This window comes from Megalops cyprinoides, chromosome 24 (genome assembly GCF_013368585.1).
Source record: "Megalops cyprinoides isolate fMegCyp1 chromosome 24, fMegCyp1.pri, whole genome shotgun sequence".
Classification (NCBI taxonomy): Eukaryota; Metazoa; Chordata; class Actinopteri; order Elopiformes; family Megalopidae; genus Megalops; species Megalops cyprinoides.
In genome coordinates, this window is record NC_050606.1 from 21,413,710 (window position 1) to 21,485,798 (window position 72,089).

The window sequence follows — 72,089 nt, forward strand, 5'->3', positions numbered from 1 at the left end:
ATTATTAAAGCACAGAACGAAGTGGAAATCCTTGGAACAAAAGCAGTCTTTGATGATTTGATCCTAGGAGCCATGGAGCGTTTGAATATCAGATTACCCACAACACTCTTGGGGTCGGCAAGCAATGCGGGGTTTGCATCTCTGGCCGAGGTTCCGCCTGTGAGGAATAAAGCGCTTACTGGTCACATCAGGCTCTTTCCTAACCGGTGCTGGGCTGTCCCTGGACATACATGTAGCCTGCCATAGAGTATGCAGGGGACAGCTGTCTTTTTTCAGGTGACACAGTTTTGAGGTGATGTTGGGGTGACGTGCAATTGATGTCATACAGTTTTTAGGGTGACTCATTTTAGCGGTGATTCAGTGTAGCGAAGGGCGAGAGCAGTTGCCCCACCCGGCCCTATGGGGTACCAAACATGCGACTTTGACCGCGACGCCAAAGAGCCAGGCTCGTTGGTATGGCAGTCAGAGCACATACTCAACCGTAGTGATGGCACTCCGTCACATTCAGTTTTGGCTTGATGCCTTTTTTAGGTGATGTGGTGTGGTTTTCGGGGTGATGCAGTTTTGGTGAGAGGGGGTGATGCGGTTTTGGGGATGTTAAAGTGTCTGCCGCTGCATTCACCGTAGCGTCTTGTTCTGCCTTCTTTTCCTCCCACGTCCTCACAGACTGTAAACTCTTAACCCTTCAGCCAGGAATGGTTCCCTGCGGTCAGAGAGCACCGAAGTCACCTGCAGCTTGCATCCGCTGTCCTGGAAACCAGTCCCTTTGTTAGTATTTGCCAATGAGTCCCACGTGTGCCCATCCGGCATTAAACAGGGAAGGAACAGGGCCCAAAGACGTCACTCACACTTGCCTTTCTCTGTGCACTGAAATAAGGAATATGTGACGGTCATAACTGCTCATAGTAGCGCGTAACACATTATGCTGACCACTACGTTTGGATTTTCCCAGATATCCTCACATGCGTGTATGAGGTTATGCACTAAATTGTGCCAAAGGCTTGTGAACGCCTCAAACCTTCTGATCTCACTTCAGGGGAGAGAACTCGACTTGCTGCTTCAACTGCATTTCTGAACCAGCCAAAATGGAGGCCTGGAAATTATGCTGAGTACATAATAGTTGTTAGTATCTAACACATAGTTGTTAGATACATAAGGGTTGAACTAGTGTGCGGTGTTGTGCAATGTGCATTTTTGGATGAGCTGGAGTGCTGTAGTTTGGTGTTGGCTGGCATGGGTATATCTCCTCTGTGGTCAGCTAGAGGGTGTGATAGTTTGATGCAGGCTAGGGTGGGTATATGTCCAGTGTGGTGAGCTAGGGGTGGTGGGGCTTAAATAGACATGCTTTGTAATTACTGTGGTACTGCTATACTGAGTCTCATTTTGAAACCATGCCTCCATTCAGTTCCCTTCTCTTCACAGCTCATGTCATATTGAAGTATTCCTCCTTACGTAGCCATCTGTATAAAGCAGAAGGGTTTTCAGAATAGCTTTCATGCGCAGCAGATGGAAAATGCTTGAATGAATGACTTGGTCATTCTTGGCTGGTAGACTTCCTCCCCCACTACACGTTTTCATTAAACATAAACACATTTTTTGCCACCGTGACCTGAACGTAGCCACTCAGGACATGAAGAGTAGTGTGTTGTGGGGCATGTAGTCACTGCCTGTAGGTTGGAGTTCCCTTGATCTGTTCTCCCAGCAAGGAGCTAAGGGAAGGCCAAAAGGAGAAATACTGTGCTGCATTAGCACAGTGATTTAGCACAGTTAGCAGCGCAGTCCAACCTGCGTTTGGCCTCACCATGAAGCAAAGCACTGACTCCTTAACAGTGGGAGAGTAAACCACTGCCTTGGTTTTCAGAAGCTCTGAATGAGAGCCGTCTCCCTTTACACTGAATGTGTCTGATGTAAAAATGTAAGCTGCGCCATTTGCCCCTGATTTAATGACATCTACTAAGCAAACCATGTGAGTGGTAATGTGGAAGAGCTTGGTCCTCACTCCTATGTCTCTGGCGCCCCCTGCAGGCCCCTTCACAGACGTCGTCACCACAAACCTGAAGCTGAAGAACCCCTCAGACAGACCAGTATGTTTCAAAGTGAAGACGACAGCCCCGCGCCGGTATTGCGTACGGCCCAACAGCGGCCTCATTGAGGCCGGGGCCACCGTCACCATATCGGGTAAGAGGCCTCCCCTCCGCCCACATGCCAGTCAACGCATCCTGATTCGCTGCTTACAGTGCCCCGCCTAACAGCCGTCAGCAGTCAATGGTGGAGGGGAGGGCGGGGCCTGCCATTGTTGAGTGCTTCTGTTTTGGTGTGTATGCGCTAATCTCTGTGTCTTTCAGTAATGCTGCAGCCATTCGACTACGATCCCAATGAGAAAAGTAAACACAAATTCATGGTACAGACCATCTTCGCCCCGCCTAATGCTTCAGACATGGAAGCAGTGGTAAGGTCTTCCTTCTTCTGGAAACGTAAACCTTACCAAATAAAAAGCTTCATTTACATAATAGGGAATTTGATTCATATTTAAATCAGGCGTTTGTTTAATTCCGATTGGTGGATTTAATTAATCTTATTGCTAATGAAATTCTGGGAAATGACTTTTGAAGTGCATCCATGTGTGTCTGTGTGCGTGCTTTTTGCGTTTGACTTTTTTTTTAATGACTTGAGAGCTATGGAAGGAGGTATAATCAGAAGGTAGTTCACGTACTCTGTGAGGGGCTCATTTTTAGTTTGATGCCGTCTAATGCATGAACTTGTCACTGTGTTTGCCATTTCATTACTTTATCTTAGTTGAATCACAATAATATATATGTGTGTACCAATGCATACATGTACATATACATACATAAGTAACAGTCGATCTACAAAATAACTAAAACGTAAGAAGTTATCTTGTATAAAGGCACTATGCACAAATGCCCTTGCATGTTTACGATTTAGTTTCTACAGTTGTGTTATCTGTTTGTATCTAATTGCATTAAAATAAATTGAATAGTAACCTCTGTTCCCTTGACTGCTGATCATTTGGAGGGTTACAGTGTGGAAAGAGGTTAAATGGGGTCCATAAAGAAGAGTTATTTCAATTAGGTGGTTAAGTGCTTGAATATGGTCAAGTCCAAGGGTGCCAAGAGGAAACCCTACACTGTCACTTTTTATCCTGAAGAGGGCAGCAAAAGCTTTGCCATATTTCCTCGGACTACTGAGTGTCTGTAGGTTTATGACTATCGATTTCTTTGATCCTGTTGTATATTCAACTTGCTGCTTAGAACATGCAGAATGTATCAGTAAAATCAGCACTAATTGACTTATGAGATGTATCTTATTCATGAAGAAATCTAGTATGCACTCATTTGATTTTAGTTTAAAATAGATTAAATTTGTAAAATTTGATTTAATGAAAACATTTTTATCTGTAAAAGTGACAAGAAAGGACCTGTATTTATAGTAATATTACAATGTTTGTAACAGTGTTTACACTGTAACCTACCCAACAATCCCAGTGCCCAACCCAATTTATATCTGCTTCATTTGTGAAATCATAATGAATTCAGGTAACGTTCATACACGTGAGTGTGCGTGTGAGAGAGAGAGCGTGTCGCGGCTCGCGGCTGAGCTAGGCAGATAACCCCTCCCGTTTTCTGTTTCTCCTCTCCAGTGGAAAGACGCGAAACCCGATGACCTCATGGACTCCAAGCTGCGCTGCGTCTTTGAGCTGCCGGCAGAAAACGACAAAGTGGTGAGCGTGTCAGAGAGACCCCATCCCCAGGGGCATTACATTACATTACATTATTGCCATTTTGCAGATGCTGTTATCCATAGAGACTTACATCGGTTACAGGTTTTTTTTTGTTTAACAATTATCCATTTATACGGTTGGCTATTTATTGAGGCAGTTGTGGGTTAAGTACCTTGCCCAAGGGTACAACCTTTTGGTCACGAGTCCCGGTCCTTAATCACTATGCTACACTGCCGCCTTTCTCAGCATGCGTTGAGGGGTGCTGTTTGTCACTGTTGCACCCTGTTACCGCTGCAATTCAGAGCACTCCCCCACTGCTCTGCACTCCAGATGGGTGTGCCTGTAAAGCGCTGTCATGTGATCTCAGCTCATTCCATATGTAAATAGGCCTGTGGTTTAAAGGGGGGGGGGCTTACCGATGGCCATATAGACTTGCATTCACACCTCCTACATGATCCTGTAGTTTAAGACAATAATCAGCACATCTATAATTAGTTGATTATTACACTATTATATAGCAATTTATTGCTATATATTGATTAGTTCATTGTTTTCTGGACTAATATGTCATCACCAGTTATGACAAATTGGTTGAAATGTTCAAGATAAAATGTGTTGTGTTTGGACCGAGTGCATTCTCTGCCCTTGTTTTCATGACGGCCTCTCCCCGATGCCCACAGAATGACGCGGAGCCCAGCAAGGCGGCCCCCATGCTGAACTCGTCCAAAGGGGACGGGCCGGCGGCGCCCAAGCCCAGCAGCCTGTCCCTGGACGACACAGAGATGCGCAAGCTCATGGAGGAGTGCAAGAGGCTGCAGACCGAAGTCAGCAAGCTGGCGGACGAGAACCGGCAACTCAAGGTATGCTGCCCCCCCAGCCCCTCTCTTCTGATTCCGGGTCAGGGGCCTTGCCTCGCCTGCGACTACATTGCCGCATATGAAGTGTCTCATGCTGTAGTGGGTCCCGGTGTGATGCCAAATAGCCATAAGCATTCCCATCTCTCTCTCTCTGTCAGGATGACGGCCTGAGGATGAGGATGAAGGCCTCCCGGCCGGACAGCACGGAGTCGAACACGGGAGTCCTGGCTGCCAGGGAGCACGGGGCCAGCTCCCTCCCCTCCCTGCTCGTCGTAATCGCCGCCATCTTCATCGGATTCTTCCTGGGGAAGTTCATCTTGTAGGCAGAGAAGCATGCCAACTTGGTTCCTGTTTCAAGGCCTAGGGGGTGGCGGAGGGGGAGGGAAGGGGGGGGGGGGGGGGGGGGATTGAGTATTTTGTTGACCCGCCATATCATTGGTAGTGCGGCCCACCGTCAACTTGTTTGTACACAGCATCATAAGAAGGTCTCGCCTTTACCAATCAGTCTCTCACACGGTTAGCACACACACAGAGAAGAGGGAGATGCAGAGGTATCTCTCTCTTTGTTGTTTTCTGGTCTTCAGGGGTTTGGGGGGGGGGTGGGGGGTGCGAAGACGCCGTGCCCTACGGAGAGGTCCACGCCGAGTCATGGTTCCGCGTCGAGGGAGCAATGGAAAGCCGTGAAATAAAAGAATTATTCTCTTTCTCTCTGTCATTTTAAATAGGAGTCGAATGGAATGTCAAGTGTCTTGTAAATGTTATTTTAAATCCTTTTAAGAAAAGGAGAAACTACCAAGAAAAAAAGATTTCGCTAGCTATCGCTGGATTGCCTCTTTGAAATGGAATATGTTTGTCCAAATCTTAACCCTAAGGGGAATGAGATGCGTTCAGCCGAGGAAATTGGTGCCTCTTTTCTTGTACCTCTCCCTCATCATCTTCTGTTCCGCTTACACCAACACAGACTTCATATTATTATTATTATTATTATTATTATTGCTAGTATATTCTTTTTACATTTTTTCCCTTTCCACAAATGATATCCCTCGTGAGGCAAATGTTGGCTAAAAATGAGGTCTCCTTTCTTGCAATCCTGTTCCATGGTATTTCACATTGAAGAAATAAAGAAAATGGATCTTTAACATTGTTCTGGTGCCTTTAAACTTTTGTCTTGTGTCCTTAAGGTGTTATGTTCCCTCAAATGCACAGGTAAAAGCTGTCTGTGTTTAGTATAAATATTTATGTGGTGTTCAGATGCTTAGTTTTGTCCTCCTGCAGCCCCTTTAGTGATGGAAAGTGTAACTTCTCTTTGCATTCCTAGCTACACTCTAATTGCGTGTCCTTCTGCGGTTCTATACTGTTTAGAAATCGATATCATTTTAGAAATAACCTATTATGCCATTGTCCCTGAGGACAGTGTTCTGAAAGCACCCCCTCAGATGCTTCAGGTTTGCTATAAATGAGGTTTTGAACACCACTGGTCTGTCCCGTTTTAACAGAAAAGTCTACACATGGAGTTCGTAATAGCCAAATGCCCATTAGCTGCTTCCTTGAACGTGCAGATCATTTTGGGTCATATTATACATGCAACTACTGTGGATGTGATGGTATGTCCACAATATGGTATGGTCCAGGACAAGGAGAATTAAATTTGCCTAAATGCTTAAAGACTGAAGAAAAAGATAAATTGTGTTAATTTTGTACGATGTTAAAGACTTCTTACTGCCAAAATGCATTCCAGTACTACATTTTTTAAAGACTCTGCAACCATACGTGGTTACCTGGCCATTCTCTGAAGCTTTTGACAGGCATCTGCAGCATAATTGTATCACTACGTGCCCGTTTTGTTCATGTGGCCATCGTTCGTTTTCTGTACGCGATCCTGTTTTCGTTTGCTTGGCCTGTGTTTCAGAAGTGAATATACACAAACACACACAACGCCGATTGTGAGCCGATTGCTCATTACAGAGGGGGCGAGGACCTGTAGTGGGCCCTTATACAGCTTATTAGCTATAGGCTGTATGGAGATGCAAGACAGATCCAAGGGGAAACGTAGGCTACGGAGACGGAGGGGCGGAACGGAGAGAAATGCGGGTTACAATGAGGTGTGCTATTTCAGCACACCTCATTGCGTGAGACCATTTTTAAATACCGCGGCTCCGTCAGCAGTGACGTTCATGGGAATAAAACAAGACAGCCGGCGATCACCTAGTTCCTATAGTTTGGGACTCGAACAGAGGGCATAATTTTTCTGTTTGTACACTTACACAAGGATACTGGACAGCAAATAAAGTTTTCTGTAACTCAATTGTGTCTCTGCTCATTCAAAATAAATATCGACGGCGAGAAACTTAGCTAGGGGTCGGTCGAAACCCGCCCTCAGCCTGACTTTTTTTATTTTTTTGCCGAAATCAAGACACAGACAAACTTTATTCAAAATATTCAACTAAACAACAAACATGCATGTTCAGTCAGGCAGATTGGGACCAAGGAGGGTCCCTTTGTAACTGGAAGAACTGTGGGCCCGGGGCAGCCGCACCCTCTGTCCCCCCGCTCCCTCCATTACAGAGTTTCTTACATGGCTATTTGCTTGTGTTGTACTTGTAAGTCACTTTGGATGAAAGCGTCTGCCAAATGAATGAATGTAAATGTAAAAGTAAATGTAGTTTACAACCGCATACCTTTTAAATGGTACCTTCACGATAAAATGTCCTGTATATTGTTAGAAAACAGATTGACAGAAATAATCTGTGCACATATTCTTGGTGAACATTTTAATTTATTGCTTCATTGTCTGCATTGGAAAGTGAATCTGATGCAATCTTCATGCCTCTGCATTTAATTTGAGGGTAATTAAATCACTGAGATGGTTATGGTAGTACAAACGATGTGGCCTGAAACTGGCTATATCACACTCATCACACACTTGGTGTTGGAGGTCTGTAATATATGCAAACTGCAGGCGCTATTTATCTATTTCTGTAATAACGAACATTGTAGTCCATGCACAGCTAATTCAAGATGCCTACCATATAATGTGGTCATGTGGTATATGTTTTTGAAGAAAAACCAATATGGCTACTGTGCTGTGTGATCTTTTTTGTCACACTCTCATATCCTTCTACAAGTATTTTGCATTGTGGGTATTTCCGGAAATCCATATTAACAATTCTTGCGACTCTGAAGAGCTCATGTTCTCTCAGATACACAGTAAAATGTCATGTTTCTAATTCATTTTTATTATTATGCACAAAAAATACAGAACAAGTATGGGACAAAATATCAGATTGCAATCAAACCAACAACTAAGTAGAAAAGAAAACAAAATGACAAAAATAATAACTTTCACACTAGGGGAAGTTCATGAAGTAGAATATTTACCAATTCTCACCTTTTCCCAGACTACAAATAATACATTGAAATTTCGTTCTGTGTGATAGTGTATATTATTTAAAATCACTAAAACTCAGAATTAATTATTTTAAGGTGACATTGGTATTATGTTAGAAAATATTTTCAGAAAAATAAAAAAACTGAAATATTCGGATTGCATAAGTATTCAATCCCTGTGCCTAGAAGCTCCAAGTTTACACAAATGAAAAAATTGCCCTAACGAGGACACCATTGCCTTACCATTGGCTTCTACCTGTGAATCATTACATTAATTTTTTTCTGTATAAAAACCTGTGAATCTGAATGAATGATGTGAAAATGAACTGTAAATAGCATTCTATGGAAGTTAGAGATAAACAAATACAAAAATACATAAGGTACAAAATAATATCAAAGTGTTTGGATATGCCAGTGTGCATTGCCGGATCAATAATCTGGCAGTGGAAACTCCAGATAAGTGGCTCTTATCTGGAGCTGATCTAAATTTCACTTCTTGTTCCTGGCAGTACCTGCCCACTGTTTACTCTACTCTGGGTCGGGTTTGTTTAGGAACTAGGACAGGGGTGGGCAACATTTTTTTCCAGAGGGCCATGCTTACTTTGATAAAGTAAGCCGAGGGCCACATATTGGACGATTGAAATGAAACATGAAACGCATAGTGCTGTTATGTTAAATGACATGAATTTGATATACATGACAGACACATTTACAGTAGCCTTTTTGCCAGCCTACTTGAAGGCTTGACATTTTTTACGGCTTTATGTCAATCTGGTGTACTCTGAGGTTACAATAAAAAGATTTAATTTCATAAAACAATCCACTTCAATGCAGTATCAACTTTTACATTACCCTGCATCTTGTCAATTGTCTGATATGTACCACTGCTACAGCTCTTTAACATAGAAATGATAAAAATGCTGATGAAACACATTGCATTACGTTAAATACCTGGACTTGAGGCAGACTGATTTACAATTATCAAACTTTAATTTACCACTGCAGTACAGACCTGCATCACTGAATGAAAAAAGACACTTAAACACATTACATTATATACATGGACATGTTTTACACTTATCTAATTTTAATATTTACAGATATTTATATTTAGAGATATTTAAAATTTATTATATTTATATTTGTTATGAGGAAATACATTGTGTCATACAACACAATTTATGGACAGTTCAATTTAAGAAACTAAATGCTTAAGCATTTTGTCTCAAAAAGTCCATGTACATTACAAAGTCTAGTTACTGAAAATTAGTAACAATTTTTTTAAAAAACTCCACAATTTAAGTTAGAATATTCAACAAAATATAATGAAATCTGATTTGCAGGCATCAACACTCCCATCTACTTTAGGCAGGTGGCCACCAAAAGTGAAAAACAAGACTGACAAAGCAAAAGGAACAAAGATCATCTGACAATAACACACCTTCAGGGAGTCACGATGAACTGTGGATCTGTCTGAGACCGTTTTTACTAATGTAACTGTATGAGATAACTGTGTGATTTATAAAACTGTGTGAGATTTATTAATTAACTGTGTGAGATGACTAGGTGACATGGGTAGGAAAAGCTTTTCATCACACGTAGTGTCATTCATGGATTTTAGCCTAATGTGAACAATTGGGCCGGTCACTTCTCTTTGCAAGACCATCAAAGTCTGGCGTCATGTTGGACGTTGAGATGCGAAACACAGACGACAGATGTTTATCCGTTAGCCGTGATCTGTAGCGGGACTTCTTGTAGTTCATCACACAAACGTGGAGCAAATTAAAACGAGCATCCTCTGTGTGTGCCTATTAAATTCAGTATGAAGGTCTTCCGAGTGTAGTGGTGTATCTCTCGTTGTGGCGGGATGGCACATCCAGAGTAGCCAGCGTTGGGAAATGTGTGAGGCGATTGGTCATTTGTCGGGAAAACAGGGTCAGCTTGGCTTTGAATGCTTGCACATAGGAATGCAGCTCATGCACGGACACACTCTTCCCCTGCAACTTCGGATGGAGGTCGTTTAAATGGCCCATTACATGCATCCCGAAGGCAAAGTCAGTCATCCAATCTGGTTCTTGAAATTCTGCAAAATCGCTAGCTTTACTGGCAGTCACCAGAAACGTCCCTGTCTCTCCTCTCAGGTCCCACACATGGTGAAACACTTCCCCCAGGCTCCGCCAGCGAACATTCGAGTGGTATGGCACGTCTGTGTGTTCTGCCTTGCTCTCCTCCAGCAGCTGGATATATTGGCGATGGTTAAACCCTCAGGCCCAGATAAAGTTCACAAGTTTCACCACCATTTTAGCAACATGGTCAAGTTTCAACACAGATTTACACAGGGACTCCTGGTGAATGATGCAGTGCAAGAAAATCGGATCTGAGTTGGGGTCATCCTCTCTCACCCTGTCCTGCATCCTCCACAGTAGTCCAGCTAATTTAGTCCATGGCAGGTTCAGTCTCTCCAAGCATCCTGACACTGTCGTAGAGTATGCTGGCTGCCTCTATCATACAGTCTTTTAAAAACTCACCATCTGAAAATGGTTTGCTGTATTTTGTGATTTTGTGTGATAGCATGTAGCTAACTTTTGCATATTAAACATTATTTTTGAACCGACAGCCTGCCCTGTTCCAGAAAGGAGCACCAGAGTGTGAGCTTAGATCTGAAGCCATGCATCTTGTCAGACAAGGTGAGAAGATTTTCTTATTTGCCTTGCATTTTAGCGTTCAGTTCACTGGGATGCCTAAAAATGACGGCCAAGTACATGAGTTTCGCGCAATATCGCGCATCTGCAATCAATTCCACATATGCAGAATTATCTCCTATCAGGAACGTTCTGAGTTCTTCTTTTAACTCGTACAGTCGGCCAAAAACCTTCCCCCGTGAAAGCCAGCGGACGTCCGTGTGTAGCAACAAGCTATGATGCACTGCTCCCATTTCCTTGCATTGAATCGAAAACAGATGGGTTTTTAACAGCCGTGCCTTGATGAAATTAACAATGTCCACCACTCTGTCCAGTACATCTGAAAGTTCTTTCGGCAGCGTCTTTGCAGCTAGCGCCTCCCTGTGAAGGCAGCAGTGAGTGTTTCGCACGTTTGGATTTTGCACTCTGACCTTACTGATGAAACCTTTGGCACAACCCGTCATGGCAGCAGCCCCATCAGTGCAGATACTGATACAGTTCTTCCAACTTAATCCCCCCCATTCAACATACTCAATTGCCACACGATAAACCTCCTCTCCGGTTATTCTGTTAGGCATTGGTTTACAAAATAAATTCTCTCTGATATGGTCCCCGTCTACGAATCAAACATTTGCCAAGAGCTGAGCATGCCCACTGACATCTGTTGATTCGTCAACTTGTAAGGAAAATTTCCCACTAGATCAGATTTTTTCCAAAACCACGTCTTCAATATCTGCTGACATGTCATTGATTCCAATTGTACTGTCTGACAGTGGAACCTTTGAAATTTCTTTTGCTGCTTGTGAGCCTAGCATTTTGTGGACAATTGCTGTGCATGCAGGCAATATGACCGTCACGGCAATCGAGTGTGGCTTCTTAGCCTTAGCCACTATCTTGGCCACTAGATACTGTAGCTAGCCTCTAGTGCTTTCTCTGACACTTTTGCACATTTCATTATCACTTGCTCTTGTCGGTCGTGTTGACTTTTCAAATGAATAAAATACTCTGCACCCTTGCTGGCTAGTGACGGATGCTTTGTCAGGTGTCCAAGGGGAAACGTAGGCTACGGAGACGGAGGGGCGGAACGGAGAGAAATGCGGGTTACAATGAGGTGTGCTATTTCAGCACACCTCATTGCGTGAAACCATTTTTAAATACCGCAGCTCCGTCAGCAGTGACGTTGATGGGAATAAAACAAGACAGCCGGCGATCACCTAGTTCCTATAGTTTGGGACTCGAACAGAGGGCATAATTTTTCTGTTTGTACACTTACACAAGGATACTGGACAGCAAATAAAGTTTTCTGTAACTCAATTGTGTCTCTGCTCATTCAAAATAAATATCGACGGCGAGAAACTTAGCTAGGGGTCGGTCGAAACCCGCCCTCAGCCTGACTTTTTTTATTTTTTTGCCGAAATCAAGACACAGACAAACTTTATTCAAAATATTCAACTAAACAACAAACATGCATGTTCAGTCAGGCAGATTGGGCCCAAGGAGGGTCCCTTTGTAACTGGAAGAACTGTGGGCCCGGGGCAGCCGCACCCTCTGTCCCCGCGCTCCCTCCATTACAGAGTTTCTTACATGGCTATTTGCTTGTGTTGTACTTGTAAGTCGCTTTGGATGAAAGTGTCTGCCAAATGAATGAATGTAAATGTAAATGTAAAAGTAAATGTAGTTTACAACCGCATACCTTTTAAATGGTACCTTCATGATAAAATGTCCTGTATATTGTTAGAAAACAGATTGACAGAAATAATCTGTGCACATATTCTTGGTGAACATTTTAATTTATTGCTTCATTGTCTGCGTTGGAAAGTGAATCTGATGCAATCTTCATGCCTTTGCATTTAATTTGAGGGTAATTAAATCACTGAGATGGTTATGGTAGTACAAACGATGTGGCCTGAAACTGGCTATATCACACTCATCACACACTTGGTGTTGGAGGTCTGTAATATATGCAAACTGCAGGCGCTATTTATATATTTCTGTAATAACGAACATTGTAGTCCATGCACAGCTAATTCAAGATGCCTACCATATAATGTGGTCATGTGGTATATGTTTTTAAAGAAAAACCAATATGGCTACTGTGCTGTGTGATCTTTTTTGTCACACTCTCATATCCTTCTACAAGTATTTTGCATTGTGGGTATTTCCGGAAATCCATATTAACAATTCTTGCGACTCTGAGGAGCTCATGTTCTCTCAGATACACAGTAAAATGTCATGTTTCTAATTCATTTTTATTATTATGCACAAAAAATACAGAACAAGTATGGGACAAAATATCAGATTGCAATCAAACCAACAACTAAGTAGAAAAGAAAACAAAATGACAAAAATCATAACTTTCACACTAGGGGAAGTTCATGAAGTAGAATATTTACCAATTCTCACCTTTTCCCAGACTACAAATAATACATTGAAATTTTGTTCTGTGTGATAGTGTATATTATTTAAAATCACTAAAACTCAGAATTAATTATTTTAAGGTGACATTGGTATTATGTTAGAAAATATTTTCAGAAAAATAAAAAAACTGAAATATTCGGATTGCATAAGTATTCAATCCCTGTGCCTAGAAGCTCCAAGTTTACACAAATGAAAAAATTGCCCTAACGAGGACACCATTGCCTTACCATTGGCTTCTACCTGTGAATCATTACATTAATTTTTTTCTGTATAAAAACCTGTGAATCTGAATGAATGATGTGAAAATGGACTGTAAATAGCATTCTATGGAAGTTAGAGATAAAGAAATACAAAAATTCATAAGGTACAAAATAAGATCAAAGTGTTTGGATATCCCAGTGTGCATTGCCGGATCAATGATCTGGCAGCTGATCTAAATTTCACTTCTTGTTCCTGGCAGTACCTGCCCACTGTTTACTCTACTCTGGGTCGGGTTTGTTTAGGAACTAGGACAGGGGTGGGCAACATTTTTTTCCAGAGGGCCATGCTTACTTTGATAAAGTAAGCCGAGGGCCACATATTGGACGATTGAAATGAAACATGAAACGCATAGTGCTGTTATGTTAAATGACATGAATTTGATATACATGACAGACACATTTACAGTAGCCTATTTGCCAGCCTACTTGAAGGCTTGACATTTTTTACGGCTTTATGTCAATCTGGTGTACTCTGAGGTTACAATAAAAAGATTTAATTTCATAAAACAATCCACTTCAATGCAGTATCAACTTTTACATTACCCTGCATCTTGTCAATTGTCTGATATGTACCACTGCTACAGCTCTTTAACATAGAAATGATAAAAATGCTGATGAAACACATTGCATTACGTTAAATACCTGGACTTGAGGCAGACTGATTTACAATTATCAAACTTTAATTTACCACTGCAGTACAGACCTGCATCACTGAATGAAAAAAGACACTTAAACACATTACATTATATACATGGACATGTTTTACACTTATCTAATTTTAATATTTACAGATATTTATATTTAGAGATATTTAATATTTATTATATTTATATTTATTATGAAGAAATACATTGTGTCATACAACACAATTTATGGACAGTTCAATTTAAGAAACTAAATGCTTAAGCATTTTGTCTCAAAAAGTCCATGTACATTACAAAATCTAGTTACTGAAAAATAGTAACACTTTTTTTTAAAACTCCAAAATTTAAGTTAGAATATTCAACAAAATATAATGAAATCTGATTTACAGGCATCAACACTCCCATCTACTTTAGGCAGGTGGCCACCAAAAGTGAAAAACAAGACTGACAAAGCAAAAGGAACAAAGATCATCTGACAATAACACACCTTCACGGAGTCACGATGAACTGTGGATCTGTCTGAGACCGTTTTTGCTAATGTAACTGTATGAGATAACTGTGTGATTTATAAAACTGTGTGAGATTTATTAATTAACTGTGTGAGATGACTAGGTGACATGGGTAGGAAAAGCTTTTCATCACACATAGTGTCATTCATGGATTTTAGCCTAATGTGAACAATTGGGCCGGTCACTTCTCTTTGCAAGACCATCAAAGTCTGGCGTCATGTTGGACGTTGAGATGCGCAACACAGACGACAGATGTTTATCCGTTAGCCGTGATCTGTAGCGGGACTTCTTGTAGTTCATCACACATATGTGGAGCAAATTAAAACGAGCATCCTCTGTGTGTGCCTACACAAGTTTGGAAACTGGACTTCCTTTAGTGCACCATAAAAGTTGACCAGCGCGGATGTAGTGAACTTGTCCTTGAGAGCAGGGTCGCACTGCGTGTCAATCAGCTCTAGTTGAGCCTCCGGAGGCGCCTTCTCTCTGTGGAAGAAAAGGGGAGAGGATACTAGCTCCAGCTCTCTTTCATTCTTTTGCGAAGTCAGAGAAATGCCGATTAAATTCAGTATGAAGGTCTTCCGAGTGTAGTGGTGTATCTCTCGGTGTGGCGGGACGGCACATCCAGAGTAGCCAGCGTTGGGAAATGTGTGAAGCAATTGGTCATTTGTCGGGAAAACAGGGTCAGCTTGGCTTTGAATGCTTGCACATAGGAATGCAGCTCATGCACGGACACACTCTTCCCCTGCAACTTCGGATGGAGGTCGTTTAAATGGCCCATTACATGCATCCCGAAGGCAAAGTCAGTCATCCAATCTGGTTCTTGAAATTCTGCAAAATCGCTAGCTTTACTGGCAGTCACCAGAAACGTCCCTGTCTCTCCTCTCAGGTCCCACACATGGTGAAACACTTCCCCCAGGCTCCGCCAGCGAACATTCGAGTGGTATGGCACGTCTGTGTGTTCTGCCTTGCTCTCCTCCAGCAGCTGGATATATTGGCAATGGTTAAACCCTCAGGCCCAGATAAAGTTCACAAGTTTCACCACCATTTTAGCAACATGGTCAAGTTTCAACACAGATTTACACAGGGACTCCTGGTGCAAGTGCAAGAAAATCAGATCTGAGTTGGGGTCATCCTCTCTCACCCTGTCCTGCATCCTCCACAGTAGTCCAGCTAATTTAGTCCATGGCAGGTTCAGTCTCTCCAAGCATCCTGACACTGTCGTAGAGTATGCAAGCTGCCTCTATCATACAGTCTTTTAAAAACTCACCATCTGAAAATGGTTTGCTGTATTTTGTGATTTTGTGTGATAGCATGTAGCTAACTTTTGCATATTAAACATTATTTTTGAACCGACAGCCTGCCCTGTTCCAGAAAGGAGCACCAGAGTGTGAGCTTAGATCTGAAGCCATGCATCTTGTCAGACAAGGTGAGAAGATTTTCTTATTTGCCTTGCATTTTAGCGTTCAGTTCACTGGGATGCCTAAAAATGACGGCCAAGTACGTGAGTTTCGCGCAATATCGCGCATCTGCAATCAATTCCACATATGCAGAATTATCTCCTATCAGGAATGTTCTGAGTTCTTCTTTTAACTCGTACAGTCGGCCAAAAACCTTCCCCCGTGAAAGCCAGCGGACGTCCGTGTGTAGCAACAAGCTATGATGCACTGCTCCCATTTCCTTGCATTGAATCGAAAACAGATGGGTTTTTAACAGCCGCGCATTGATGAAATTAACAATGTCCACCACTCTGTCCAGTACATCTGAAAGTTCTTTCGGCAGCGTCTTTGCAACTAGCGCCTCCCTGTGAAGGCAGCAGTGAGTGTTTCGCACGTTTGGATTTTGCACTCTGACCTTACTGATGAAACCTTTGGCACAACCCGTCATGGCAGCAGCCCCATCAGTGCAGATACTGATACAGTTCTTCCAACTTAATCCCCCCCGTTCAACATACTCAATTGCCACACGATAAACCTCCTCTCCAGTTATTCTGTTAGGCATTGGTTTACAAAATAAATTCTCTCTGATATGGTCCCCGTCTACGAATCAAACATTTGCCAAGAGCTGAGCATGCCCACTGACATCTGTTGATTCGTCAACTTGTAAGGAAAATTTCCCACTAGATCTGATTTTTTCCAAAACCACGTCTTCAATATCTGCTGACATGTCATTGATTCCAATTGTACTGTCTGACAGTGGAACCTTTGAAATTTCTTTTGCTGCTTGTGAGCCTAGCATTTTGTGGACAATTGCTGTGCATGCAGGCAATATGACCGTCACGGCAATCGAGTGTGGCTTCTTAGCCTTAGCCACTATCTTGGCCACTAGATACTGTAGCTAGCCTCTAGTGCTTTCTCTGACACTTTTGCACATTTCATTATCACTTGCTCTTGTCGGTCGTGTTGACTTTTCAAATGAATAAAATACTCTGCACCCTTGCTGGCTAGTGACGGATGCTTTGTCAGGTGTCCAAGGGGAAACGTAGGCTACGGAGACGGAGGGGCGGAACGGAGAGAAATGCGGGTTACAATGAGGTGTGCTATTTCAGCACACCTCATTGCGTGAAACCATTTTTAAATACCGCAGCTCCGTCAACAGTGACGTTGATGGGAATAAAACAAGACAGCCGGCGATCACCTAGTTCCTATAGTTTGGGACTCGAACAGAGGGCATAATTTTTCTGTTTGTACACTTACACAAGGATACTGGACAGCAAATAAAGTTTTCTGTAACTCAATTGTGTCTCTGCTCATTCAAAATAAATATCGACGGCGAGAAACTTAGCTAGGGGTCGGTCGAAACCCGCCCTCAGCCTGACTTTTTTTATTTTTTTGCCGAAATCAAGACACAGACAAACTTTATTCAAAATATTCAACTAAACAACAAACATGCATGTTCAGTCAGGCAGATTGGGCCCAAGGAGGGTCCCTTTGTAACTGGAAGAACTGTGGGCCCGGGGCAGCCGCACCCTCTGTCCCCCCGCTCCCTCCATTACAGAGTTTCTTACATGGCTATTTGCTTGTGTTGTACTTGTAAGTCGCTTTGGATGAAAGTGTCTGCCAAATGAATGAATGTAAATGTAAATGTAAAAGTAAATGTAGTTTACAACCGCATACCTTTTAAATGGTACCTTCACGATAAAATGTCCTGTATATTGTTAGAAAACAGATTGACAGAAATAATCTGTGCACATATTCTTGGTGAACATTTTAATTTATTGAATCATTGTCTGCGTTGGAAAGTGAATCTGATGCAATCTTCATGCCTTTGCATTTAATTTGAGGGTAATTAAATCACTGAGATGGTTATGGTAGTACAAACGATGTGGCCTGAAACTGGCTATATCACACTCATCACACACTTGGTGTTGGAGGTCTGTAATATATGCAAACTGCAGGCGCTATTTATATATTTCTGTAATAACGAACATTGTAGTCCATGCACAGCTAATTCAAGATGCCTACCATATAATGTGGTCATGTGCTATATGTTTTTAAAGAAAAACCAATATGGCTACTGTGCTGTGTGATCTTTTTTGTCACACTCTCATATCCTTCTACAAGTATTTTGCATTGTGGGTATTTCCGGAAATCCATATTAACAATTCTTGCGACTCTGAGGAGCTCATGTTCTCTCAGATACACAGTAAAATGTCATGTTTCTAATTCATTTTTATTATTATGCACAAAAAATACAGAACAAGTATGGGACAAAATATCAGATTGCAATCAAACCAACAACTAAGTAGAAAAGAAAACAAAATGACAAAAATCATAACTTTCACACTAGGGGAAGTTCATGAAGTAGAATATTTACCAATTCTCACCTTTTCCCAGACTACAAATAATACATTGAAATTTTGTTCTGTGTGATAGTGTATATTATTTAAAATCACTAAAACTCAGAATTAATTATTTTAAGGTGACATTGGTATTATGTTAGAAAATATTTTCAGAAAAATAAAAAAACTGAAATATTCGGATTGCATAAGTATTCAATCCCTGTGCCTAGAAGCTCCAAGTTTACACAAATGAAAAAATTGCCCTAACGAGGACACCATTGCCTTACCATTGGCTTCTACCTGTGAATCATTACATTAATTTTTTTCTGTATAAAAACCTGTGAATCTGAATGAATGATGTGAAAATGGACTGTAAATAGCATTCTATGGAGGTTAGAGATAAAGAAATACAAAAATTCATAAGGTACAAAATAAGATCAAAGTGTTTGGATATGCCAGTGTGCATTGCCGGATCAATGATCTGGCAGCTGATCTAAATTTCACTTCTTGTTCCTGGCAGTACCTGCCCACTGTTTACTCTACTCTGGGTCGGGTTTGTTTAGGAACTAGGACAGGGGTGGGCAACATTTTTTTCCAGAGGGCCATGCTTACTTTGATAAAGTAAGCCGAGGGCCACATATTGGACGATTGAAATGAAACATGAAACGCATAGTGCTGTTATGTTAAATGACATGAATTTGATATACATGACAGACACATTTACAGTAGCCTATTTGCCAGCCTACTTGAAGGCTTGACATTTTTTACGGCTTCATGTCAATCTGGTGTACTCTGAGGTTACAATAAAAAGATTTAATTTCATAAAACAATCCACTTCAATGCAGTATCAACTTTTACATTACCCTGCATCTTGTCAATTGTCTGATATGTACCACTGCTACAGCTCTTTAACATAGAAATGATAAAAATGCTGATGAAACACATTGCATTACGTTAAATACTTGGACTTGAGGCAGACTGATTTACAATTATCAAACTTTAATTTACCACTGCAGTACAGACCTGCATCACTGAATGAAAAAAGACACTTAAACACATTACATTATATACATGGACATGTTTTACACTTATCTAATTTTAATATTTACAGATATTTATATTTAGAGATATTTAATATTTATTATATTTATATTTATTATGAAGAAATACATTGTGTCATACAACACAATTTATGGACAGTTCAATTTAAGAAACTAAATGCTTAAGCATTTTGTCTCAAAAAGTCCATGTACATTACAAAATCTAGTTACTGAAAAATAGTAACACTTTTTTTTAAAACTCCAAAATTTAAGTTAGAATATTCAACAAAATATAATGAAATCTGATTTGCAGGCATCAACACTCCCATCTACTTTAGGCAGGTGGCCACCAAAAGTGAAAAACAAGACTGACAAAGCAAAAGGAACAAAGATCATCTGACAATAACACACCTTCACGGAGTCACGATGAACTGTGGATCTGTCTGAGACCGTTTTTACTAATGTAACTGTATGAGATAACTGTGTGATTTATAAAACTGTGTGAGATTTATTAATTAACTGTGTGAGATGACTAGGTGACATGGATAGGAAAAGCTTTTCATCACACATAGTGTCATTCATGGATTTTAGCCTAATGTGAACAATTGGGCCGGTCACTTCTCTTTGCAAGACCATCAAAGTCTGGCGTCATGTTGGACGTTGAGATGCGCAACACAGACGACAGATGTTTATCCGTTAGCCGTGATCTGTAGCGGGACTTCTTGTAGTTCATCACACATACGTGGAGCAAATTAAAACGAGCATCCTCTGTGTGTGCCTATTAAATTCAGTATGAAGGTCTTCCGAGTGTAGTGGTGTATCTCTCGTTGTGGCGGGACGGCACATCCAGAGTAGCCAGCGTTGGGAAATGTGTGAAGCGATTGGTCATTTGTCGGGAAAACAGGGTCAGGTTGGCTTTGAATGCTTGCACATAGGAATACAGCTCATGCACGGACACACTCTTCCCCTGCAACTTCGGATGGAGGTCGTTTAAATGGCCCATTACATGCATCCCGAAGGCAAAGTCAGTCATCCAATCTGGTTCTTGAAATTCTGCAAAATCGCTAGCTTTACTGGCAGTCACCAGAAACGTCCCTGTCTCTCCTCTCAGGTCCCACACATGGTGAAACACTTCCCCCAGGCTCCGCCAGCGAACATTCGAGTGGTATGGCACGTCTGTGTGTTCTGCCTTGCTCTCCTCCAGCAGCTGGATATATTGGCAAAGGTTAAACCCTCAGGCCCAGATAAAGTTCACAAGTTTCACCACCATTTTAGCAACATGGTCAAGTTTCAACACAGATTTACACAGGGACTCCTGGTGAATGATGCAGTGCAAGAAAATCAGATCTGAGTTGGGGTCATCCTCTCTCACCCTGTCCTGCATCCTCCACAGTAGTCCAGCTAATTTAGTCCATGGCAGGTTCAGTCTCTCCAAGCATCCTGACACTGTCGTAGAGTATGCAAGCTGCCTCTATCATACAGTCTTTTAAAAACTCACCATCTGAAAATGGTTTGCTGTATTTTGTGATTTTGTGTGATAGCATGTAGCTAACTTTTGCATATTAAACATTATTTTTGAACCGACAGCCTGCCCTGTTCCAGAAAGGAGCACCAGAGTGTGAGCTTAGATCTGAAGCCATGCATCTTGTCAGACAAGGTGAGAAGATTTTCTTATTTGTCTTGCATTTTAGCGTTCAGTTCACTGGGATGCCTAAAAATGACGGCCAAGTACGTGAGTTTCGCGCAATATCGCGCATCTGCAATCAATTCCACATATGCAGAATTATCTCCTATCAGGAACGTTCTGAGTTCTTCTTTTAACTCGTACAGTCGGCCAAAAACCTTCCCCCGTGAAAGCCAGCGGACGTCCGTGTGTAGCAACAAGCTATGATGCACTGCTCCCATTTCCTTGCATTGAATCGAAAACAGATGGGTTTTTAACAGCCGCGCCTTGATGAAATTAACAATGTCCACCACTCTGTCCAGTACATCTGAAAGTTCTTTCGGCAGTGTCTTTGCAACTAGCGCCTCCTTGTGAAGGCAGCAGTGAGTGTTTCGCACGTTTGGATTTTGCACTCTGACCTTACTGATGAAACCTTTGGCACAACCCGTCATGGCAGCAGCCCCATCAGTGCAGATACTGATACAGTTCTTCCAACTTAATCCCCCCCAATCAACATACTCAATTGCCACACGATAAACCTCCTCTCCGGTTACTCTGTTAGGCATTGGTTTGCAAAATAAATTCTCTCTGATATGGTCCCCGTCTACGAATCAAACATTTGCCAAGAGCTGAGCATGCCCACTGACATCTGTTGATTCGTCAACTTGTAAGGAAAATTTCCCACTAGATCTGATTTTTTCCAAAACCACGTCTTCAATATCTGCTGACATGTCATTGATTCCAATTGTACTGTCTAACAGTGGAACCTTTGAAATTTCTTTTGCTGCTTGTGAGCCTAGCATTTTGTGGACAATTGCTGTGCATGCAGGCAATATGACCGTCACGGCAATCGAGTGTGGCTTCTTAGCCTTAGCCACTATCTTGGCCACTAGATACTGTAGCTAGCCTCTAGTGCTTTCTCTGACACTTTTGCACATTTCATTATCACTTGCTCTTGTCGGTCGTGTTGACTTTTCAAATGAATAAAATACTCTGCACCCTTGCTGGCTAGTGACGGATGCTTTGTCAGGTGTCTTTAAAGTTTGCTCAGAACCATTGCTTGGTTTGACAATTTCATACCACATCCCAGGCACATAGGGACAGCGAATGATGTACCCCCGGTAATGATGAAACCATACAACAAGTAGCTGTCATTGTACTGTCTTTTCTTTGTCTTCCTGCTGGCCTCTACTACCCTCGCTGGTGAGCTACCACTGGATGATGAAACTGATGGCTCAGAGTTTTCTGATTCTGGAGCCTTTCTTTTCAAAACCGTTCCATGCTAGTTTATGTGCTTCATGCAATACTCTCGTAATGCATCGCACAGCAGGCAGTGAAATGTCTATGACTTTTAATAATGGCATTATTAGGTTATTATTATTAATAATAAAAATAATAACAATAATAAGAATTAGAAAAGTGCATTTCCTGCAGAAAATGCAGTGCGACTGCGACCCGGCAGCGAAAATGTGCTAACGTATATGAGACAATCGCTAGAATGTGGCTAAGTGGTTGCTAGGGAGTTGCTAGGTGGTTGCTAGGATGTTGCTAGGTGGTTTCTAGGTTGTTGCTAGGTGGTTGCTAGGCTGTTGCTAGGTGGTTGTCGGGGCATTGCTAGATGGTTACTAAAGTATATGAGGTGGTTGCTAGGGTGTTGTTGGTTGGTTGCCATGGTGTTGCTAGGTGGTTGCTAGGGTAAATAATATTGTCGCTGGGGCACTGCTCAGGCGTGGCTGGGTGGTTGCCAGGGTGTTGCTAGGGTAAACAATATGGTTGCTGGGTGGTTGCCCAAGTGTTGCTAAGTGGTTGCTAGGTGTTTGGTAGGGTGTTGCTAGACGGTTGCTAGGGTTTTTCCAAGTGGTTGCTAGGCGGTTGCTAGGATAAACAATATGGTTGCTAGGGACACACCCACCTTTGGCGAGTGTTGGGCCACATTACCCAAAGCAGCATATCAGGTCCCGTGGCTATTGGTAAAACAGTGACCGAGTGGTAAGACTTTGAAAAATGAACTGAAGTGACTGGGAGTATGGAGGGATGAGTGAACGACAAAAAGACGAGTGCGGGTCAGTATGGCTTTCAACGACTGTTGGGTGGCATGACCTGAGCCAGCATATGAGGAACTATGACCGTAGGCCTGAAGGTGATTGAGCGGTAAGACTTCGAAAGATGAATTGAAGTCAATAGGAGGACGGAGGGATGAGTGAATGACAAAAAGACAAGTGTGGGTCAGTATGGATTTGAGTGAGTGTTGGGTGGCATGACCTGAGCCAGAATATGAGGTACATTTGCTGACGGCCTGTGACTGCATGATATGGTTTTGAAAAATGAATTAAAGTCAATGGCAGGATGGAGGGATGAATAAACGAGTAAACGATGAGTGCGGGTCAGTATGGGTCGCAATGAGTGTTGGGTGGCTTCGCAGTAGCGTTTGCAAAGCAATCACACTAATAAAACCATCGGATAGCAATACTGTGCTGTGAAGCTTCGCTTCGCAATCACACTAATAAATATCTGCTAGTAGTAATGAACTGCCATATGCCCTCCAAGCCTGTGAAATTGCAGGATAGCTCTATAAAGTTTCCTACATTAAGTCAATTTTCAAGAAATGTATTTTAACAAGGGAGAAATTTCAGGATGTTTTTAAAGTAGGAAGTTTAATATTGCACTCAATGTTCATATGACAATAGTATAACCTAAATGAATCATATTGGTAAACTTGTGAGTGCATTTGCAATGCAGGGCGACCTGGAAACACATTATGCATATGACCAGATTAATATTCATGTGTTTCTGGTTTCTAATCTAGACTGTGCATCAATATATTATGTTCCTATATTATTTAATCCATTTTAGGTGTTTTTAGTTTAATTTTTTTATTTTTTAGGGTGTTCTCAGTCAATTTGATTTTGAATAGTGACTTTAAAATTGAAATATTTGGTTACTGAAGGCATAGGACAACATCTTAAAAAATCTTTGTTTTTTTATGAAACAGGACAGCCTACCACAGTTTCCTTATGGTTATCAAATGCAGTGTGCATTTGTTTTTTGGAATGAGAAACTATTCAGTATATAATGCCTACTTTTATTATGTACATACACAAATATTGCATTTTTATTACATATATTTTAAGATCTATTAATCAGTCTGTCAGAATTATACAAATTGTCTAAAACAAAATATTTCCTTTGATTTTAAATTCCACCAATGTTTCAATTTTTTTTTTTTTTTATCTGAAGGCCTAAACTAAATCTAAACTTTATCTAATCTGCTACCTAATCTCTGTCAAATATGGTTCGAAAGTCCAAAAAAGATTATCTACTGGAACAGTGTCTTCATTGGTCAATACTGGGGGCAGGAAATCTACAAAATGCCAGTATGAAAGGTAGGGTGCTCTAGCAGGGCTTTGCCGGCCTATTAAGATGTACTAGAATGGTGCAGCCAAGAAGTGTGTTACCACTATTGTTGTTGCTGCTACTGGCAGTGACAGAAGCACACATTCCTCGAGTGTGCACCACAGAACTACACCGTTCTCTGAAAAGATGCTGCCCTGACTTTGAAGGTTCACCTTGTGGGTTGGCTCAAGGCAGAGGAGAATGCGTTAGATTTGAGGCACCATTTAAGATATGGCCACCTCCGTTATACAATGAATATTGCAAGTGCAAAGGGAACTTTGACACATTCGACTGCAGTCAGTGCAAGCCCGGTTTCACAGGCGCTAACTGTACCGAACCTCAGCACTATGTTAGGAAGGAGATCACCAGTTTGACTGAGGAAGAGAGAAAAAGACTGTATGACGATTTGCAGAAGGCGAAACACGAATACAGCGAGAGATATGTGATCGTCACAAGAGAATTCAATGACACAGATCTGGTATTTGAAAATGCCACTGTGTATGATTTGTTTGTCTGGATGCACTATTTCGCAGGTAGGGCGGCAGCTGAAGGGGGCAAAAATGCAGCCCATCAGGGTCCTGCGTTCCCCTTCTGGCACAGGTACTACCTGCTCTTCATGGAACGTGAGATCAGAGATCTGACCGGGGACAAGGAGTTCTTCATCCCCTACTGGGACTGGACCAAGACAGACCACTGCAACATCTGCACCAATGATTTGATGGGAGACAGCCCTGGCGGAAACATCAGCCAGGAGTCAGCCTTCTCCCTCTGGCAGGTAGGTGTTTATTTTTCAACCACTAGGACGACTAGGATGACAATCATCCAATAAATTAACCCCTAGGAGATGACAGCCTTTTACTTTGCCATTATGAAGCAAAATTATTTGTAAATATATGGAAAACTGTTCAATACAATATACAGTGCATAGGTCATATATGATCCAGAATAGATTCAACATTTCCACAATAATCCATCATAGATATGTAACCCACAAGGGTAAGTACACATCTAGGTTCTAACCAAAAGGAAAAGGCATGACCCAGTGTTTAAAGTATTAAATATTACCCGAATAACCAATTATGAAATGTTATGAGGACTTTGGACTGTGTAAAGTTTGATTTAAAATATAATGAAAAGGATTAGATGAAATAAAACAAATCCTATTCCACATCAAACAGGTACAATACAAAACTATTGGGATACAGAATATAAATGTTTAAAATAATAACATATTGGAAAATAACTGAAAAGTTGGGTGCACCCTTACAAACAAACACTGTAAGTATACAAACATAACTGCGTATAAGATAAGATAAGATAAGATAGAACTTTATTGATACCACAGCGGGTAAATTCACTTGTCACAGCAGCATTAAGACAGAGGTAGAAAGGCAGAAGTGGCAATGTGCACTGTATGTGTGTGAACATGAGCTTGGCCTGTGTGTGGATTAGGGATGTGCATCACCATCACGGAGGCCGATGACATCTCGATGCATTGCCAACGGTCCGATACATTAAACAGACCAGTGGCGGCTGGTGAGCTGAAAACAGGGGAAGCTGAAACTACCTTTAAATCTGTCATTACTTTCAACCTGTTCCCTGTATCTTCCTTGATTAACAATAAAAAATAATTCACAGAATAGGCCTAATTGACACCAATTGCGTTAATGGGCGGCAGTGTAGCATAGTGGTTAAGGAGCAGGACTCGTAACCGAAAGGCTGCCGGTTCAATCCCCGCTGGGACACTGCTGCTGTACCCTTGGGCAAGGTACTTAACCCACAGTTGCCTCAGTAAAAATATCCAGCTGTATAAATGAATAACATTGTAAAACAACTGTAACCTATGTAAGTCGCTTTGGATAAAAGCGTCTGCTAAATGAATAAATGTAATGAAGTAAATGATTATGCTCGCGAAACAGCGCATATTGTCTGTAGTTTGTGTGCTTGCGAAAGCTACAACGTGAAATTGTTTAATTAACAAGGATGCCATTTATCGATTTAAACTACATTAAATGCTCATGACACATCACAGCTTTTGTGAGGTCTGTGTTCTAAACGTTATTGTTCATTGCACTCAACCTAACCTAAAAATTTATTCTCAGTAGTCATAATTTAAATCGATCTAACTAAATTTAGCTCCGTTTTGTAATTTGAATTTTGTAACACAAGAAAGCCTATAATGTGAAACATTTAAGAGAAAGCTTTGGGATTACTCGCCACTTAATTGTTCAAATTGCCATCCTTGTTAATCAAACAACCTCATGCTGTAGCTTTCGCAATAGCGCACAAACTACAGACAATCTGTGCTGTTTCGCGAGCATAATCATTTACTCTTAATTATTTGTTTTATTGTTAATCAAGGAGGATAAAGGGGAACAGGTTGAAAGTAATAATAGATTTAAAGGTAATGTTTCAGCTTCCCGTCTCCCGCTCACCAGCCGCCACTGAAAGAGACATATGAAGCAACTAATAATGCGATACGATACGATTCACCCCTATTGCGATGCAGTGCGATTCAACATGATTTGATTCAACACAATGCGATGTCTTTGGACTTACATACTTAGTTACATGGTTATGTACATAGTTATGAAATGTTTTGAGAAAATCATTATCAACCTGGTGAAAACAGAAGTCAGCTGTTCACTAGATCCTTTTCAGTTTGCTTACAGGTGTAACAGAGGTACAGAAGATGCTGTCACAGCCATGGTACATTTTATATCTAAGCACTTAGAGGATTTTGCTTCTTATGTATGTCTTTTATTTGTAGATTTTAGTTCATCTTTTAATACTGTACAGCCACATCAATTAGTTAGCAAGTTGGATGAGCTGAAGGTCCACCCTGTAATTATTAGATGGCATTACTTGTTCTTGACCAAGCGTAAACAACAGGTCAGTGTTAATGGTATTCTTTCAGCACCCCGAATCTTGAACACAGGGGCCCCCCAGGGGTGCGTCATTTCACCTGTCCTTTTTACTTTATACACTAATGAGTGTAGAAGTCGTAGTCCTAATAACTACATAATTAAATTCTCAGATGATACTGCCATCCTGGGTTTGATGAAAAAGGACAGCGATATTGCAGAGTATTACTCGGAAATACAAAGATTTGTAGGATGGTGTCACGATAATCACCTGGTGGTGAATGTTAAAAAGACTGAGGAGATGGTGTTTGACCCTAGAGGAGTAGTTGACCACAGGCGTGTGGTCATTCACCATGAAACCATCTCACAGGTCTCCTCGTACAAATACCTTGGTATTTTTAATGATAGTTCACTGACCTGGAGCACGCATGTTGAGAGTCTCTGTAGCAGACTGCAACAACGTCTGCATTTCTTGCAGCGACTCAGAGTTCACGGTGTTGATGAGACGTTTATGATAGTCTTTTATCAGGTGGTCTTTGAGAGCCTAATAAGATATGGCATAACAGTTTGGTTTGGTAATCTCCCTGTGCAACTGAAGTCTAAACTAGCCAGATTCACACAAACTGCATGGAAGATAATAGGTGTAAGACAGCAACCATCCCTGCAGTCTGCCTACGAGCAGGCTATGTTAAGGCAAGCCAACAAGATCATAACCGACCCATCTCATGTGCTTCATACTGAGTACCAGCTACTGCCATCAGGGAGGAGGTTTAAAGTACCACGCTGTCGTTTCAACAGATTTAAAAACTATTTAATCCCTACTTCAATAAAAATTTTAAATGGCGGCACACGTAATAGGAATGCAATTAATATGATATGACCAATTTCCAGGTATAGCGCCTCCCTGTACTTTTTTAGCATTACAGGTTTTACTATTTATTTATCTATCTATCTATCATCAGTGTATGCTTTTATCTGTCTTTTTACTGTATGTTTTTGACTATTATGTTCTTAAATATGTTTTTTGTTCCCTGTATGGACGCAGCATGGGTGGAAGCCCAATCCAAATTTCCCACAGTGTGGGACAATAAAGTTAATCTTGAATCTTGAACGCGATACGATGCGTTGCAAAAGAATATGATGCTATGCAATTCAATATGTTAGATAGTTTGATTTTATTTCTTTGGTTCTACTTAAGCAGGCAGCAAATCATAAATTAACTTAAAAAAGTGCAATTTTTACTTCACATTTTGTTTCTATAGTACTGAAACTCAATAAGCATCTCATTTATGCTGTTTCTTTTCATGATAGCGGCACGGCATATATTTTGCAAATTGCATGCCTCTTGTCAAATTGTCCGTCTCTCTTGAAAAATCCTAAAGGCCCGTCCACATTTAAAGCGATTCGCTCGTCGCCCGTCACTTTGTCGCTGACCGTTGGTCGCTAGTGGACTTTCCAGGCTCTGGTTGTGTTATGTGTCAGGGCTTATTAGAATGTCTTTTAGTAGTATTTGTTATGTTTGAGTTGAGAAATAGTTGCTAAGAATTTAATGTGTGGAAAGGAACCTACTGACGCTATCTGATACTGCCTTTGTATTGTATTTTATTTTCCTTACAAAAGAACAAAAAACCTACCGTAGCTGTATGGTATATGCGACCAGCGATCGCAGCTCGGTGAAACTCTTAGGAAAAAAGCCTCATTACAAGCCCTTCTCTAAGTTTACGAAGGCCATATCCGTAAGTTATTGTTTAACATTATTTTCCGCTGTTATAAGCCATTTTGTGTTATTTAATTTTACTATATTGTGGTAGCTATCAACGATGCTAGTTGTCATTGCTACGTAAATGTCGGCGGTTCTGTATCTTAGCTTGTCAGCAATGTATAATGGTGCGTTTACGTAATGTAATGTATACAATGTAACCTGTATTTCGTATGGGAACTGATATCAATTTCATTTCCATGTCTGTTTCAGTTTCACACTTTGTCAGTACAGAATCCCGGTACAACGAAAATTGCGGTCTGGGCTATTTATTGCAAGTGTTTAGCTGCTGGATATCTGCGTGCTTCAGCAGAGGCCAAGACAGGTTGCCTAGGACGGTATCCCTCTTGTACATTTCCCACCCCAAATGTTTCCGAGTGAAACAAACAGTAGCTGGCTAGTTCTACAAGACCATAAATATATCGCTAGTGTATGCATATGGACAGAGCTACGCTTCAACAGTGACAATGCACCCGCGTTTAATTTCTTTTAGCTCGCAGATAGTAGATCAAAGCCGTAGTGGTAGGAACCAAAGCCGTGGACGTTGTCTCCTTGTGGTAAATGCTTGGGGAACTCAGTGTTGGCGTCATCTGTAAGTCAACGGCATCCTTCGTTCCTTTTAGTAGTCGCCTCAAAGTTCAAACTAGTTTAACTCGGAACCCTCCTACTTCGCGTCATTTCGCCTGACATCGGTGCAAGTCGCCTAATTTCATTAACATTCCATGGTCTCTCGTCACTTAGTCTCTTCCAGTGTGTACGGGGCTTAAGTGTCGCCAAACATTAGATTTTTAGCACTTCGGTGGAACTTGTAGCTCTTCCTCCTCCATGATAATGTGACCCGACCGGACACGCCTCCAACTCGCGCGAGACTTGGCCACTGACAGCAGTGGAGATGAGAGCGCGCGCTTGAGAAACAGTTTAGAGAGGAGGAATCCATCTAAATATGTAATTATTGGTCACATTTCTAAATAATAAAGGCATAGGACCTCTACTAATAATTATGTATAAATAAATCGGATTTTACCGATGCAAAGATGTTAGAAACCATGCATCCCGAGTTCATCCCAAATTGTATCTGGTGCACACTTTTTTAATAGGGGCAATCATCTGGGGTGGCTCGCCATCTCATTAAGAATCATCATCTGGTCAGGAGGTCCGAATCTCACCCAAAAACCTAGCCTGTATTATGAAACACGGCTTATAGTTCTCTACTTACAATGAATACTCTCCTACCACTTAGTACGTAGTAAAGATGGTGTAGCCTACTTAGCAACGTAGATATGCTAATGGACTCAGTCTACTTCGTCACATAACATAACTTTTTTTCCAATAAAAGGTATCCTAGATAGACACGTACACTGTTTATCTGCGGTGCATCCATTTATATAAAATAAAATAACCAAAACACGATTGTTATTTTAACAGCAATGAGTCAATACAATTGTATGGCTATGTATTGCAAATAACCCGGGACCGTGGTCCGCGGTTAGCGAGAGAAGCTATGCTAGGCGGCTAACGCTAATAGCAGTATCCCTCAGCTATCTTATAGGCTATCTATTAATCCACCAATACAGGTGTCTCATTCTTACTAACATAAAATTGAGTGACAATAGTGGGATAAATTGTCATTTGACCCAATGACATTACTTAATTTAAACATATTTGGTAATGCAGTTGCGATACAGAACTCAGCCCGCACGAACCGGATAAAATGAGGGCTAAAGCTAGGTACCTATCTAGCTAACACGACTGAAAACAAGTTAAACTCACCAAGAAAATATTCGAGTCAACTGTCACTACAGTTTCAAGAGTCGTTCCACAAACAAAAAGTCGTTCAAAGCTATTTTAAAAGGAAAATAAGGATTCAGAAAATTCTTTTGCTTTTGCTTTTCTTCTCTCACCGTAGCTGTGACAAATAACCTGTTGGAATCAAAAAACCGTGTTCTACCCAATGCTGTCTATCAAGGCGAGGCTTAATAGTGGCCAATCATATGTCAGTAATGAATTTGAAGTGATTCTTTTAACACAAAGTGATCTACGGAAAAAAGTATATGAAATGTTTAAGAAAATTGTGAAATAGTGATGTGATTAAAATTGTCTGTGACACATTTATCTAATGGGCTACACATACTACATTTTCATAATATATTTCAACAACTATATCTGAATGAACATTGGGTAGTAGAATTTTATTTTCAAATAGGTAGGCCTTCAGTGTATTTTGAAATAGTCAAAATATATTCTTTAGATTTTTGGAGTACTTTGTAACACACACACACACACACACTATAATAGTGAGCTAATACCTGTATGACTAGTGTGCATTTAATTCGTCGGCTTGAAATTCAGTATAGCACCGCTTTTTTGAGTAAACCTCTACTTTTATCGGTTTGAGAATCATGTTTGGGGGCCTTTAATAATAATAACAATAAATAATAAATTTATCAGTATGAATAATATATTATAATATCGATAATATATTATAATATATTAATAATAATATATTATTAATTATATTTAAATGTAAATAATAAATAATACATTCCCTACTTGAATGATTCGAAAAGGGAAATAAAATAAGCACCTTCTAGAAAAAGTGTTCAGACTCAGTTAAAGACTGTTCACGCGGGATCATAGTCCATATGATGACGCTCTATGTCGTGTTTCCTCTTTATCCAGACAGTTTGTACTTATGATGATGAGATAACTCCTCTGGGGGGGTACAGGAGAATATGTGTCAAACCTGAGAACGACACCCACATTAAATATATTCAACGATCGCCAGGAGAAAACAGCGAAAGCAACGCCCTTCCCACGATAGAAGACCTGAAAACAGTCCTTGACACGGAGGAGTACGACACGCCGCCTTACAATCGGCATTCAAAGAACAGCTTCCGAAATCGCCTGGAGGGTATATGATTTTTTTTCTTTTTAACCTTCCTGTTCGTAAAGCACTGCTCTGCACTACAGTCAAGCCAAGAGTCATCAAGCCAATTAATATCATTTTGACGTCATTCTTCTTGACGAAACCATTTCGTGCACTTCATTAGAAGCGGTGCGAAATGCACGGAAATGAAATAAATAGCGTGGGCATTCTGTGCGCAGTGCAGCAAGGAGATCAATCGATTCTACCTGGTACTTTAACAATATTTGTTGTAACTACTGCTTGTTTCTACTTTTTATGATTTAGGAGATGCCAAAAGATGTTCTCTACGAAAGGCTACAATTCAAGACTGATTTGCCTATTGACTCAGTGGAAGCAGTTGCAAGGATAACAGAATTATGAGTAGCAATAACATAAATGCTTTTATTCTGTACACTTTTTCTATTAGATTAGTGCAAGGAGCAGAAATAATGAAAACTGGAGAGGAGCCAAAAATATCTTCTTACCACGTCTAATTCAAATCATAATAGAGAGAGAAAAAAACAAAGACTCAGTGATTTCCTTATTTGCTTGGTAGACAGTGTTGTCCGCAACATGGCTATATAGCTTACATATTATCCATGTTGATATTTACTGAGGCAGCTGTGGATTGGTACCTTGCTCTAAGATGGAATAGCAGTACTCCTCCTGGTTCTGTTTCCAAATCCATGTCCTTACCACAGTATCATATTGCTGCTGATTCTCTTTCATTTGCAGGGTTTGACCTCTCAATCAGCAGTAATAACCTTAGTGATGCCATGCACAATCTGGTGCATGATTACTTCAATGGAACCTTGTCACATGTGCCGATTGCTGCCAACGACCCCATCTTCATGCTACACCACGCCATGATTGACAAGTAAGATCATTCAATCACAGCTGAGACCTTAATACACTTCTTGATTCACACATCTGCACAATCTATTTATATTTGATTCCCAGTTCTGGAAAGAAAAGCTTTTCTGTTAGACTCCCCTCTCCCTGAAAATAATAAGAATCTAAACCCTGAACTCAGTTAGTAACAAGCCTGAATGTGGTTCCTTACTTTTGATAGTGAGACTGTTTCTTCTCCAAGGGATCGTCCAGCCGCCAGTACATTCCAAAGGACATACTTGTACAATTTCATTTGATTAAATTTGACATTTTCATCAGTAATATGAGCAACAAATGAATCTACAGATTTTTTTTAGTGCAAACCTCAGAGTAGAATTCAGATTGCTCAATTGTCCATCACTATGCCAGATTTGTGTTCAGGCTTCAGACCAATTCCTTTTACCTAACATTACAACCTTATAACTGTCACAATTTTAAACATACATTTTCATGCAAATGTACTGCTTAGAGGACTTAATTCTTCAAACATTTGCTCTGTGTATTTGAACATTTTGAATGATGATTATTTAAACATAAATGCTGTGAAATTTCAATGTATTTGAGAGTACTCCATTTAAAACAGCAAATGGATCAAAAAAGAATCTAACATGGCTTTAGTCCAGTCCTAAAATTTAAATGTATAGTTTAAAAATCAGAAGTGGCCCATAAACTAACCTAAACGCCTCAAAAAAAAAAAAAAAAAAAAAAAACAGTTACAAAACAAACATCGACAGTATATAAGGGAACCAAAAGAACCAAAGTTCCTATGTACTGGTGGAGACTTTGACAATCTGTGCACAGTATAGGCCTGTCTTTTGAAAACACCACGTGTGTGCTGCCCTTCTTTTCTCCTCTGCAGGATTTTGGAGGAATGGCTGATAAAACACCCAAACATGACGTACCCGATAAGTGACGAGATCCCACCGATTCAGAGGGCAGACAGTCTCATGCGACCCTTCTTCCCACCTGTACGCAATGATCACCTGGTCGGCTACACGACAAAACAGCTTGGCTACGAGTACAAATAGCCTGATTTTGACAACACATCAGTTAAAAAAACCCGTGCTAATACACTGCTTCTTTGATAACACATCTGGTTGTTGCTCAATAAATGCAGAAATGAGCTGAAGTTAACTAAATTTGACTGTCATCCTGCGAGGTAAAATGAAAATGGAACCCTACATACCCATCACAAGCGTGATTAACAACAGTTATGTATGCCATAAAAACACAAGAAAAGGTTTGGCAGAAATCAGGGCTTCATGATGTTCTCCTTGGATGGGTTACTTTTCTCTGTCTTCATCCTATTTTGGGTATCATCCATCTTCACTACAGGTAGATACAACATTGTCTTTTTCAGATGGTTTTATAAGAAGTGAGTTTGGGAATCCTGAGAGAGGCACTTTTCGACCTTCATCATGCACTAAAATGGGCTTGGCAACCATGCTCTGGTGTGAATTATGTCTACTCATTACTAATTAAGACTAACTAGACTGGTGAAGTGATTTGACATCTACATGTGGTATGATATTTGGATTGGTAAAGTCCTTAAGTCATGCATTTTGCTTTGCACTTACGTGTCAATCTAGGCACACATTTGTGATCTCAGCATGATGTTTGCCACTGATGCTCATTCATATGTAGTTAGTGGTGCCCTGTTTGCGCAACTTTTCATGCCATTTTATTAGATACTCTGTAAGTCACTCTAGATTAGAGTGTCTGCTAAATGACAACAATGCAATGTAATGTAATGTAACGTAACATTTAGATAAGCAGAGAAAGTAGACTACCCGCCAGAATAATTTGCAGTGTAGATAAACAGTGGAAGAACCCTGAATATGAATATGTGAATTACATACCAGGTGTTTCCCTGCACAGCATTGCTTACCAACAGGACACTATATAGTTTAAGGTTTAAAGAAAGAAGATTGGACACTCTCAGTCCAATATTTGCCCTTGTACTGGATCCCTCATTTTTAGAGGGATGGGTTAAGTATCACACAATACATTACATTATTGTAATTTAGCCGACACTCTTATCCAGAGGGACTTGCATAGATTACAATTTTATCCATTTATCCAGCCTGGTAAAGTACTTTGCCCACTCCTCACCACACTTACCACTTAAGTATCTATGCCACACTGCTGCTATCACCCTTCTATGATACTGAACTGAGTATGACATCGGCATGACATCATCACCAAGTTAAACATCGTTTTGGTTCTGATTTATTTCCTGGAGTATAAAGCCTGTGATACTGTAGCATGTGTAAAAATGATCGAGACTCCCATTATTGTTTCAGCCATATTAAACTCTGTTCACCCTTGCTCTCACTCTGGTCTCACCCTGGGAGAGCTGAGAGATGTTACACTGAAGGAGCTACCTTAATGTAAGTGTGTATCAGAAAACACAGCCTAAGACAACTGTTAGGATCAAGCACACCTGAGGAATCTGAGTTCAAACAGGAGCTGTACATTTTGTTCATTACAAGGTAGTTGTGAAAAATATTTGCATAATAAGGGTCCTAAATTATCATCCGCCAACCTGCCAATGTGGGTTGAAAATGCAAGACGCGTTAATACACAGTGTTTCAGTCTGGCTCCTTTGTTAGTATAAATCAGTGGCAGGACCTCTCTCATTTTCCTGTTGCAAAATCTTATGTTTGCCATCACTGTACACTCTCTGATTGTCCAATCACAAGCTACATATGATAACACAATGCAAATTCCTCTACCATTGGAAGATTAAGCTGTATTCAACAACTAAGCACCTGATTTTTGTATGTGTTGGCTAGCTGTTTTACCTAATAATATAGCCTACGATGGTGCTACCGTTCAAATGTGTGCCTCAAAGGGTCCACTTGAAATGTAGCTTGATTTGCAATAGATTATTTTGGCCCGTGACAAATCCAACTGGCTGCTGAAGTTTTTTATCTACTGGCCACCCTGGCTCGTGGACCAAAAGGTTAGTTTAGGACCCTGTACACTTTACATTTGGTCAAATAATGAAATATAATATTTCAGACACAGCTTACCATTTTTGTTTTTATGAAACACAGATTGAAATACAGAAGCATTGAAATCCTGACTGTCGGAAAAGTTAAAGGTCAAGGTGCAATTACAGTAACCTCGACTGACCATTAGCTATATTTCATAGAACAACTTCTGGCAAGAATTTCACCATGAAAACCCCTAAGCTTCAGAACATGTCCCCCGTTTAATTACCCATTAATTTATGTAATTTATGTAATTGATTTAATTACCTATTCACCAGTTCGTATTTAGTTGACCTCACATCCTGAATGTGTGGGTACCAACGATTAAAATAGACCAGAGAGCACAGCTGAAACCCAAAGCAACTAAAAAAAAAAAAAAAAAAAAACCAGCAGCATGGTGGGAGAGCATAATGTTGCAGCCTTCTGCTCTGTAGGGTGGTGTCAGAATGGGCCCCAATTTGGAGGCACCCCTGGCTCCTCTATTTGGATCTGCTCCTATTCACTCAGACACTGACTCAACAATAGCTTACTGTGCTGAATAAGAGATGAATAAGACATACCATTTCATACTGATATCCATCCTAGTAAGCATGAAATCGAAAAGGTTTACAGCTGCTGTCTGAACATCTATGACATGTCCAGAAGTGTCATTTCTAGAACACAAGATAAATTCTGAAGTAGTTCCAATACTCTGGGACTACATATGAAAGAAGGCCCCAGTTCAGAGCTGTCATCAAATATCCATACAGACATAGAGCCACCTACATTATGTCAAATGGGAGTATGGGGAGAGTGCCTACAAACATTTTTTCTACCATTTATGTTCTCTAATTATACAGAATTAGAGTTCAGGAGAAGTCAAACATGAAGAAAAATACATTTTTATGGTTCCCATGTTCACTGCGCATCATATCCCTTTAACTCAGCATTGCATTATGCTGTATTGTAGTCATCCATTGTTCATTGTAGAAAAATATAATCTGCGTCTGACCATATCAGTCACTTTCCTTACTGACCCCTTTCAGAAAAAATGGCTTAATGTTTCTATAGGCATACACAGTACAGTATATATGTATGCCTGTGTGCCTATAGAAATACACATACCCTTTACAGATCTGCTCTGTTAAAGTGCTGTTACTGTGGAGATGCAGTTTCAAGGATCCACTGGGTGGAGCTCAAGTGTCAGGCATCGATGGGCTCCTTTCCTTTTGCTCACCCAGCCCCTGTCTCGACATTTGACCCTTGCTCCCACAGTGTTTAAAAAAAGAGCAAACACTGAAGATGCTCAAGTGTTTTGACAAGGCCTCCGTCTTCCTCTTCCTCCTCTGAGCCTGTGCTGATCACTGTGCCTCCTCTACCTCGCCCTCTTCCTCCCAGTATGTAGTTGCGAGAGAAATGCCAAGCGCTGCTCGTCTTAGCTGAGACAAAAGAAGAGAAGGGCGACCGCCAGAGTTTGAGTGACGTCCACGGGGTCACCGCTGCCGCGCCGTCCACAGCCATTGCTGAGCTGCAGGGGTAGGTCGGCAACCTCTGACCCCTGGCTGCTGGTGGCGCACTGCACCAGGGGCATCTGGTAGGAGGTGGCCCTCTTGTTGGGCCGGTCGGGGCTGGAACCGTCGCTGGGCCGCTGGCCGTTGTAGAGGAGGTAGCGGCCGCGGGCGTCCTGCTCCATGCGGAACAGCTCATACTCGGTGTGGGGCAGCCGGATGCCCAGGGCCATGCAGCCATTGGTCAGAGTGACGTCCTGCTCCACACCCACCTGCCACGAGCCCTCCACCCCGCACTCGTCTCCGCTGAAGACATTCAGTAAGGAGGTGGTGGCCAGGTCCATGGGCCTGACACGCATGTGGCTTACTGGAGAGAGACAGAGGAGAGGGGGGAAAGAGAGAAATAGAAAGAAAAAGTGAGAGAAGGAATGAGAGAGAGGAAGTGGGAGGATAGAAGAGGTCAGAAAGAGAGAGAGAATGAAAGAAAGGGTGAGAGAGAAAGAGCGAGGGGGCAATAATGAAAGGTTATGAGTAGGTAAGAGTGACATGAGGTGATGGATATGTAAGAAAGAGAGAGGGTGAGGAAAAGAAAGAGGACATGAAAGAGGAGGAAATAATTGTTTAGCTACTAGCTTAGCTGTTACATTCACTGTTAAATCTCACAAAAGAGAAGGTCCTTCATGTTAATCTGAATATAAATGTTGCGTGTTTTAAGTAAACTAATAGTCAGCTTATATTTATTTGCCAAATTTTAATTATGAATCTGTTTATACTGTCAGCAATAGGGGTTACATGCTGAAATCCTGGCTGATGACACTGTTGGCCAACCTGCAGACACCACAACCAAATTCATACGCAAACTTGCTTAGAGATGTGCTAAAAGGCAGATGGTTGTGTTTGGACACAGCAGGCTGCATGCTTTTGTACACAACTAAGAATCATGTTAGCCTGCTGTATCTGTCACAGTATGGCCATGAAACATGGCACTCCTTCTGCACAAGATAAACAGTAATGTGGGGACCCTATGCCTGATCCACCAATCCCTCCAGGGAACGGGGCTATGATTCAGACTCAGAATCATAGAATAAAGGGAGCAGGGGAGTCAAAGCATGAAGGTGTTACATCTAACTGCGCCTCTGTGTTCTTACTTTCTAATTTCATTAGACAAGACAATACTGTCTTTTGCACAAGCTGTGTGTTGTAAAAATTATTTGGAATTATTTAGAATAAATGGTGGCTGTTTCAACCAGTGATTTTCTGATGTGCCCGACACTCCACTGCTCAATCAATGAAATATACTGGCATACTCTGCAATTCACCTCTGTCAGAATCATTCACATATCTGAATCAGAAACATTCGACTGATTTTTCCCTTTTAGCACAATTTCTGCTACACCAGTGACAAGTCAGAAAGCCCTTATATCGGATTGCCGGGGCGTGTAGTTATGCTAATTACATATAACATGCACGAGCATCAAATTTAGGCACAGCTGGGATTCATCATTGTACGGACAAGGTTAAGCATGAAATTGGGCATTTCCTCAAGTTTCATGATATCTGACGTGGCAAACTTTTAACAAGAACAAAATAAACTGGGTGATGAAGAAGTCAAGGGTATCACCACGTACCTTTGAAGATGAACTCGGTGCCGCCCATGACGCGGGCGGAGGGCACGCCACGGCTGTAGCGGCCGCTGGCGTACATGCTGAAGGTGGGGTGCTTGCAGACTGGGTCCGAGTAGTGGTAGTAGTGGCCCTCCCAGGTGTTGTTGCTGTCGTGAAAGATGAAGTGGCGGGTGAGGAAGAGCACTTCCGGGCGGACCTCGCAGCGCTGGCTCACCCACTGCCCGTGCAGCCCCACCGTCAGGTCTGCCCGCGGAGGCAGGATGGGCGGGTGGTGCTCGTCTGACCGGTAGATGATCCGGCACGCGATGCACGCCTGGTCGTGGTTCTGAAAGCAGACCAGAGCCAATTAGTTTTAAGTTTAGATTCTGCCCTATGGAGTGCAGCGGCTATCTGGTTAACGTTTTGCCTTTTCTCAGACAATTATGAATGCTGGTTTTGATCACACACTACAATTCCCATAATGCATTACAGGGTAGCCAATGCCAATCAATGGATTATTACATCTCTCAGTGATGGTGAAGAATGCCTAGATGCCTAATATGTTGCTAGATGTGGAACCTAGGCTGGTCTATCATCACATGCCCTGCCTCTGTGAACCATATTAGGCTAATGATGTAGCCCAGCTCTAAACTAGAAAAAAACATTGGCTACAGGATTCAGTAGCAGCAGTAGCTTTCAAAGTTAGCACAGTGCATTGCTCAAGGGTAGAAGAGCAGTGTCTACCTGTATTTCAAACCTACAAACCTCAACCCTTAGGTCTTGATTCTGTCCTCTAATGAAAGTTCCTCTTGTTGACATGGTTTGGTTCTTTTGAACTACCAGACATCAAATGTAAGAAGCGGAGGGACAGTGTAATTATAACTAAAATGCCATCTGCTAAGATTTAATCCACTGCTGGATACCCTTGGTAACGTGGTAAAAATCCCATGCCATGCATAAACTCTGCTGGTGCTGGTTTAATTCAGATTTTGCTCTTCCACCTGATCACAAATCACTACTTGAGAGTTGACAGTGACACACCTGCTGATCACAAATTAAAAACATGGGAGTTATAATGGTTTCCAAACTGGCTGTACACTGATATTTGTCATTCACGGATGGGTCCAAGATCAATTTTGATACAGTGATTGAAGAGGGAGTCCAATTTGGCCCTGTGCTGAAGGATTCATTCGGCCCAAATCCCTCTCTCCCATTATCATTTCATGAATACAAGAATTTTGTACAGCACACATACACTCTTCCTACCCAGTGTAATTTGAGGGATTAAAGCATCAGTTTAGACTGGAGTCACATGGCTTTATGTTCCAATAAGAAACAAATAAAATTACGGCATGCAGTAAAGCCCATTCTTCCGTTTTTTTTTTTAACTTGTGGTTTTACTCTGTTGCCTCATTACCATTTCATCTCACTCTCTGATTGGTTGCAAGTGCTTTAAGACATCTGACTGGGCCAAGAGAGAAACAGGGAAGGAAAACTGATTGGGTGCAGTCTTGCATTTCAGTGCGTTTCCTCAGGGTAATCACAAAACTTATGGACAAAAAAAGAAGGAAAAAAACTGAAAGCAGAGTACGACCTAAGCTAGGTAATAAATTTTTCTGGCTGAGCTACCCTGGCCTTTCGACCTAGAAGATGTTCTTGGAAAGTTGTTTCACTATGACTCATATTCACAGCATTGTATGGTAAAAGGTGTAATTGCACCAATTCACAACTCCTAGTACATTTATTATATACCAAATGAATTATATTAATGCTTCCTATTTTTGAGGCCCAGAGAAACACAATCTTCATTTTTCCAGCTACAAACAATGCTTCCATGGTATATTTACTTAGCCAATCAGAATGCACAGTGCTTTTGGCTTCTCAGGCAGACGAAGAACAGAAAGTGTCAGAATTCATAAACTGTAAAATATAACCCTATGCATAACTGCTGATAGGATACGTGTTCCGTGCTTACTGCATTATAAACGTGTGTTTTCTCTCTTTTAAATGTTTGTATAGAGTGAGGCATATATCTACACTTTGCAGTTGCCAATGTAAAGAGAGAGAGAGAGAGAGAGAGAGACAGAGAGCAGGGGAGAGACAGCGGGAGAGAAATCGAGAGAGAGAGATCAGGGGACAGACAGCATGAGAGAAATCGAGAGAGAGAGAGAGAGAGAGAGAGAGAGACAGAGAGACAGAGAGAGAGACAGAGAGACAGAGATTCCTGGCACAGAAGCCTACAGCATGAGCGTGAACATGCAGCATGTGTTCAGAAGATGTGCAGCCTCCTCAGTCAGGGAAAGAATTTCCAGCTCATAAAATGCAGGCCTCTTGGCTGGCTTGCCAAAGACCCCTCCCTCTCTGGCATGTAGCCTGTCCTACCAACCCCTCTGCAGACTGCATGTTCTCAGGTAGTGAGGCTCTGGAATTTGCCAGCTATCGTTTCAATCAACATAGTTTTTTGGACAAGCGAATATTTGGAGGGCAATCGTGTTTGAAACATACCGTTAGGCCCTCTCATTTATAAGAAGCTGACAACAGAATGTATTCAAATGAAGCAAAGTCTCCCTAAACACACAAGATCCTTTTATACCATCCAAGAATCCATTGAGTAATGATAAAATGGAAAAAACCCTGAGGGAATGTAAAATATTGAAATCTGAACACTAGTCAGTTTGAAGTTAGCGGAACTGAATTTGGGCATGTTAACAAACTTAACCAGCACAACATAGTTTAGCAGGAAAACAGAACTTTAACTCAACCTGTTGTATGCTAATCATCCCATTAACCACAAATTTAAAACTGGGCACTGATGGTGAGAGCATTCCTCATTCACAGAACGAAACAGAACTTTATGACATCAGGTATCACATGTGCCCACCTCAGTTAGGGTTGTGACTGTTAAATGCTTTAGTCTTTGAGTATCTGATTAATTGTGACCTTCAGTATTGAGATTGTTACTTTTATATCTGAATAATCAAAATAAAAATAAGGATGGTTTAAGTTCAAAACCCTGTTTTTTTATTTTTTTCTTCGAAACTGCACTCTTCTCCCTAAAAATATTTCAAAAGTGTTCAGAAGATGAGTACAATAGCTGACAGAGAAAACAAGAAAAAACGAGAATACAGAAATATAAAGTTCCACTCAAAGCTCAAGCTGTTTTGAAATCTAATGAAAGTATACCCCGACGAAGAAGTCATGGTACCCACCACACACAGTGTGGACTTTACAAACAAGCTAAATGTCCAATGGCCTTAAAATGGAATTCTATCTTTGATTTGGCTAATAACTGTAAATAACGTCTCGTATATGGCTCATTTTGAGGCCATGCTCCAACAGCTGCAACAGCTCCACCACAGAGTACACACAGAGACTGAGTAAAGGACTAGTACTGATAAATCACAGTTCACTTCACATTGTTGAGTTGTAGCACATTTTATTATTTATTTTTCTTCACTCAGATAAACTAAATTATTATCACCTGTTGTTCTGTGCCTGGCATATATTACCAGTATGGATTTACCATACGAGGTAAAGTTTTAGCAGGCTTATGATGAAACACTTTCTCTGAACCGTTTACTTGCTGTTAGTTTCTTATCTCTTACTGCACTCATTTGAAGCCAATTTGTGGCCTATGCAAAGAACTTCATCACTTTGGACTTGCACCTCTAAGCACGCAGACACAGCACAACACAGTTTGACTCTGACCTCAGCCCCACGGAAATGTCCCTCCTCCCACCCCCTGGTGTCTGACCTTGGCGTTCTGCAGTGCGGCCTGGTAGCTGGATGGCCGGTAGTACAATCTCTGGGCAGGCTCCGTGTGGATGTCCCCCAGGAACAGCTCCTCCACCAGCTGGTCCAGATTGTGGTGTAGGTGCTGTTTCTCCACGCGCAGCAGCTGCAGCTCGTGCATGGCGAAGTTGAGCCCGCGGGAGCAGTCGCAGCCCGCCCCCTCCCTCCATAGCTCATAAGCCACGCCCGGCTCCCAGGGCTCCGCCCCCTGGCAGCTGCGGTTCAGACGCAGGCTGAGGTCCCTGGCCGCCGCCTCGCCGTGGCACACCACCTGGATGCGGTCGAGCTGGTAGTCGGCCTCCGTGCCGCCACGGGTGATCCAGGAGGCCTGCCGCAGCTTCAGCCGGCCCTGGACCACCAGTGTGTGGGTGGGCGTGGTGCAGTGGTTGTCCCCATAGTAGAACTGGTGGGCCCTGAAGGTCTGGTTGTGGTAAAACCGGTACGACCTGGTGATGAACTCCGGGCCAGGCCTCACCTCACAGCTGCCAGTGAAGACAGACCAAAAAAAACAGTTTATGAGATGCTCACTACTACAGTAATGTTAATGGGACATTTAGACACCTGTTCCACTAGTAACATTGACATATATACAGTCCTCATTATTTATTCACAACCCTGACTGAGCAGGAACAAAAAAAACATGCTTCAAAAGAAAAAAAAACGTACATACTGGACTACTACATTTTTTATACATACATGTACTACTACATTTTTTCTGTTTAAAAATGTTTAAAGTGTCATACTTTAATCTTAACAGCACTGCATAGTGCAAATTCAGTTTTCTCAAGCATGTTTTTGTTTAGTCCAGGGTGTGAATAATGATGAAAGATAATGTGTGCACAGCAGTTAATAATAAATGGATGTAAGTTAGTGTCTCCTCCTAGCGGGCTGAGCTGATCAGACGTCTCACCTGGTGGACACCCAGTGGCCCTCGATGTTGGGGGGCATCTGCACGGAGATGCGGGCGCCGTTGTGGAGGTGCTTAAGCATGTGGCGACACTGTGAGTCCCGGGACAGCCGCTCGAAACCCTTCTCCAGGGAGAAAGGGTGGTACAGAGACGACCCTCCACCCGGACCTGTGGGGAAGAGCCAGGTCAGCGCAGTGCCAGAACCTGCCAAGTGCGGTACCGCCCAGAGGAATCACAGGAGATATGATTCGCCAACTGCAGGCAGGGACCCACCAGGGACTCACAGCGGGTTGTGAGGGGGGTTGAGGCGGGTTGCACGATACTATCACAAACATGAACACACACAAATTCTATTTAAACCAAACCCTGCACTTGCTTGTTCTGAGATACCAATGTACAGAAAAATGCATATTTCGACATACTTCTGCTTTGTTTTAAGGAGTAGGTCACAGACAATATTTTGAAGCATTAAGTAGACCATGGTTTTGGAGGACAAAGGAGGATTGGAGTAATTAGTAAGAGTGCTCTACTTCATTTCAGTGGCATCATCATGCCAGTGCCTGGTTTTCATTACTCCAGATTCCTTTCATGTAAAAAGCATTTTAACTGGATCAGATTAACTCTTCTACAAGACAATGTCACATATGCACATTCAGTAGAACTTCACAGGAGCTTGGTACAAGTGTCCAAGGCACAGGAAAAATAAATGTGCAAGAAGCATATTTAGACTGGACCAAATAAGGACCTCTAGAGTCCAAACACTGTCCCTTTTTTCTTAATCAAACACTTCAGAGCATTTAACAAGTGTGTGGACACAATTCCTCATCGCTTTCAAAAAGCTCATGAGATTTCAAAATGCCTACTGTTTTTCAAGTTCATTTAGACCCCATATGCAGTTTCAAAGAGATTGGCAAAAGGACTGCAGACAGAAATGCTTTTGTCTGGACTGAATAAGAACATGGAGCTGCATTACCCAGCAGAGGGAGAACTGCGATTTATCAGGTAATCTGACATTATGACTAGCAGTACCTTAATATAACATGTTGCAGTGAATTTATGTCTCATTCTTGACATTTCAAGCATTATAAATGCAGTATTTGTTAGAATTGCTGCGTCTAAATTCAGGCGGTCAGTGATTAAGGTTCACCTTGCAGCATGACAATCAGAAATTTTGAAACAAACTGAAAAGGAATCTTTGATGTGGGGAAGTCAAGCATTTTTTTTTCATGCTGCAGGCCAAAACATTCCATGCCTCATGAAGTAAGATTTCTCAAAGGATTTATTCATATTTTATACTATCCTCCCTGAAATGTGAAACTGCTGGCCTGAAGCTCTCTCTGTGAGAGAGTAGCTGCATCACTTTGTTTCCCCCAGGTCTTCTTACACTGTTGCGTTTGTGCAAACGTTTCAACAGCGAGTAATGGCTCTGTTACAGTCACAGAACCTACTGGAATGAAAACTACTCAAGACAAGGCCTCACTGGTTCATGTGAACATGTCACTGACTCTGAGGAGTCTCAGTTGGATTTAGGCTGGTTCTGTATGACCACAAATCCCAGGGAAAAGTGTTTGCTTAGCCTTAGAAGTCGTTACCAGCCAACATTATATGGGTGCGTGAAATGGCATGTACTTGTTATGTCCAACCAAATGTTATCTCTTGGGGTTCATTTGGAAAAACTTAAACTTTACCCTTGAGAAAAATAGTGATGATTTCAAGCTCAACTTGTACAGGTTAAATGATAGGTAAGGTAAAACGATGAGAACTAGACACCGTGGTGCCATTTAACACAGTGGTTGCTAATGATCATTGCCCAATCTGCCTGACTTGCTTTATTTTCAGATACAGTACAAATACTACTCTTGTTTTGAGGAGATAAAGCCCATACACGCATGACCTTCATTTTCAGCTGGTATCGTTAGTAATGCAGTGACGTTGGGAGAGGACATCCTTTTGGCTCTGTGAATGTTGCTGGGTCATGTGCACCTGGACTCTGACTCTGGCCGCGAAATGTTCTGGAAGGCTGCCAAGTTGTTGTTTTCATATTAGGACTCCAAAAAGGCATAACATGGACTATCTGCGAGAACATGAAAAGACATGTTATGTAAACACACTGTTAACCTGATTGGCCACCGCTTTACAAATGTTACCACATTGTGATGGGAGGTGAATTTGAGGTTACTGTGAAACAGGTGCTACCACGATTCTTTAGAACTTTTTTTTAGGGATTTACAAAATACAACATGAAGAAAAATACAGGTCTCTGCAGGTGCCTAGAGGAGGAGCTAAAGCAGATTCTTCTCCATGACCGCTGAATGTGAACTAAAAAGACACTCTGCAACGTGCCAGCAAGCCAGGACTTCAGAAAAATCAGACATGCGCTTTACAAAATTACTTACTTATTGTTATAGACACACACACACACACGTGCATATGCACGCACAAGTAAAGTAGCTGGATGGGGTACTCCAAAGGTGTTCCACCTTAAAACAGCTCAGGGCTCACACCGCTTCACAACACCATGCCCTTGGAAGAACTGTAGGAAATACCCACCACGTTTGTGCGTTGTTGATGTGTGCATGTTTTTTTTAAATTGATTTAATGTCATCCTAAAAAAATCACCACCATGGACAGAGCTATCTGCAACAGAGGCCAAACAGATCCTGACCTCCCAGGCTCCAATTTTTGGTGCTTTTACCGCTTCCATAAACCCTTGCCCTCTATCTAAATCAAAATGCCCATGCAAGTTCCAGAGCTTCAAACCGCGGACACCATTTCCAGTTGGCAACGTCGCCACGGCGATGAGGTAAGAGTTCTGGGCCCCCTGACAAACTCTAACTCCAAATCATTTAAAACAGAGAAACCCAGGGCCTGTCTGACCACACAATTCCTCGATTTGATCCAAGCTTTACTCTCAAAACCATACTCCCCTAGTGCTTTTCCCCTTGGCAAGCTGTCTTAGTATGTATTCCTGTTCTCAATCAAAACCTGTCAGACTGCAATGGAAGCTGTCTTACAAATCATAATGATATTTCGTTGTGATTTACTTTCAAAGTAGCACAATTATTAGCTGTGAATATGGATGTGTTTATAGTATTTCTCCCCTTACGAGTGTTTATATGAACGTACAGTTGCATGCAAGAAATTTCAAAACCGTTTGTATTTCTAAATAAAGTTGGGACGTGGCTACTAAGAATTTTTCACAAGCAGGTTTGTTTAAAAACAGAAATAGGCCTAAGCGATGCAGGAATGTAGTTAATTATTTTCAAATTAGTTATCGCCAAAACGTAATTTCACAGCATTTAATGGTTTTGTGTTTTGACCGGGTTATGGATTCCTACCGCTTCTTTGTGTGTTCGTTTTTTAATGGCTGTTATGGTTTCCTTTCAAAGTCTTACTTAGGTTTTTTCCTCTCCAAATTTACGGTACGCAGTAATTCAGTCTGACATTCAATTTTTATTGCCGCCAGGAAAGGCTGCAATAACATGTGAGTTAATTAAACGTTATATTCACTTAAACCGACTTTAGTGGGCCTAGAATTTCATTTTAAAATATCTCGTTTTCTTTCTACAGGGTTGTTTGAAGCTGCAGCCAAATGCTGACTTCCATCGTCATCCCAAACAGATGGAACTCGGGCCGAACTCAGTCAAATAATCCGGTTTTATTCAAATTGAATGAAATTAGTTCGCTCTCCCCACGCTTCTGCTTTTTCAACCGAAACTTGCGAGTGATGCGATTAAAAAACTAAACTAACATTACTTTAACAAAAAACAGACAAACGTCCATAGTGCCTAAAAGCACCGTGTATTACTCTTAATGCAGTGTTAATACAATTACATCTTGCAATATTCAATATTCATTTGCATTTGTAAACTGAACAGATTAATGACTTCTCTGTAACGTTTTATGTACATATGCAGAATGCAGTTTAGGTTTAGGTTGTACTACCATCTCATCCAAATTTTAATCAATTTCTCTGTTGTATGAGGCTACATACAAATGAAACATTATAAGTAGCGACGATGAATTGGCAAAGCCAGTCATTATCATCATGAATTAATATTACAAGTTCTACGCGTGGAAGAAAATATGTGGAGAAAAAATCGTTGAGAACGTATTTAAAATCTAAGCATTCCGATTTCCATGCTAACAGTGGCCGCGCAAAAAGACAGAAAAGAAGGACAAAATTCTACGATTCATATGGAGGTAACAGATGCTCGTATCAACAGCCCCGAAGATACACATTTAACGATTCTTTTGGGACTAGTCTATAAATATTTCAGCAATATTTAAACGGGCACATTTACAGTCAAGTGGACAACCCAGTAAATGATTTCTTTTAGTTTCGCGCAGCTCAAATGCGTCCACTCATTTTAACGTCCCCTCAGCTTCAGTTTCTTTAAGGATTTGAAACATGCATTTAATTGTTGTCTTACAAGTGAGAAACACTCTAGGCTGAAAGAGTTTAAAGTTACTCACCAACGACCAGAAGTAGCAGTACTACTGACTCGTGTATTGATCTGAAGATACACATAATTGTATTCTCATTCGTATTTCCCATGTATCTCCTTGCGAGCTATCGTACTTATCGATATTGGTATAACATACGCCAAGAGCACAAACACTCCTGGTTCAAAAATTCCACAAATTAGCGGATACAAGCCACATAAGTGTTCATCGCAGGGTTTCTGTAGTGTTTTGTCTTTTTCTCACAGGCAAGTCGCCCAGCAACCCGACTACAATCTGAAGAAGGATAAACGACGCACCAAACTACTTAAAGTTCAAGTGCGAACTTGCACTCTGAAATACACAGAGACGGGGGCATCGTTGTTTTCTCCTTCCCGAGATTTAAAAAAAAAAAAAAAGTTTTATTTTTAAAGATGACTGTGCTCCTCTGTAATGGCAGTGTGTCTCGCTACAAATGTTCAAGATTAGTCGTTGTGCGTCGATGCTGGAGTACTTCGCAGAGCCATTCTGTCGTGCGCTTTTCCCAGTCTTGCGCCCCTGCACCTCCAGAGATTTCCGCGAGAACGACGAGGAGGAGTCAGCGGTAGTGTGGGGGGGGAGATTTTTTGATGGTGGTTTTTGAAATCTGAAGCTAAACCCCTTAAAGGGGATTACACATCTAAGAGAACAGGAAGTCTTAGGGCCTTAACCTCAAATAACAGACGAAGTTAGCGGCGTTGGAATTCTCCCAGGAATGTCTGATTGCCTTGTTGGCTGCTCTCTACAATCTCGTTCACAACATCGTCCAAATGTATATGGCCCAATTTGAATCTAAGATAGATTAAAGCTCTTTTCAATGAAAATTCCCTTCGGGGAAATTGTCACTGGGCTGCATATCACCATTTCACATAGTTCTCAATGCACGACTACTGCACCTGCCCATGAAACCGCCGTTTTCACAGATAAACGTTACATGGGTTGCTCATAAGTAGGATTTGATTCTCAGGATAAGACCCGACTGGATAGTTGTTTTCACCTTGCGCCTTCACTTGATGGAATGAAACCGCTCCCTGCACAGAAAACAACGTTCTGATATTCTGCATGAAATGTGATATTCTGCGTGACCACTCCATTTCATACTGTTCTTACAAGGGGACAAAGTGGGTCTTATCACCGGTGAGGAAAACGTACTTGCATTATAAAGCAACCCGGAAAAGGACAGTGGTAACGGGGCTGATTAATTACCTCTTTAAACCGTTAATAAAGTATTTTGATAATGAAATACAGATATTTATGGCAAAAGATTCCAACAGATATTCCCAAGCATGACAGAAATTCGAACAAACAAGCAAGCAGTGCATCAACCACATGGAGAGAGGGTGGAAGCAGCATCAGGAGCATTTTTATTATTAAAAGCCATGAAAAATAGATCTGAGTTAGGTTTCTGACAAGGATTAAGCAGATCCAACATGCAGTGGACTAGATTGGGGGAAACAATAACACATGCAAATAAGAAATTAGGGCTGGGCGGTATGGCCTAAAATTTATATCACCGTATACTTTGAAGCACGGACGGTAACAGTATATATCACGGTATATTCGTTTTTCTTAAAATTTCAATATAAATGCTTCTGAAGAGGTAAAGCACTGGTATGGCAACTGCATGGCAGCTATTACGGTACTGTTAACTGTATTACTAGGACATGTTTCACATAGTACAGAGGTATTTTAAGAACATTTATTGTGCAAAACTGTAAAAATAAATAGAACAAAATACAAAACCTTTTCTCAGGTAACTTCCATCTCTGAAAAACACTTTTTCATGAAATACAATAAAATCAAGCTGCACAAAGTGAAAATAAAAACTGACTCAGGGATTAAAGTTTTCTGTCGAAGAAGAAGAAAGCAATCCTTTTGCAACCACCAACATCTTCCGACTGAGAATAATTGGCAAGGAAAGTTTATTCCAGCAGCTAAAAATCGTGGCAGTTTGCAATTAGATGAGTCCGAGGGCGTGTTCACCTGCATGCGCACACTAATTTCCCCTCATCCCTAGCACTTGGCCTGTGAAGACGTCCTATCTGTCTTAATTATTCAACTTATACAACTGATCAACTGATAGCACACACAATGCATAGCATAATTCAAGAGTAATGCAAGCATAATTCAAGAGTAATGGAAAGAGAATAACACGTTATTATTAAAAGAAAATAACATGCAGATAGACTTTTAATGGGTGGCCATTATAGTGGGACATAGGGGTTTTGAAGGGCTTTTTCACGTCATTGTATGTAGGCTACATTTAGTGAGGTTAGGCTCCTGCTTTGTGTGTGTGAGCGAGAAAGAATGGGTGCGCGTCTGACAGTACCGCAAACTCACGGTGTCCCATAAGCTATACAGCTGCCGGGCTCACGGTGTCCCGGACAACAATATTTTAATGCTTGAGAAAAGATTAATCACTGACAGGTCAGCAAAGATTTGTGTATGTAGATAAAGCTTAGTATCGTGTCTTTTTGATGAAGTTACACCTAGATCTGTGAGGGCTCTACTGGTCAGCATGGTATAGCCAAAATCCATACCATAGGGCAAATTCATACCGGTATACTTTCTATACTGTTTATACCGTCCACCCCTAAAATAAATACCAAAATGATTGAATTGTTCTCAAACAGTTCCCCTGCAATTGGGCTCAGAACCACTGCATGCCTCTGGGATTTGGGTAAAACACAAGGCAGCCTCCAATTTAAATACTCAGAGCCCACACCACCCAAGACGTTGTCAGTCCCATGTATTTGGTACACATCCTCTGCCAGATACTGATCCTGCCTGCAGCAGCATCAAAATTATTCTCTCATCAGCTAAAGACTGAACCTGTCTGATTCACATTTAAACTGCATTTCAGGCCACAATACATGGAAATCATTTGTAGAAACTTGTAAATCCAGAAGTCAAACATACAGCGCTCCTGTGTGGTTCTGTTAATCTTGGCCTCTGAATATCTTCCTTTGGTTAATTTGAAAGTTTTCACTACCAATGTCAATGTTTTTGGTTCAGTGAGGAAAATTTAATTCTGTGATCTCCTGTAAATACCACTTTTGCTAAAATCATCACACGTCTGTCTTTATTGGGCTGCATGAACTGTTGAGGTATGTGGGTTTTTGGAGGTACTGATTGCTATCACCAGAAAGAGGGCAAATCTAATTTAATACAAGCTCTAATTGAAAACAAGTACATGCAGTTTCCCTGCTGTCTACCCTTTTACATGAAATAAAACTATGTAAGTACCATTGTCTAAGCATTATCTTTCCTGGTGCCAGTAAGTGTTTTTAAAATTGTTTTTGAACTATCCATGAAAGCCAGATGCAGAATGTGCTTCTATGGGTAAGTACAGAGTTTGGTCAGATGAACCAAGCATGCACAAATTAGATTTGTATGGGCCATTGAGTCAGTGGGTGTTTGGTATGTGTGACTACACACTCTTTCTCTGGGCTTAATTTTAAAATGCTTATTGACACATTTTCTAACTCCGACTCAGAAGTGAGAAGTTCTGGTTCATGGGGTGGAGGGTTGATATCCTGCAGGTGTAAGTTACTTTCTAATAAGTGACCGGTTTACCCCTAGAACACCAGGCGAGATGACTTCCTGTTCTTATTATGACATTACAATAAAGAGAGAATGAAAGTCAGGAAGCAATATGGTTCTCTGAGCCTGCCCATCCATGCTCTATTTAGGAATACATATGAAATGGTAATCACGCTTTTCCTTGTTTTGGAGAACAACCTTTGGAGCTCTAAAAGCTGTAAGAGTGGCGCCCATGGGTGTGCGTCATGGCTGCCTTTTCCAGCCATCTGTGTTTGTACTTGTGCTCCTCCCTTGCCCTAATATGTCTCCCTCGTAAAAGCACAGCACCTACGCTCGCCACTCTGTGGTCACATCTAAATATAGAGGTCGCATCAAGCGCAGAAAACAAGCTTTCACGTATCTGGATGAAGCCGGACTGGACCACAGCGTTCCCTGTTCGAGGACATGGACCAAATGTCCCATCTGTTCAACTGGTGTTGGTAAACAAGACATGGAGGCTCATGTCTTCAGTGCTGGAGGAGTTAAAGCAGCAGTAGAGAAAGGTAGTGTTGGGGGGCTGAGGGCTGCCAAGGCCCAGTTTTCACCATTTCACCAAGGCCATTGTAGGGAAAGGGCCACAATAGAGCTTGGATGATGATATCATGAGATTTCTCACCATGAACAGGGAAACTATCTGTCATTTAGTGAATGATTCCGAAACAAGGGAAAGCAGGAGTCAAAGAGGGAAATTTATTCTCTCTTGCATTCGCATTTGCATTTTTCAGGCCACGTGTAAATATTATGTGTAACGTGTAACTTACAGGGCTTTCTACAGTGTGAGTCTGGTTTACTTACCCTTTCAGCTGGGTCATGTGACTTAACACAGCATTGCCACAGAGCTATTTTCTGCCAACAACATCTACCATGCTCTTGGTGTGAAGAAGACTACAATTATGGAAGCTCAATGGACAAAGCCAGAGACCAAACATTTATGACCCCCTCAAAATGCATGGAGGAGTTCTACAGAACTCATATTACCACAGTTACACTTTTTGGTCTGGAGGGTAGGAGTAAAACCCATCAACCAGTCTATAAACTATCTTTATCTCTGCACAGAGACCTGCCCATGCTTTCACCTCAAAACCAACCCCTCTTGGTGACTGGTTGGTTTTAGACTCTGAAGTGCAGTAATAACTTTGCCTTGGAGTTGAACAGGTTCTCAGGCATCATTTTGCTGTTCATTCCATGCATATTTGCCTCAGCCTTTAAAATGGCCATTTTGGGTTAGTTCTGTAACTCAGCAAGGCAGAATAACTTCTCTCTCCTATTTGCAACACCATATCCCATAAATGACATGAAAACTACAGTCAACACTGAACCAATGAATGGATATTTTTAGACAGTGGCCATCTAAAGCACAGTGAAATAAAGGTGTAATAGTTACAGAAGGGAAATCTGGATGTCTTTAAGTTAATGGAGACAGATGTGTAAGAATCCCTGGCAACTGTATGGATGTAGTGCAGATTGTGCCACGGCAGCTCTCCAGTGCCTTCATCTAATAGTGAGCAGCGTGTCTCACTCCGGCAGGTTTACAGTCCTCCAGCCACCCCACCATCCCTCTTTCAGTGTGTGTCCAACAGTTTCCAAAAGCTGCAGGGGAGCAAAGAGAAAGGGAGAATGTGAAAACAGAGAGAAATGGAGAGGGGGGTGAGAGGGAGTGATGGAGTGAGAGAGGGAGAAACAGCTGGAGAGAAGGGGGAGAACGGGAAAGCGTAGTGGCTCCTCTATAGCTGCGATGCCTTCTGGGGCCGGCGCTGACCTCTTGACCTGCAGGCCTTGACTTTGCTCTCTGAACCCATTAACCTTGCTGGGTTCAGAGACACCTCTGTGCGGGTGGCTGCATGAGGGGACGGGAATTAGCCTTTGGGCACCTTTTCGTACGCATTTCTTTCTTTCATTTCTCTTCTTTCATGCGCACTCTGCCTGAATTCTGCAGCAGCAGGTGTTCTGCATGTGCATTTGAGAGGGGGTAGGGGACGTGGCACATTGGGAATACATTGTATGTGTTAACACTGGTCATGTGACACACTACATCAGCTCAGACAGTGACACCGATATAGCCTTTCAGCCTGTCATCAGCCTGTCTGATGAGTTTGGATTGACAGAGTGATGCACTCAATAAAGTTGCATATTTATCGGTAACTTCCTGTGCTGTGTATTCATTCTAAATACTTACATTTACATTTACATTTGTTCATTTAGCAGACGCTTTTATCCAAAGTGACGTACAAAAGTGCATATAGTGGGCAAACAACAGGCACAAGGGCAAGATGTGTACAGGTCATACAAAGCAGATAGTGCTGAAGCTGAGCACAAAGTCAGTGTAGCAAGACAGAACTAATCCAAACTAAGGTTGCATATATCAAATACAGTCACTGGGACAGTAAAGTGCTGCTTTCCTAGGCAAAAATGTGCTACAAATACAACGTAAGAGATAGTGCTACAAGTATGAGCCAAGAATCTTAGATTTACAAGGTCAAATGGCAAGGGTGTCAGTCCAGGTAGAGTCTGAAGACGTGTGTCTTCAGCCCACATCTGAAAGGCTGGAGTGAGGGAGTTGTTCTCAGGGGGGTGGGGAGTTCATGGGGAGATGGAAAAGCGGCGTTGAGAGGAGTGTGGGCCTTTTGTTTTGTTGGTGGGAGGAGCGAGGCGTCCGGATGTAGCGGAGCGAAGTTGTCGAGCGGGTGCAGAGGGTAGGATGAGGTCCTAGAAGTAGGTCGGGGCGGTCTTTATTGCAGCAGAAAAGGTGAGGGTGAAGGTTTTGAAGCGGATCCTGGCTGCGACCGGGAGCCAGTGGAGGGATCTCAGTAAAGGGTTACCCCTGCTGGGTAGAATACAACAAAGGACATCATCACTAGCCAGGACAGGAACATGTGTGATTTATCTGTTTACAGATAGAGGCCATGCAGTGACACAAAGCGATCCCTTTCCTCATATTAACAAATATGCAGAGTCAATATAGATCTGGATGTATAGTGGACACGGACACATAGTTGTAATAAGCCAACAAGGCCACTTCTTTCCACCTCTGGATTAGTACGGTTTCACTGCCATATCGTTCTCCCTGATTCAGTTGCCAATAAAGTCCAGTCAGTCTCCACTTTTATGGCACAATGGAAATCCCCTTGTAAATCGGAGTTGAACACTATTTTTTCATAGACCTCAACTTGTTGTGTAGTAGTTACGTCCCCAAAAGCCTGACGCTTGGCCACACTCAAATATTTTGTAAAAAAAGTAGATAAATACTACATTAAGCAAAATATTCATCACATATTACTACTGTATTACACATATAAAGTACACCATAAATGTTCAGTACTGTGAAACACAATGTATGGCTGTTCAAGAGTGACAGTGACAGTGACAGTGACAGTGAAGTCACAGTCCTCCAGCATTTATTTACAGGGCCAACAGGACAGTGCACACACAGAAAGGGTAAAATGATATATCCTCATCAGCTTCCTCTGAAGGGGGTCACCTAATGGAAAAAGGAAACTGAAGTTAGACACCACAAACTGATGTGGTCTTTCTATTTATCTGCAACTTTATCTGTCCTGTCTGGAAATAAAAGTAAGCAAATTTGAAAATTAGCCTTCAGGACAACAATGTCAAGATTAAGCTCACTTAAATGACTGTTAGTTCAATTAAAGTCACGTATTGCCAATTAAGAAATTGTTTCATAAATCAATTAACAGTGGAATAAAAAAATTGTAACTTTAGATCATGAACGAGATCATTGTCAAACTGCCTGTAATGATCACTAATCTGCCAGTCACTGTTTTCCAACCAATTTCCCCAGTATTTGTTATTAAAACTGTGAGCTCAGAGATAAGTTCTGTATTTCCTTTCTATCTGTCTTTCTTTCCTTTAACATTTCTTCCTTTCCTTTCCTCCTTCCTTCTCATTTTTCTTTCTCCCCCTGCCCCAAATACAGACGGCCCTCAGCTCTGTCCTCTGCTGCTATGAGAATCCCTAATGTTTTATTTCTGCTTTAGTAATACTTAGCTCATTTCTTACAAAGTAAAATAGCCACACAATGACATTCTGTGTTGATGCCACAGTATGATGGAATACTCTGTCGACCTTTCTTGGCTGGAACAACGTAAGACATCTAAAAAACACAGGGATGTCCTCCAAGGCCAGTTGAACAATTAGATGCGTTCGACCATGCGCTTAGGAAACCACATCGGGAACAAGCTCAACAGGACATGGCAATGTGACTGAGGTTTGTTACTGTACTCTCTAGCAGACCTTTGTAAGGAACTTCAGTGATTTTACCAAGTACCAAGTACTTACCAACTGGTGCTTCATTTTCACTGCCCGTGTCACAGTGCACCTGGATTAGTGTGTTTCAAAGAAAATTCGCCTGGAAGGTGATGGAAGGCAGCTTCCTGTTGTCTAGGGTCATGTCACACAAACGTCACTTTCTATGTGTGGGCCCCATTAAAACCTCAGAAGGGACAAAATTAACCATATTTTGAAATGACACAGAAAAACAAAAAGACTTCATACTTCATTTCCTTTAAAAAGTCTACTACATGATTTTGTTGCAGTAGTGGAATGTACTAATGTAGTATCTGACTGATTTTTATCGTTTCTGGTTATGGTTCTGCAAAAAAAATTGTTTTTATTTAGATTTATTGAGTATTTTCTTTGTTTCTCTCCACATCTCCATTTTGTCAGTATGTTACCACCATAATCAAATCTAAAAAGGGTGGCAGTGTAGCATAGTGGTTAAGGAGCAGGACTCGTAAACGAAAGGTTGTAGGTTCGATCCCCGCTGGGACACTGCTGCTGTACCCTTGGGCAAGGTACTTAACCCACAATTGCCTCAGTAAACATCCAGCTGTATAAATGGATAACATTGTAAAGAACTGTATCCTATGTAAGTTGCTTTGGATAAAAGCATCTGCTAAATGAATAAATGTAAATGTAAAAAGCCACACTTTGGTAGGGTGGAGAGTATGTTTGCCAGAGCGCAGGCATGGACTCACACACAGACCAAGCTCAGGTTTATTGAGATTGTAGGACAAGTTCGTAGTGGGAGAACAGGTAGGGTGTAAAACCAGGAAGGTAGTCCGATGTAAAATCAACAAAGAGTAGAAATCAAAAAGCAGGAACAGGCTGGGTCAAATTGGGCAGGCAGGCAGATCAGGCAACCAAGGCAGGATGGCAGACAGGGACGTGGCCAGAAGTCAGAGCGGGATAAACAACAAATAAATAATCAGGCAGAGACAAAACCAAGAAGAACTGGCAACAAGACAGAGACAAGCAGGGAATATAAAGGCCTGGGGCTGATGAGGAGATAGGATGCAGGTGGACAGGCAGGCAGGTGGAGGCAATCAGGTGGGCGGGGACAGGGCGGAGAGCGAGGCAGGGCTGGAACACATGGGAACTGTAAACAAAACCACATGGACCACATAGTCAGATGGGGAGAACACCAAAACAACAGCAAGGGGGCCAGAGTACTGACAATGTTTGCAGAATATTATGACACATTATCCTCATAGATAATTCAGATTAACAGCAGCACAAGAACTGATTGAAAAGAGAACCGTCTGTAACGAAATTCTTTTGACCAAATGTCCAGTAACCTACTCTATGACTGTACAAGGTCTATCAGTTGCATGGATGTGTGTCATGGTTTGGTTCAGATTTACAATTCCTTGCTAGTGTTCATGCTGAAAAATTGTGAAGGATATACAGTATATTTGCCAGACCTTTCAGAAATGTGGAAGGTAATATTCTGATGATATATTGTATTAATACTGCAAAGCAGGCTACTGTTTCAGAAATAAAAGAACTGTACAAAACGTGCAACAGCTTCTCAAAAAACTATTTTTCCAGTATATGTTTTCACATGAGGCAATTAATGTGTGAAAACAAGTATATGTAGACTATACTTACGGCAAATGTGTAGACTACAGTTACAGTGAGTATGTAGATAACATTTTTAGTGAATATGGAGACATTTACAGTGACTGTGTTGGCTAGAGTTACAGTAAATGTGTAGACTGCAGTTATAGTGAATATATAGACTGTGGTTACAGTGAATATGCACACTACAATTATAGTGAATATGCTGGCTACAGTTATAGTGAATATAGAGGACAGTTACACTAAACACGCATATATCAGTAACAGTGCATTTGCAGACTACAGTTACAGTGAATATGTTGGCTACAATTACTGTAAATATGTAGACTATAGTCACAGTGAATATTGACAAGAGTTACAGTTAAATGTTTACAAGAGTAACAGTGAATGCAATAAAGAGCATGTATAATACAGTTACAAGTAATGTGTAGGCAACAATCACAGTAAACATGTGGACTATCAGCTACATTTTAAGCTCCACCCTGGAAAACTGAAATGGAGCCGAAGCTGAAAAAGGGGCCGAAAACCGCAGATGTAACTATGCGACTAATTGTCATGCCAGAACCAAATTTCAATACGGCAGGCATCTGGGTTGCAGACAAATTAACAGCAGAGATGCATAAATCTAGATTTGGATTAGGAATGTCTTTCTGGCGTTTGTTTTCCAAAAATGTTCCCATGTGGCAATGAAGTCCCCTTCCGTGGAGTCTCTCTGACGTTTTTCTGCGCTAAGTAATCTCCAGGAGTAATTAAATGATTCTTCCAAAACCAAGGATTTTTTATGGCATTGGAATAAAGACAACACAGGAGGACAAACACAGACTCAGTCATTGATTCTGAAAGTCAACCCTTTAAGACTAAGTCTTAGATGGCTAATCTTTACTATGCGGTATGTTCTTCCCCGTCTTCATTAGAATAATATCTGCTGCTTTGTATCATGACAGCAGTGATTAAGCCTTCAGTGAATATCCTTGTCACAATCATAGGCTAGGATTCACCTCAACCACAAATTCTGAGATGACAGAACATAGCCATCTTCGCCATAAGGTTAAACAAGTGTTGCTTTTTTCAATACTTAAGAAAATGTCATGGTTTTGGTGATGAGTACCAATTTACAGCTGTGGAAAAAATATTTCAGTTTAATTATTACTTTGTTCTTTGTTTACTTCCCCATCTATACAAATAATTCCAAGTAACTGCAGTATAACATCATAAAGTTATGTTTGTGCCATGGTAGTACCCCTTAATTCTTTTCAGTATTTTTCTTTTTTATTTTTTAGTTTTATTTATTTAGTTAGTATAGTTAGTTAGAATTTATTTAGTCATATTTTTAAATATTATATTTTAAAAACTGCTAGCTATCTTAAATGCATCACTCAAAAAAGGCACTCTACACTAGCTTAGCTTTTAACTAGTATCTTCTTGTATCTTCTTATCCTCTTGTAATACCTTGCGATAACTACTCTTAGCATAGTAATGCACTTAGTTGGAAGTCGCTCTGAGTAAGACAATCTGCTAAATGATGTAATGTAACATACAGCTAATGATTGACAGAATGAATCTATGCTCAGGTGTAAACCAGTTCTGCCTTTTCACTCTAAGACTGCATCACCTGACCTTTATTGATTCTTTAGCTCTACGGTGGAATAACCAGGGTCAGCATGTTATTGTAAATTGGTGTATGGGGTCAGGAAGACCTTGCTGGGTGAGACTTCATGAACCCCAAAAGTGGACAGAGCTATTTCATGTTTTCAGTGCACTCACTGATTCAAACCAGTCATAGTGCTAAGAAAGTAAACTCTTTTGATTGGGTCTTGTCACTGAATGACAGCATAGGGTAGGTCATTCTATTATGGTGTTCAGTGTGACTTGTTTGAGCTTTAGTTAGAGTTATAAAAAATGATAATTATAGGTTTGGGGGTGTTTTCATAAATTTAATTTAACTGTAGTTAATAAACCATTTTATATATAAGAGATGATAGACATGCACTTGTTGAAAATATGCTATACAGGACTCCCCAGTCATGGTCTCTTTGACAACAGACATCACCTTTGACATTTCCCCGGTGGGAAATGATGGATCTTTTTCTATTCCTTGCGGTTCTGCTCCAAAGATTCCACGTCACTTCCGTTCAGCAGCCAACAGCAAGCTGCATGTCTGCCTGGCCTTATATTGAGTCTGATGATGATCCATATGGTTCATAATGTTGTAAGCTGTAAAATATTTTTTTGTAGCCAAACAGTCTCACTTGCCCATACATTTGTTCTCACATAAAGTGGCACGTGAAGTGTCAGACTGATTTCAAACCCAGGACTTCACAGTTACAAATGTTCTGTTGCCTATTTTGGACAGAACGCAGGTTATCTTAAGCACCATCAGCTAACAGCAGAAGGATAATGGAACCAGTGACATTTTCAGAGCTGGCTATGTGGAAACATGATTAATAGCTTTTTTTCCCACACAAATTTCCCAAAGACTGAACTCAGATGCCTTCAAAGCAGCCAGTGATCTATGAATTTGGCGGTCCTGTGGTTCTGGTGCAGTGCAGAGAGGAATAGGTCAGAATGTGATGTGTATTGAGAGTGTAAGACCTGGTTACATTTACATTTATTCATTTGGCATAGACTTTTATCCAAAGTGACTTACAAGTGAGGCAGAGTACAACACAAGCAAAAAAAAACCATAAAGAGTCAGCAATATTAGAAACACTGCATGGCCAAGTTTCAATGGTTGGCCAGACAATGTACAAGCTAGTTGGTAGAGATAACAAGTGCGTTAAACCATCAGATTACATTTTTCATAGTTTAATAGGAAACAGTTTTGAGACATGAAAACTTCATTTAGGTGGTAGTGTTTCAGGTACTCTGGTGAGAGCGGAAGAGCTGTGTCTTAGATATTTCTTGAAGACAGAGAGGGACTCGGCAGAACGGATGAAGCGTGGATTCCAACCATTGGGGTTCTGTTGTATGTAGACAGAATGCTTTTAGCTGCAGGCCCACATGGTGCCAGAGCTGCTGGTTTACGGCACACTGGGAGCTACCCACAATGGGAGCTTCCCATACACACACCACCCTTTTTATTTGATCCTGTTTTTTCAGTTCAGTCACAGCAGTTTCCTTAGCAGTTAGGCGGGACAAGATTCCTCACTTCCTGTTGGGGGGGGGTTTCATTTTAGGCCCATGTATTTGTCTGATTCGGGGGGGAGGGGCCTCTGCCTCCCTTCATTGTGATATCAGGCTCCAGACTCCAGCTCGTCTGGCTCTGGTCCTCTGCTCAGGACCTGCGGTCACATCACTGTAGCATTCCAATCAAAGCCACACAAAGCCAGCAGCCCAGAGGAACACAGGACAGCTAAGCATGTGTGTACGTCTGTGTGAGTTTGTGTGTGTTTATATATGTGTTTGTGAGCACACGCATATATATTTGTGTATATGGATTTGCGAGTGTGTGTCTGGCCATGTGTGTCTGTGTGTGCATGCACATGTGCGTGTGGCCACCCCCATTTTGAAGTTATTAGTATTAAAAAGACTTGCTGTGCATATGTAAAGATAACCATGTGTATTTCTGTTTTTATGACTTCATGTCAGGGGCCTTCCTTATTAAGGCCTTATGGGGGCACCTCAGGAAAGGGGGGTGGATTGCTTTCAAAGCACTTCCACACAATTTGATGGCCAGGGCCTTGGATTTATTCATTCTCAATATCCCTAAATGAGGTGGACAGATTTTTTTCCATGATTGAATTCAGATTGTGCTGTGTGTGTGTGTGTGTATGTGTGTGTGTGTGTGTGTGTGTGTGTGTGTTCTGCTGGACTGCTGGCTTTGTGTGGCTTTGATGTGGAATGTTACAGTGATGTGACCGCAGGTCCAAGGAGAAACAGATGGTTCTGGGCTGCGCTTGCGGGCAAAAAGTGTGTATATAAATAAAGCGTGAGGTGGGGGGGTGGCAGGGGCGGGACTTGGTTCTGCCCCCATGCCAGCACACTTTATTTATATACACGCTGTCTACACCTGAATGTCACCATGGAAACAAAGGGTATGTCCAACTCTTTAAAGACATCAATGCACTGTTGTGCTGATATATTGTTGTATTGATAAGCAATGTGGCCATGTGAGGTATGTTCTCAATACGCACTGTATAACCTATATAACACAGCACCACACAGTATACACATTTAGTAAAACACTGCCTGCTGCTGTTGTTTATACCTTTCAGACTAAATAAAGACTTGAGGTGACCAGAGAGCCGAAATGGTGGCCTACACCATTATAAAACCTCATTACTGTTTGATTTATGTACCTCACTCTGCCCCGCAGGCTTTGGCAGGCCCCTAGCAGCCTTCCATCCCCATTCAGGGAGGGACCACATAAACACGCATGCTGTCATTTAGATCTCTCCACCCAGGCACACGGAGGCCACACAGCTCCGCCCTACCGGAGTGGACCAATGGGCTGTCTCTTTTAACCATGATGTCACATGTCATGTGCCTGATCTGTGTGCATCCCTCTCCTTGGTTTTCTTAGAAGTAGAATATTCACACACCCCTGCTCATCCCATACAAAAATTAAATCTGTTGTAATATATTGAGAAATATGTTGCTTAGCCCAAGAATATATATAGCAAGTACAAAGCAGAAATGCATTGCAATGTACCAAAGTGGCAAACATATATATCAATCAATATATTGATTGAGCTAAAAGACACATATACTAAATTATATTCTCAACATGTGATTTGCATGGGAACCCCTCACCCCATAATATCATCAACAGGTCTCCCCCATAAATGTGTGGGTGGAGATTATCATACCTGAGCCAGCATATGTTGACTGGCAGTCTGAATGGGAGCAGATGCACATGTTTCACAGAACAGACCACAACCCTCATTAATGTCATGAATCTACAGTGACCCCCTCAGCCAATGATTGGAAGCATTACAAGTGACCAAAAATAGGAATTCCAGAAGGCTGTATGTGTCTCCAGACCCCTGAGCTGGGTGGCAAGTTATCCATCCCGTAATCACCTCAGTGAGGATGTCTTTCCTAGTGGCTGTGGAACAGCTAGGATTAAGGAAGCTCTTCATGCACTTACTTAATAATTTATCCATTCATTCTCCCCTGAAATATGACAGCACTGAAAAGTTAATGTACTACCTCTAAAATCTACCCACTTGGGCAATTTATTTTCCTAACATGTACAACGCTTGCTTTTTCAGACATGTTTATCACCTGAAAACACTGTTTCACACAGAACTCAGGGTCTTAATTTACTGTTCTTTGCATGCTGGTCTCTTGACCTTAAAGGTCATATGAGCTCACATTCACATAATTTGTATTTGGGTGTCAGATGTGTATTTCTTATGGTTAAGGTTCACTCCTGACAAGTTCCCTGAAGGGTAATTCTCTTCCAGGTTGCTTTTTGCTGTCAGGACATGGTCTAGGGAGATTTGTGGTCACACAAAGCGTCTTGCCACAGACTGTGTGATCTAAGCATATAGACCTCATCTCATTTCAAACATCCTTCCCCACATGGAGTCCTTAGCACAAAGCTGGCACTCAGCAAAGCCTGATTTTTTTTTATACAAAAGCCAGTGTAACACCAGGAGTAGACTGTCTTAAGATGATGATGTCTTTGAGACAAGGCCAATAAACATTTTCTGATGAGCGTGAGCACAAAGCTAAACAGAGAGAACGTCTGAGATTCCGTGGGAGTACTTCCGAGAGAAATTCAAACAGTCTTATGTTCAATGCCCAGGCATTCATCTAACAGGGCACCCTATGACGGGCTGAAAAATGATCACAATTTTTAAATTGAGTATATATCGCTGCATATCTAATTGTGGCATAACTAATACTCTTTAACTTTAATGGTGAATACCAATAAGGATTTTTAAAATAAACAGGCACTTTGTTGGCCACATCAATAAACACAGAAAGTCATTTGGCCTCAGTAAGTTCTTTGTGGAGGACTGGTCAAACACATTCTATGGGTTTTTGTTCTCAGAAGAAAGCCTCATTTTAGTTCTTGCCAAATGAAACAAACAAAAAATATATATATATCAGCAGAAAATGTACACTTTTAGCTTCATCACAAATTAATGTAGACTTGTAGAAGCATTGGTAAAAACACTGTGATATTTTTAATGTGTGTACTGGGGGTTACTGGCTGCCTCTTGCCTCTGATCCTGCTCTCCTGGAGACACACAACACTTGAGCCATTATCTACTTTCCAGACTCCCCTTTTGCTGGCTTCCCATACCTCTTCTACTCTACTATCATACTTTTCAAAACACTCATATTCAAAACTGCCTTTACATTTTGCACCTTAAAAATACAGTGTTAGGTATTTGGACAGTGAGAGAATAATAAGCTTATTATTTCAGTCCAGATTTGATTTTTGTAGATCTGATATTTGATGATAAGTAGTGGAGGTGAGGGGGGACTGAGCCCAATGAAGCCAGGATACCCCTGCAGTTTTCCTTGCATAATGATATAATCAGAAATTCAGTTCATCTTGATGCAGCTGAAGCCTTAGAGGATTAAATACCTTATCTCACACATGCTTGGTTTTGTTGTCTGATCTGATTTAATATTGGCATTGGGATGAAATGGTAGTAGTACGTGTTTGATTTAAACCAATCTAATCTCAGCAAGCTTGCTTCTTACACGAGAGTTGCGTGTTCACATTTGCGCAAAATCCTTTTCTAGAAGCTGATAATGTTGACACATGTCACCTACCAAGATTGCATGAAAGATTGCATGAACAGGCTACTTAGATTGCATGAATCTAAGTAGCCTGTTCTGACAACCTGCTTTAGAAAGCCTCTGCTTAAAAAGCTGAAAACTGAATCTGTTCCCTTTCCACTTTTTAATGCAATGTATCCATTTACAGTGCAGAATCACTCATAGAAATTTGCTTTGGTTAAAACCAACATTCAATGGTAGCTACTTGGGGAACAAAACCAACAGTTTCATCCCTTGGTCATTCATGTGTGAACTGTCTGATTAAATTATTATTAAATGATTTGACCCATGATGATCACACCCTTTAGAGGTTTTTTCTAATGTGCGCTGAGATAATGGAGGGGATTAAAGCACTACCCAAGTTTCATGAGCTATCGCTATAGCAACACAGTGAATCACCCTTAAGAAGTCACATCAGCAGCAGTGCTGTGGTTTGGCCCTTCATCTAATGCAGACAGTGTGTGTCGCCCTTGAAACAGTCACAAAGACTGTTGTCATTTCCCGAGTGCCTCCAGTTACATGCGAACAGTACGCGTGGAGGCCTTGGCGGCGGACGAGGTGGGGCTGGCAGGCCTGCGTCTTATTAAGAGCCTGTTTACTGCATATTACATATAGCATCAGCAATCCCCTAAAGCCCCGGGATCAGCGGCGTAAGATGGCGCATAAATATCTGCATTCTGCATTTGTTTTTAAAAACCTGAGCAGAATGCTTTCATATTGCCTGCCGGCCCAGGGTGAGACGGCGCAGAGTGTACAAAATGTACAACACCAGTATCACCAGTATCTGTGGACTGGATGGGCTTGTAGATGGGCTTGTCCACAATGTGTTGTTGGTTCAATCCCCTGCTGAATCCCTGAATCCCTAGGGTTAGGGTTAGGGATGGGGGGATTCATGGACAAACAGAAAAAGACAAAAATGAGAACAGAGAGGTAGAGATAGAGAGGGAGGAGGATGCCAGAAACAGCTCTCATAGGGCGATGGTGTGTGGCATTTTTTTATCCTGTGGAAAAACCCAGTTTAGCTTCGCTGTTCAGCTTTCCTGAATCTGCATTTAAAGTTGCCACGATACTGTATGCTGGTCCTGCACTTGCTTGGCAGTTAAGAAACAGGTGAAGAAGGTGGGGTGCGTGTGTGTGCCAAGATGCTACTCCATGCCTTTGGGATGTGACCCCACACGCCATGCAGGATCAAACCTGAATTGCGTTCCAAAGTGCTGCCTCAACTGCGCTACTCCGTAACAGGAGGGGGAAGTGGCAAAGCCTCCATCCTACGGGCTGCTTCCACCCTCTGGAACCCAAAATGCCGCTGAACAGAGCGTAAAACAATGAACGCTTTCATGAGGTGTTTTCTGTGTTTCATGGCCAGAAATCTCAGCATAGAGAAATGGTTAAACAAGAATCATTAAAACATGGGAACAAACATGTTCTAATCCCCCTGAATGAAGTGTAGTGGTTTTGAGTTTCATGTCTTTGGTTCCGGAGTTTCACTCTGTTTCATTAAAATCAATTATCCTGTAAAATTGTCTTTCACACATTCTATGATCATGAGCTAAAATCTTTGCCTGTATTGGCATTTCTATGCATACCCCAAGTCCCTGTTTTACTGAGTATGTTATTTGCAGTGACCACATTAACAATAAATTCTTGTTTTGAATGACTATGTTAGACTGTGAGTAAATGTCTACAGTATATTGTGTTTTATTTTAACATGCAGGGGGGATATCTTATGATGATCAAGAACATACCATAATGAACCCCATTTCACTGTCCTCCCCTCCTCCCTGGTCACCAAGGTGATCACTCTGTAATGTCACAGAGGTGAGAAATCTTGGAGAGGAGCAGTCTGGAACACAGCCCAGCTTTCAATGAATGTTTGCAGAGAGATGTGTAGCCCTCTGCACATGATAAGGGCTGGGCATGACCATAAGTGTTTTTATTCATTTTTTTACTGTCTCACACCAGGCACCCTCATTCAGGGGCTGTATACAGAGCTTATATTGTAAGAATTAGCCATTCATATCACTACAATTCACTGCTGTCGTGAGATTGGAAGAACTTCATTCACCCAGAGCTGTTGTCAGATGAAATGATATTTTAATTAGTTGAAAATATGAAATCCCAAACAAAATGCATAGTTATTTTGAGACTTTTCAAAATGACATAAATTGCATATAAATGACAAGTATTCAGAATTGCTTCACTAGACTGCACTAGACTAGTTTGCACTAGACTGACAGACCAAAGAATCACAAATGCATTTGTTTGATTTGCTTTTTGTTTTTTAGAGCAATCTTTTGTCAGAGAAGAAAGACTAGCAGATTTGTGTGACACCCCCCCACCACACACACACACACACAGAAACCTTTATTGCCAAAGTGTTGTTGAGTTTTATTTAATTTATTTTTCTCTTGGTAGTTTGATCCTTCCTTTGTTAGGTTAGCTCAATAGGCAAGTTCTAAACAGGGGATGGGGTGGACTACAGTGAGACTTTATTAAACTCCTCAGACACAGGCCTTTGTAGACTTAATTCTGAGGCTTTTTTCCCCTTCTAAAAAATGTCTTCCTAGGCTGCCTCCTTGTTCAAAGCAGCTGTGTGTTTTCAATGAGGCTTCTTCATAAAAGCATATTTTCTCTTGAAAAAGAGGCCTCCGAGACTCTTCTTTGAACTCATAATGAAATTTAATGAAAAGGTTTCACATAAGACTGCCATCTTTCATGTGGGGGGCACTGAGAAGCCGTGTTTGCGTGTGTGCACAAGTCTGTCCTTCAGTAACACCAGAGTACCCCTGCACCCATCAGTCAGAGGGTCCTTCCCTTTATTTTCCCTCTGTAATTCATGTTCGAAAGGTCTGCCTTTTTGCCCCTCATTTCTTTGACATGATGGTCGCAGCAATAGCATGAGTTATTGGAAAGTTATTGTGCCCGTGTACACTAAAGCCCTCTGTGTTCCAAGAGTGGATTAAAGGCCTCAGAGGCAAATATAGATGAAAGGAGCAGAGCTTGGCTTTGATTTCTTAAAATTGAAATGAAAATGAAATGCTTGTTTTATTATTAAAAGATGCTTTAACACAAAACAAAGCAAAACACAGAGCAACCCCAGGTGCTAGTGTGCGTATGCTGGACATGAAACATTGTTGTCAGTAGTGTCTCTTCAGCTGTACAGTACCAGTCAAAAGCTTGGACACACCTTGTAAAGAGTATGGGAAACATGTATTCAAAGACATTTTGATCTAAAGACTTAGGCTTAGATACTCGAAATTTGTTTCTTAGACAAATATAAATTGTGAAGTTGATTCCTATGTATGAATTTCTTTCCAAAAATTTTAGATTTTTTTCTTTTAAATATATATGTATACTTTGAAGAATCTAAAATTTGTTTTGATTTGTTTAACACATTTATGGTCACTGCATAATTCCATTTGTATTATTTTATGGTTTTGATGTTTTTACTATTATTCTAAAGTGTGTAAAATAATAAAAAAATAAATATAACAGCTATGTCAAAACATTTGCCTGGTACTGTATGACAGTGTGAGCATTGATATTTATTAGGCTTTTTAAGGACACTGGTGGTTTATTCCCAGCTTGTGCAGTTGAAAAATTAATGCATTCATATTTACCATGAATAACTCCTGTTGTTTGAAACCCACAACTCACCTGTTCCTGTTACATTACCTCTTGCAGTACTGCTTGGCCATGATTTATAGAGAGTTGAGGCATAAAGTAAAAAAAGAAAGGTATATGACTGTTTTCTGCTTGTAAGAATGGTAATTGATGGGAATGGATCATGGTGGTTTAGAGGTTTATTCTCAGAGTATTGAGTAGATAGTAGTAGGAAAATGTATACCTTTACGTTGGACTATTTTAACTCAAATGACTTTCTAATCATACAGGCTTCATTACAATTTATATATTTTTGACTACAAAGCAGGAAGAAGGGAAAACAAGTAAAAACAGTAGCAACAGCTTTACCATCTATCAAACAGTTTCCAAAATCTGATAAAGCTCATCAATGGGCAAACCCATAATAGAACATTGCTAATAATGGTAATGTTAATTTATTGTGGCTAGCGCCCATTCATCAATTGCTGGTCAGGAGGGACATTTTTGCGCTGGGAAATGAGCTCCCGTGGAGCGGATTCGTAGCCGTTGGAGTTCTGTGTTACACAACTTCCTGGTTCCCCCACACTCATTTTCACAGATTGTTTTATAGCCGTTCACCGAGCGGCTCTGACAAGACTCTGGCCCTGGTCTCCAAATCCAGAGCCAGGACTTAATTCCCCCAGTGTGATCATTTGGGATGTTTCCACTGGAAAGATCGCATTTTAAGGCATTGGACTACATCCAATTTCCCCCCTCTTCGATAGTCATTCACATCTCTGCATCAAGCACTCATTACAACAGAGCCGTTTTAACCTTTTTAAAATCTCACCAGCTCATGTGACCTCATTGTGGCTCATTCTGAAAAGGTGCCGAAGAGGATGCAGAGGTTCAGTCGCAAAGCTTGGACCTCGGGCATCGCTGTTTACATTAGCCTAGCCACTGCTCTATCTCGCTCAAAGTTATCAGCAGCTTAGCAAGGATTTATTGGGCGCTGATGTCGTATGACAAGCAAACCAGCATTAATATTGTCCGCTGTAAAGTTGCCCGAACAATCCTCACGGCGTTGTAAAACAGCCTCTTTATGCCGGCTGGAACGCGGAGCGCCCCAGGGAAACGGTTTCCCGACAACATTGGCTGCAACATCAGCAGCGCTGTTGCTGTCCTTCTCAGGTTCTTGGAAGAGGTTCGCAATAAAACGCCTAAAAAGTGCTGCAGTTTCTCACAGCTCCACATGGACCGATGCTCGCCTCCACACATTGATCCAGATGAGAGTGAGTCAGGCGACAGAAATACGCGCGGAGTAAAATAAATACTGCAATCGGTCCCAGTTTTAAAAGAAAAAAAAAAAAACTGCTTTGGAAAGGGGGGATAGCGACAGGTGCATCTTTCACTACAGCCTTATCCACATTTTTGACTGTGTGTTTCAAACTCCTAAGCTCCCCTAATTACAAGGACAAAGCGAAACTGGACTGAGTCCATAATTTTACAGTCTTGGCGTTAGGAAACCTCTTACAAAGACCTGGCCCTCTCTTGGGAAGGGAGAATTGTGGGTGTTTTGGTTTACTCCTTTTGTGTCCAAATCGTCAGCCAGGTTTCTGTCTGAATACACTGCTGCTGGAGTTAACACAGCTCAGTCTTTCTTAGGTAGTATGAGTTGTTTAAATTGCATTGATTAAAGGTCACCAAGAGCCATTTTCTGATGAATAGGTTACTTTACAAGTATAGGTTAACATGTGCATCTATTTGGGGCTTTAAATTTAAAGTTTCCAAACAGACATGTATTAAAATGGACCCCCTCTGTAGTTGGGTTCATTGTGCATCACAGAGCTGATGTATCAATGGTTGGTAAGTCCAACCAAACACTTTGTGCTGGTTTTATTTTTCTCATAGGACAACCCAGGGGAACTTTCAATATGAAGTCTAATATTAAGTCTAAAATGAAAACAGATACCAGGGTGAGTATACCCATTTGCACTTTACATATAAAGAGTTCACAAATATTAAAATATGTTGCTACACCTCTTAAAATATCAATCAAATAGGAAAATTAATGCATATAAATTATGATATCCCCAAAACAAGATTCAAAGCTCAATGACATGACTGTTTGAATGAGAAGAATGAAAGGAGTGAATTTAATTGGTGTCTATGAGAAATGAACCTCACAATGATTTTTTATGTTTTATATATATATATATATATATATATATATATATATATATATATATATATATATATATATATATATATATATATATATTTATTTTGCAAAACTCTCACCTGCATTGCTAAGCTTTAGTCCTTTGAATGAGATTTACCCTCATACCAGATAGGATCTCAAAACCAGACAGAACCATTGCATCATGGGTGCAGCAATAAGGAAGCAGCCCTCTGATTGGCTGCTGCCTTTCTCCTTGAGGGAACTGAGGTTTATTTTGATTGTGGGATTCCGGGTCATGAGTTGTGATCTAGACTATCTAAACAACCTTCTCCCGAAAGGAGACCTGACTCAGTTGATAGTGACATTTTACATTTTGTCATTTGGCAGGCACCGTTATTCAGTGGGACTTAAAAAGCACAAAAGAGCATCTACTGCAGCTTCATAAAAGACAGTGCATACAAAGCACAGCTGATTACATCGGAACAGGTCAGCCCCATACACAGAGCTGTGATAGTGTATACATCCATTAATAAATACACAAGGACCATGCTTTCCCAATGCAACATGCCCTACATAAATAAGGGGCCAGTAAATTATGCTTGGGTAGAAGTCTGAGGAGGTGGGTCAGTCTACTATAGAAGACAGCCAGTGACTATACTATCCTGACCACTGTGTGAAGTTCATTCCAGCACATTGGTGGCAGACCAGACACAACCAGGGCTATGAAGGGAAGGGACGGTCGGTCAGGCATGCTGAGGCTGCAGAATGGAGTGGCCTGGGCAGTGTGCAGTGTCTGATGATGGATTGAAGATATGGGGGAGCTATTTCTGTCATCACCTGCTAGGCTACCGCTGCTGTTTTGAACGGGAAGTGTGCCATTATCAGTAGCCAGTAGATGGAGATCAGTAGGGGCAAGACACTGGAGAAATTGGAAAGTTGGGGACCAACTGAACAGCAGCATTCTGGATGAGCTGCACCTGATCACACATGCAGGGAGGCCAGCAAGGATAGAATTACAATAGTCCAGGCAGCAGAAGGTCAGGGACTGAGCCAGGAGTTAGTGAAGGTTGGCTTCTTCAGATGTTGTAAGGAAGGAATATGCAGGCCCAAGCAGCTCCCGAAGGTTCGTCTCGTCAAGAAACATCCCAAGGCCCTTGGTGGAATGGTGGTTAAAGAGGTCCTCCCTTAAAACATATTTAACAATTCACACTTAACTCATTCAGTTTTGGGGAGACAGCCTGCTTACCAAACAGCCCCCTCGCAATATAGCAGGCCCAATTCATGTGTTTGTGTTCTTTGGTCTAAAATTGTTTGAGCCATATATTCTATTTTGCTTTAAAAATCCAAATTCAGAAGAACCACTCTTCTACTGTTATAAAATATTTTGTCATCTGATGTTTTTCCCCCACCCTCATTCACTGGCCATTTTCATCCCACTTACATCACTTAAAACTGGAACCTTCCTCTGATTTATGTTCTTGTTGTGTGCTGTTTGGTAGCATTGAGGCGTCCATGTTGGTTTAATTAAATGTAACACATCTCAGAGGGCGATGTTGCAAGCCACTTTTAATAAATCAAAGATGTTGCATTTAAAGTCATTGCAGTTCTTGGGTTCTGCTGATTTTTAAAAATGCCTTCTCCCCTTCATGCAGCCCTATCTAGGAATCACCAATTGCACATTAAGCTGATCTCAACAGAGCAGCCTCTGTGCTTGTACAGGCATGCTGAAGCGAGATGATTGCAATCCTCCTTCTACTCACAGACCAGCAAATGGCTATTTTTCACATTACAAGTCTTACAGCGCACCATGGTGGAGCAGGCACTCATTGGAGGATAGGCATTGCTCCACTGAAATTACCTAATCAAATCACAGGCAACTGATAAACTGCAGGTTGTCTGAGAATGGTGTGGAAACCCTGGCTGACCTACCTACCCCACCCAGCCCATCTCTGCCACTGTGGCAGTTGGTAGATTGCTGGTAGACGACACAGCCAATTTCGAACCCAGGCTGTGGGGCTCAGTCTACACTTAAGACAAACACCTTGCTGACTGAGCCACTGAAATT

The 72,089-nt window shown here is 41.3% G+C and overlaps 3 protein-coding genes across 4 annotated transcripts in view; 2 read left to right on the forward strand and 1 right to left on the reverse strand.

Moving 5' to 3' along the window:
- LOC118771166 (vesicle-associated membrane protein-associated protein A-like) overlaps window positions 1–4,951 on the forward strand; it is an 11,537-nt gene extending 6,586 nt beyond the window's left edge. Inside the window, exons 2-6 of the mRNA XM_036519069.1 lie at window positions 2,026–2,178; window positions 2,346–2,449; window positions 3,662–3,811; window positions 4,348–4,602; window positions 4,758–4,951. Of these exons, the coding sequence (XP_036374962.1) occupies window positions 2,026–2,178; window positions 2,346–2,449; window positions 3,662–3,811; window positions 4,348–4,602; window positions 4,758–4,922 (827 nt within the window). The 3' untranslated portion in view covers window positions 4,923–4,951. The remainder of the gene's footprint in view (window positions 1–2,025; window positions 2,179–2,345; window positions 2,450–3,661; window positions 3,812–4,347; window positions 4,603–4,757) is intronic.
- Window positions 4,952–24,340: 19,389 nt separating this feature from the next.
- Window positions 24,341–34,212, forward strand: LOC118771347 (tyrosinase-like). Of its 2 annotated transcripts, XM_036519312.1 has the most exons (5): window positions 24,341–24,362; window positions 24,906–25,147; window positions 31,675–31,906; window positions 32,636–32,777; window positions 33,651–34,212. In XM_036519312.1, the coding sequence occupies exons 1-5, from the start codon at window positions 24,356–24,358 to the stop codon at window positions 33,817–33,819; spliced, it is 792 nt and encodes a 263-aa protein (XP_036375205.1). In that variant the 5' UTR covers window positions 24,341–24,355; the 3' UTR covers window positions 33,820–34,212. The 2 variants fall into 2 exon arrangements, with proteins under 2 accessions (XP_036375205.1, XP_036375204.1); XM_036519311.1 differs by lacking the exon at window positions 24,341–24,362 and having other exon boundaries at window positions 24,385–25,147; window positions 33,651–34,210.
- A 2,367-nt stretch (window positions 34,213–36,579) lies between these two features.
- LOC118771284 (protein APCDD1-like) lies at window positions 36,580–48,167 on the reverse strand. The gene is made up of 5 exons (XM_036519233.1): window positions 48,055–48,167; window positions 43,581–43,746; window positions 42,633–43,152; window positions 38,903–39,224; window positions 36,580–37,641 (listed from the first exon to the last, which is right to left on the reverse strand). The coding sequence occupies exons 1-5, from the start codon at window positions 48,134–48,136 to the stop codon at window positions 37,202–37,204; spliced, it is 1,530 nt and encodes a 509-aa protein (XP_036375126.1). The 5' UTR covers window positions 48,137–48,167; the 3' UTR covers window positions 36,580–37,201.
- Window positions 48,168–72,089: the final 23,922 nt, after the last annotated feature.

What these genes read in the sequence shown, in the direction of transcription:
- LOC118771347 (XM_036519311.1), top strand. Translation starts at nt 24,410, where the DNA reads ATGGTGCAGCCAAGAAGTGTGTTACCACTATTGTTGTTGCTGCTACTG. An exon ending in CAGCCTTCTCCCTCTGGCAG is followed by an intron (nt 25,148 to 31,674) that starts GTAGGTGTTTAT and finishes CTCTTTATCCAG; the next exon opens with ACAGTTTGTACTTATGATGA. An exon ending in CTTCCGAAATCGCCTGGAGG is followed by an intron (nt 31,907 to 32,635) that starts GTATATGATTTT and finishes TTTCATTTGCAG; the next exon opens with GGTTTGACCTCTCAATCAGC.
- LOC118771284 (XM_036519233.1), bottom strand. Translation starts at nt 48,136, where the DNA reads ATGGGAAATACGAATGAGAATACAATTATGTGTATCTTCAGATCAATA. An exon ending in ACTGCTACTTCTGGTCGTTG is followed by an intron (nt 43,747 to 48,054) that starts GTGAGTAACTTT and finishes TCTTCCCCACAG; the next exon opens with GTCCGGGTGGAGGGTCGTCT. An exon ending in GGCCACTGGGTGTCCACCAG is followed by an intron (nt 43,153 to 43,580) that starts GTGAGACGTCTG and finishes CTTCACTGGCAG; the next exon opens with CTGTGAGGTGAGGCCTGGCC.